Here is a 72089-nt window from a genome sequence, read left to right on the forward strand (position 1 = left end):
TTATACCAAAAAGGACTTGGGACTGGGGCTTTATTCCACCTTAGGCCAGAAAAAGTGCGAATGAGCACATCCTTGGTATGGAGACAACAGAAACAAGTGTGAGTCTCCAAGGGCACTTGGATGAAGGCACTTGGTCCAGCTGCCCCTCCAACTTCCCCTAGAAGCTAATCTCTAAGGGAGAGATATGAATTTTAATGATCACCTATGTTGGGTGTATGTATGAATGGGTGGATGGGTAGATGCACCCACTTGCATGCATTAAGGAAGGAGAAGCCCAGACCGTTGATTGCAACTGTAAGATGAGTAGCAGGCCGAGGGTGACCTGCCACAGCTGTGGGCATCTGGGCCACAGATGATGACTTTGAGATAGGCCTACAGGGTCCTGGAGCTGAGCTTGCGAGGGCTCTTTCCCTCCACTTTGTGTGTGACAGCAGGTGTTGGAATGGAGAAACTTGTTCACAGGTAAAGAGAGACCTGGCCTGGCTGTAAAAAGCAACTAGTCCATGAGATGGAAGAGGAGGAGACCCAGGTAGCCCCTTACCACCAGGAAGCCACCTTATGGGGGAGAAAGAGGGAAACATAGAAAAGGCCATGGCCCCATTAGAGCCTCCGAGAACAATTAAAGCAATGTTCTAGGTGCCCGGCTGAAGCCGAAACCCAGGAAGGCTTGCAGGTGAAGTGAGAGGACATCATAGAACAGGAGGACAAGGAAGAGAGCAAGGGGTCCCAGAGGGAGAATTCAGAGTAGGTGAAGCCCAAGGTAGCCTGGGCCGGGAGAACGAGTGGGAGGCCAGCTGGTCTCAGGAAGGTGGTCCGCTGGGAGAGAGGAAGGAATGAGGGAGAGAGGAAGAAAGCTGGCTGTCTGGGAGCTGGTTCGGGGAGGCTGGGGCCAAGAGCATCCTCTCGGCCATGCTCAGCGGTTTGATTTCTCTGTCAGTGTCCAGCTGACTCGTCTTTGGCAGGAGGACAATGCTCTAGAGGGACCTGCACGTGGAGAGGCTATCAAATGCCTCTTTTATTTTCTTTAGCATTGGCCCAGGGCAGGATATCTCCTCTAGTCCATGCATGCTGTCTTCATAACTGTGCTTTGACTGCCTGTTTCTCCCAAGGGCAGCCTGTTTTATTTAAAGGACTAATGAGGCCTGAGGTCTGGGGAGAATCCACGCAGCAGCGGGACTCACCCTGCTTGCTTGTCCAGCATCCCAGGAGCCAGATCCCCAGGGGACGACAGACATGGTGTGTCTTTTGCTTTTCAAGTATTCCCAGGCCTACTATTTATTTTGCCTGAGACTTCACAAAAGGAAGGAGGTGAAGGAAGATGGAAATTTAGCCAATCCTCCACTCACCAGCAGCACTGCCTTTACCCAGAGGGAGAGGAACCTTTGTTGATTCACTGAAAGGGCCGTGTGGGCCAGCAGCAGCCCAGGCTCCTCCCCCGTGCCAAGCCTGAGAGGGTTACCCCATGCCACTGTGCTGGGTACCACTTCTCTGCCCAGATTGCACGGGCACAGCTGTTTCCTCTCCAAGAATAGCTGTGTTCTGCTCTCTTAGACCAATGTATCTCAAACCTTCGCATGCATTAGACTGATCTGGAATACTCATTAAAACACCGATTCCTGAACCCCACCTCCACAGTGTCTGATTCAGTAAGACTTAAGGCGAGCCCAAGAATTTGCATTTTTAGCTCCTTTTCAGATGCTGCTGCTGCTGCTGGTCCAGGGGCCACATCTGGGAGATCAGCTATCCTAGCTCCTCCTCCTGGTTCAGCAAGGGGATGAAACCCTCAAGATTAGCCGCAGGGCCCCAGGCAGCCTTAGTGTTCAATCAATATGTATAGATTTCACTGGATGGGAGCAGTGAAGGGTAGATTGTTGATTGACTCTGGGATCCCCTGAACAACTGGCTCCTCTATGTCCAGACCTATTAAGTTAATGGGAAACTCAAGGGCGTGGGCAGCGTAAAACGGGGAGGGGAGGCAGGGCTTGGCAGTCTGCAGTGTTGAACTCCAGAGAACCTCCGTCAGAAATAATAAAAATAATAATGGTAGCCACCATTTATTTATTAAGCCTTCGCTCCAAGCCAGGCCCTGAGCCAAACTCCGTATGCAACCATCCCAACAGGACTATGAAGCAGGGACAGTGCAAATCCCCATGTCACATCTGAAGATAAACATATCTGAGCCCAAGATCCCACAGGCAATAGGAAGCCCCAGGCTGCAGGCCCACAAGCATTGGTCTTCAGGCCCCATGAGCTTCACCCCCACCTAGCTGCCTTCCCACAGATGGACAGAGTTGGAGGCTGGACGTAGCTACGCACTGGAAAACAGTAGTCCCAGCCTAGGGAGAGACTCAAATGGCCTGATTCCTAAACCTCAGCCTGCCGTTTACTGAGTGCTTGAACTTGGGCAATCAATCCCTTTACCCTCGGTGCCTCAGTTCCGTGAACTATGAGATGGATTTGATAATCCCAGTCTCTTGGGATTATCTGCCAGACGCAAGGTGTCTGGCAGAGTGTCTAGCCCTTAGTAAGGACTCAGTAATGTTACTCCCTCTCGAAATCGGTACCTTCCTCTTCAAGTATGTATTTTGGAGTGACAACTCTGAGGTGCATTTAGAAGTTTTGTCTTGAGGCAGGGGCAGGGGAGGGAATGGAGAGGCAGACACAGAGACCTAACTATGAACAAGTTGTTGCTACAGTACAGATGGGGCCTAAGCTCGGCAGGGTGGAAAAGAAGATGGGTTTACAGAACTCCCAGATCCCACAGCACTCACAGAATCCACTCAAGATACCATGTTACTGGAAGGGGGAGAGGTGGCTGTCCTGGAAACCCTCATTCAGGGAGTAGCCATGCCTGGTTTGGACATCCAAGGGCAAGAGCTGTACGTAGAGGTGCCACACTTAGCAACTCCAATCTGCTGAGGATGGCACCCTCCAAAAGCCCTCTGCCCACGTCTCCTTCAAATGGGTACTGGAGGGAGATGCTCCTGCTTCCAAAATCACAGATCTAGAGCTGATCAGCAATAGCCTTTGCTTCTGTGGGCCTCAGTTTTCTTGCCTATAAAATGGGAATGATAGAAGTGGTACCTATTTTCAATGTTGCCATAGGGGCAACCTTGCATTTTGAGCCTTTAGCACAAGAGCTTACCACAGAGCAAGCTCTTATAAATATGAGATGCTGTTTTTCCTGTTGTTACGTTTCTACCAATGAGAACTTAGATAAGGTTTTTAAAAACTGAGTGTTTTCTCATTTCTAAATGAGTATGTTAATAGAATTCGTTCCTATAAAATTGTTTCAAAAATTAAATGAGATAAGTTATGTCAATCACCTAGCACGCAACAAGCACTCAATAAATACTCAGTGTGATTTCTAGAAGGAGGCACTGAGGCCCCACAGCTAGGGTGATCGGCTGTCCCTGCTCACTGGGGACTGTTCAATTTTAGTGCTAAAAGTTCCATGTCCTGGGGATCTCTCTGTCCCAGGTAAACCAGGACAATTGTTCACCCTCCAACAGCTTGTCTGGCTGGAGTGGGCTTTCCTTGCTTCCCTGATCAGTGCAGAGGAAATTTCACTCCCGTGTCAATTAGCCTCTGGAAGCTAGGACAAGCCCTGGGCTGCCCTTGGAGGTTTAAGAGGACCTGGGATTCTCAGGTGGGGTTCTCAGGATAAAGGTGCTCAGCAAGGCTAGATTGGCCCAGAGACAGTGTCTGGGCCCCACACATTCAGACTCCTGGGTGACAGATCCCAAGTCAGACTGCAAACAGAGGGGCAAGACCAAGGGGAAATGGAGATGGTATCTGAGGGTCCTGCTGGATGAGAAAAAGGAAAGGAACTGTGTTCCCCCAGATGAGAGATGAATAATGCAGAGGGAGGAAGCACAGGGCGGGAGGAGCTGCCACCAGTCCCCCAGCCTGTCCCCAGCCAGGCTGCTCTGAGCAGGAAGCCTCCCAGCTGAGCCTGGAAAGCAGTTATCACTGGTGGGTGATTAAGTTACTAATCCTTCAGGGAGAAGACATTTAGAGGCCCATATTAAAGCAGTGCGTGGCAAAATTACATTCCGTTTCAATTTAGTTTAGCAATTCCCGTGATTTAGTTAAATGAAAAGCAATTGTTCCAATTAATAGTATTGAATGTTATTCATCAAAAGTGTCAAAACAGCTCGGTGGCTGCATTAGTAACCCATTCTCTTGTCAGAGATAGGGATAATTCCCCGGGATAGGATGGGGAAATGGTAGGGTGTGGGAGCTTTGGGGTGAGGGGAAAAATCAGAGCAGTTACTTCCATGCACATGCGTGCACATGTGTAGACTCATGTGCACATGACCTAAGTGTATGGAATTATGTATATGTGGGCATATATGTCTTGTATGCATACAGATCCAAACTGTACCTGAGTGTGCATATTTATATGTTTATGTACATATGCCAGTGTGCTTGAGTGATTGGCTGGGCACTTACGTGTGTGTGTGTGTGTGTGTGTGTGTGTGTGTGTGTGTGTGTGTGTTCCTGGGCATATATGAATATATCTGCAAATATGTACAAGTACCTTGTATGCTCATGTATATGTGAATTTGTATGCATGTGTTCACAGGTATGTAGATAGTTGTGCATTCAAGTGTGTATGTGAGTGTGCAAAGAGACCTTGCAGATATGTTGGTATCCAAGGAAACACATTGGGGGCACACATGTGCATGCACATCTTGAGGTACATTCATATATACTGTAGGTACAGGGCAGGAGGTGAAGGCTCCTTGCTGCCTTGATAGCTAAGAGAAGATTCATCTGTTTCCATCTGGATGTCATAATGAGTACTTTGGCTTGTCTTTGGGATGCTGCCATTTAAATGCAGTTCTCATGAGGTCAGGAACTTTTCTGATATGTTCACAGTAGTATCCTCAGGCCCTAAAAGAGAGTCTGGCACAGAGTAAGCTTCAATGATATATATTGACTCATAGATGGGTGGGTGAGTGGGTAGATGGATAATGGACAAACGAGGAGATAGACAGCAGGCTGGGTCAATGAGTGGATGGATGGATGGCTGTAGGTTCCTTGCTCTCTCAGGCTTCCCAGTAGTAGGTGGGCTCCCAAGTCTTCTCTCCTTGCTGTAAATCCAAAGCTCCTCTGGCTTTCAGCTTCCACTCTACAGCAAGCACATCCTTGCAAAACTCCATCTTGGGGAGGCAGCAGGCCCAGAGGGCTCGCAAACTGCCAGAATCAGCTATTGCTGGGAGCAGGAAGGGCAGGGAATTCTTTGGAGAAGCTGAAAAAAGCTAAGTTCAGCATTGCAGGGCTAACAGGAAGCTGGTCAGGCAGGCAGGCCCAAGTGGACGCAGACTAAGAAGAGGTCCCACAACTAAATTGTGTCCCTGGGCTGCAGCCAGCAGCTCCTGACTCTATTGCAGGCCTGTCTTTCTCTGTCCCTTATTTTCTTCTTGCCTCAATACTTTCCACAGCACCAGGAGGCCACTTCTCCATCTGTCTCCAGGCGGCGGTGCAACTCGTCATCCCCTTACCATAGAGTAGGAAGATAAAGGGAATCTGCAAGTAGCCCCTATCCCCACTGTCCTCACTTCCCAGGCCTCCCTAAGCCTTGGGTCCCCTGCAGTTTACCAATCCCTAGAAAGGGCCCCAAGACCCAGAGGGTCCACTTTGTGTAGTTCTCAGTCCTCCTACAGTCAATCTGAGCTTTGACAGGGTTTAGCCTAGTCCACCTGCTGTCAGGGCCTGCCCCCTAGTGGCTCACTCTGGCCCATACACTGCCCCCTCCGCATGGCACCAACTCTGAGCCTGGTGCCCCCTCAGCTAGGCTCAGGCAAAAAGGGTCTCTGTGTCCTTGCAGGGGCTCCACATTGCCCCATTTTCCCCTTCACAGACACAAACACAATGGTGCTCGATCGCTCCACATGCACACGATGCGGCTTGGCTGCTCAGGGCTCGCACTGTCCTCAGCAGCCTGTCGGTGCAAGCATCCATCCATCAGGGTGGTGATTAAGCATGAAGAGGAAGTGTTAGGATATGATCCCTGAACTCACAAGGCTCATAAAGACAATAGCTGGGGCCGTAGCAAGAGGTACCAGGCGTCCTGTCTATTTTAAGGAGGCCCGGAACATGGCTGGCCAACACCAAGGGCATCCTGGAGCTCGTTAATCTGTGTGGGAGTGACGGAGACAGGATAGCGGGTCCGGGAGGCCTTCCGCCAGCCGTTTCCTCCCAGCCGGCCAGAGCTGTCCATATTCCACTCACGGAGCCCCTGGCCCTGGCCTCCGGAGACCCAGCCTTGCCAGCTCTCTGTGGTAGACCCAGCCACCTTCCTCTCCTTTCAAAGGCTTTTACTGAGAGATTAGAGGCCCTGGCCTTTCTGGGACCCACTCTTTGTTTTCTCCCTGAGGGAGGCAAAGGAAGAAGTAAAACACCATCAGCCTCATCCAGTCTGAGGCAATGGAGAATCTGCCTCGAAATATCCTTCTAGCGCTCTGTTCCCACGGCCCGGGCTCCTTTGAGTCCAGGAGTAGCTAAAGGTTAATTGCTGGAGCCTTGGGCTCCACAGTGGGCCGGAGCCAGAGAACCCAGTGTTAAATATGCAATTGTTACCTATGCCTCTCACCCCTCAACACACACTCCTTCTCTCCCAGTTGTTAAACAGTGGGTAGCTTGAAATCGACCATGGCGTAAGTATTTACACAATGGAAATTGGCACATTATTAAACGGAGCATTACTAGCAAGGGAGGTGTGGGTCCCTCTCCTATTCCCTGGCTGGAGGTACATATCCAGACCTCTAGGTTGGAAAGTATTGTTCGTGACAGCGTTAGAGCCACAGTCTTGGAGTGTACACCAGGCATGTAGTTCCCAGCTTCCTAATCCCACTTCACCTGCCCTTGCCCTCTTTAACTCTGGATGGCACAGGGACAGGATATCAGTCTTAAGGATTAGGAGACCTGGATCACACCTGCAGACATTGCTCATGTCACTTCACCTCACCCATCCTTCATTTCTCAACAGTAAAGGAGGAGCCGTGATATCCCATTCTAGAACCAGAATTTTACAGGGTTCTTGTGAGAATTGAATAGACTATGATATATGAAGCACTTAGCACATTGAGGCCATCGTGAGATTGGCTGATAGTATCTATTCAATAAACATCAGCCGTTATTATTATTGTTGTTATTATTATTACTTCCCTCATAAGGCATTTAAAGGCTAAAATGAAAGAATTGTTGTAAAAACATTTGTACTACTTTTTTTCTTTAAAAAACTTCCAGTAATGTAAACCAAAAGTGGTCTGGTGTCTTCTTCAGCTTTGCCTGTGCCTGAGTCCAAGCATAGTGCTTGGCCAAGAGTGAGTGGGCAATGACCAGCAGGTAACCAACTATACAACTTGGCAGATTTTAGGGAATGTGACACTCCTAACACACACACACAGAGTCCAGGTGCTTTTCCTTTTGACTTGGGATGCATATCTCCATGTAAATGGTTGCAAACCCAATTTTCTTGATCTTAGGAATCTAGCTCCCGGGGAGAACCTGAGGTAGGGCGTCCACTCAGATCCTCAGAGTGAGGCAGACTTTACCAGCCGCTTCTCTGGGATCACATCGAAAGCAAAGTCAGAAAAGCCAAGTCATGTTTTCCCTAGGAAGGACCATCTCTTGGCCCTTGGGTGAATGGAGCCCCTTAACTTTAGCCCCCAAGGGAATGCCATCACCAGCTCTGTCATCCTCTCATGTCTGCCCCGGGCAGACTCTATGTTTGGGGATACCAGTGGGACAGAGGGCTATTTGCTGAGGAGAAGCAGAGATTAAATCGTGGAAGAGATTCAACTGGGCTCAAGCCCATTTCTGCACAGCCTCATTTCTTTGAGCTTTTGTTTCCATGTCTGCAAAACAAGAATCATAATGCCAGCCTCAAAATCCTGGCAGAAAGAGTGTACATGATAATGCAAATGAAAAGCCCTGGTCATAATTAGCACTCAGCATGTGTTTGGTCTGCATCTTCCTGATCACCATGCACAGTTTTAACCTGGGCACCAGAAAACACGGTATTAACTAGTACTGCTCATTGCTTATGGCTTGAGCAGAACCCTGGGCCCAAGGAGGCAAAAGTCCACCTTTGACCTGTTGCTATGGTACAAGTAGGACCTCTGTTCTCCAGACCTGCACAAGCCCAGCTGGCCAGGAACATAACTGGGAGGCAACATTATCAGCTACAGTGGTAGGTGATCCCGGCAAGGGCAAGATGCTAGGTGCAAGAAAATAAAGCCTCCATAACTCAACAACCAAAGTGTTGAAGGCCCGATAGCATCCATACTTGAGGAGAGAAGGACCACCTGAATTCCTGACCCTTTGTGGCATGTATGTGAGTACCTGCATAGATATGTACAGATGTGTGAAGGGCCGAATTACAGATGCAAATTTGTACCTGTGGGCTTCCTACGAGTACACACATTCTGTGTACTTGTACTTTCTGGGCACATGTGCACAGGGAAAGAGTACATGTGCATATATGCACGTGCACACACTTATGTGTAGGTGCGAGTGTCTGTGTGCCTTGCTGGGCATGCAAGAGTGAGTTACACTTTCAAACAAGTGAACAAGGTGGCTGCACAATCTGCAGATGGCTGCAGGTGAATGAATGTGCAAATCCGTGCATATGCACTTGGTCTATTTTTAGGAACAGAGAGTACAAATAAACAGCATAAACAAGATGGTAGGGAAGAGGGGGGGTTAAATGCTTAGGAAGACAAACAGCCCCCACAAGGCCTTTGGAAGCACTCGTTATATACAAATAATGTAGATGCTAATTACAAATTACTCTTTTCTGCTCATTAAAGCAGAACTGCTGCACTTTATTAGTTCAGTTCTGGTTACTCTACATACTTGAAAGTAATAAAAATGCCTTCGGGGTCAGGAAGATGCCCATATGGGGCTGAGGGAGCCATCGCTGGCTGTATGAATGACCCCTCTGTCAACCCCCACGACCTGCATGTTCAATCAGTCACCAAATTCATTCGAGCCTACCTCCTTTCCTCCATCTGCATGGACACTGTGCTAGTCCAGGTCCACACACCTCTGCTCCGACAGCCCCTGGACACCCACCCATGCTGCCTCCAAGCCGGTCTCCCTGACTTCTGCCTCGCTCCACTCCAGTCCGTACCCTAAGATGCTGCAGGCAAGTCTGCCCACCCCACCCTCACACTTAAAACCTCCCACTGCGTTATCATTGACACTGAGTGAAGCTCAAACTCCATAGCGTGTCCAATCACGATCTGGGCACTGAAGACCTCTGCGACCCTGTTCTCTGAACTTCGCATCTGGCATTGTGGAGTGACTCTCAGCTTCCTGACCCCATCCTCCGTCTGGTTGATGCCTCCAAGCCTGGGCACACATTTTTTCTCAGACCTCCCCCCGCCCCCACCCCCCACCATGACCTCTCCTTGCTATTCCTACCCCACTGGCTGGACCTGCGTGGTGGGCTCCCATTCCAGCTTACAAACCTCTACTCTTGGAATCACTCCCTAGTGCCTCTGGCTTATTACTAATCCTTCCTCTTGTCTTCCTCTGTGCTTTGTACCCAAGCATTTGTTTATTTGTTTACTGCCTGTCTCCACAACTAGACCGCAGGCAGGCCTTTGCTTTTGTGGACTGTTATATGCATGCCCGGTACTTAGGACAGTTCCTTGCACCTAGCAGACATCCAATAAATATGTACTTAATGAAAACTTAATTAATATCCTTATTGTATTGCTCAACCCTCTATAATATCACTGTTAACTGATATGATCGGCTTCACCCCTTGGGATTAGGGTTTTTATTGTAGTTAAACGCTGATTTTCACTCCACCTCATGTATTCTGGGGATGTCCTGGAGGACCACTGCTATTTGATAACCCGCAGTTCTATTAGTCAATTGGGCTCTTTTCACAGACTGGCGCTGCTGGGACTCGGGTGCACCACCTAGAGGCTGAAAGGTGAAACGACTCAGAAACAGAAAGCCCCAGAAGAAGCCTTCTTGTTGGGAAGCAGGATACAGTCACCACAGCCATTATTTCCAAGGCATTTCCATCTGAGGATGGATTGAAAGAGGCTCTGATGATGTGGCCAGAATCAGTCTTTTCACACGTTCTGGATTCCGGTCAAAAGTCCAGGCTGCCCACCCCTTCCTACTATGTTCTCCCTTGCAGCCTTACTGCCCAGACTTCTGCCCTGCCCATTTTATTCAATCAAAAAAGTTCTCATAACTTAGAAAGTCAAACAAATTTTGTTCTTTCTCTCATGCTCCATAGCCCTAGGTGAATATTTGTTCATCTTCTGCCTAGTCGCTTTCTAGTTTCAGGCATTAAGAAGTCATAACAATTTTCTGCCTATAACATCTTTCCAAAGTCACTGGAAATTATTAAATCATCAAAACTAAAAGGCTCACTTACATTTTTCTTCCCAGAGATATTCTTCACGATGACTTCTTATGATAGAGAAGCAGTGGCCCACTTTAAGAGGAGGCTTCTTTCACTAATACCAAAATATCTTACTCATCTAGAAACTAAATATATAATTATTTGTTTATAGGTCAGCATCCATCAAGACGTGTCAAGACTTTTTTAAGGCAAGTTTCATACAATCCATTTCTATGTTCTAAGTTCTAACCCAGGTTTTTTTTTTCTGAAAATCTGGAACATTTAGAAGAAAGAAGACACTAACCTTTTCATCTTCTTCTAAGCTCAGGTGAGCTCTTGGAGTTTCCTAAAGAGCTAAAATCTGAATATAAAGATATCAGAGAGCACACGAGAAGGAAAATCAACTGTAAAAACAGCATAAGGAAAATGGGAATACTGGTAAGCTGACCCAGCACTGCAATCCTAGGAAAGAGGGCTTTGCAAGGTCATGTGTATAACTGAACTCCTCCATAATGCAGTGCAGCCTGTTAGAATATGACACAAAGAACATCTAAAGAGAGAGAAATACCATGTTCATAGATTGGAAGACAATATAGGAAGGTGGCCGTTCTCTCCCAAAGCTATCTCTAAATTCAGTGAAAAATCTGCCCCCAAAATTGTGACACATAGCAAGTTGATCTTAAAATTCATAAAGATGAATAAAGAGCAATGATAATTTTGAAGAAAGAAGAGAAGGAAAAGAAAGAAGAGAATGAGGATGAGAGGAACAATTTCCCTTACTACATATGAATAGTAATTATTCTTACAAGTCAACAATAAAAAGATTCAGCTTAAAAATGTGCAAAGGAAGTGAATAGAGATTTCTCCAAAGATTCACAATAGCCAATAAGCACAAGAAAAAACTGCTCACGATATTAGTCATCAGGAAAATGCAAATCAAAACCACAGTAAGATAGCATGTCACACCTATTAGGATAGTTATAATTTTTTTTTTAAAAAAAGGAAATTATCAAGTATTGGTAAGGATGTAGAAAATTGGAAGTTTCAGACATTACTGATGGTAATGTAAAATGGTGCAGCCAATTTAAAAATAGTATAGTGGTTCCTCAAAAAAGTTAAACAAAGGGTTACCACATGATCCAACAATTCCACTAGTAGATATATAGCCAAGAGAATTAGAAACATAAAGTCATACAAAAAACTTGCACATGAAAATTCATAGCAGCATTATTTACAATAGCCAAAAAGTGAAAAAACAAGTGTTCATCAACTAGTGAATGGATAAACAAATTGTGGTATAGCCATACAATGGAATATCATTTGGCCATAAAAAGCAATATGGTACAATATGGATACACCTTGAAAACATTACACCACATGTATAAAATATCCAGAATAGACAAATCTACGAAGACAGAAAGTAGGTCAGTAGTTGCCTAGGGCTGAAGGGATGAGGAGTTTAAAGGTGATAAAGAGTATGTAAATTTTATTTTAATTTTTTAAAACAGTAACTAACTATAAAGCTGTAGCAACTAAAATATGCAGTGCCAGTGTAGACAAAACACACACACACACACACACACACACACACACACACACACACACACAAAGGAAAAAGAATAAAGTGCTCCAAGCTTAAAGGAACTTGGTATAGGACAGAGTTGACATTACAGATCAGTGGTGAAATGGTTTTCTCAATAAATGGTGTTGTACGACTGTCTATACGAAAATTAAAATAAAATTTAAACCCTTATCCATGCCACTTACACACATTAATTTCAGATAAATTGAAGAAACTACGTGTAAAAAAAATTGAAACTTTAAGACTTACAGAGGAAAATATAGCAGGACAACTTTGTGATGTCATATTGTTCTAAATTAAAAATTCTGAAAGAACATATGATTCCACAAGGAAAGTAAAAGGGAAGTACATAGCTAACAAAGGATTGGTTTCTGGAATGTATAAAAACTTCTAGGATTAATTTGAACAACAGGCAAACTATACAAACAGTATAAAACTGTGCAAAAGATAGGAACCCGCAAGTTACAGAAAACACCAATGACGAATGCGAAAAATTCTCCAAGTCAAAGGAACACACATTAGAACAAGGAGGCACCACTACTCACTCTTCATATGTTAAGTTACAGTGAGAATGTGAAAAAATGGAAATTCTGATAAACTCTTGCTAGAAGTATGAATTAATAGAACTATTGTAGGGGGAAAAATTGGGCAGTATCTGGTAAATGTGCTCACACCATAATGCTCAGCTGTTCTCATTTCAGATCTGCACCTGGGAAAGGAGAAAAACACAAATGCACAAGGATCCACGAATAAGAGTGTTCTTTGCAGGTCTCCTTCTAACACTAAGTTCCTAGATGCCAAAGTTAGGGAAATAAAGAAGGAAAGTGGAGAATGTAGCTGCAGGTCAATATAGCAGTTCAAATAAATGAATCAGATCTCCGTGTATCGACACAGATAAATCTCAAAGATATAACATTCATTAAAATGGTTTGGAATTACATATGCAGTAAATGATGCATGTAAATTTTAAATATTCAAAACACTATGCCATTTCTGGGTACATATTTACATGTGTATTTTAAAATATGGAAAGAAAGGCTATACACCATCTTTGGTTGGTAATTATCTCTGAGGTAGGTGAGAAAGAAAGAATGGGGTGCCCATTTCTTTAATTCTATTTGTAACATTTTATTTTTCACCTAATTAATCCAAATATGGCAAAATATGAATGTTCATTAAATCTAGGTGGTAGACAAACGAGTGTTGTTCTAACATTCTCTATGATTTTCTGTATACTTTAAATAGCTCATCATTATTTTTTAAGAAAAAAATTACAATGGAGCCACAAGACTGGAGTCAGGAGACTAGTAAAAAATCTATAGCAATAATTCAGGAAGAAGATGGGGGCATGGACCAAGAGGGTTTCAGGAGGTGTGTGAAAAGTAGACAGAGTTGAGAGTAGGGGTCATTTAGTAGGTAGAATTCAGAGAACTTGATGACTCGTTATATAGAGTGATGGGGGGAACGAGGGAAGAAGGGAGAGAAAGGGAAAGAGAAAGTAAAAATTACTATACAAATGTCAGCTGGGGCAATTAGATGACTGCTTGATGGCTGCTGATTGAGTTAGAGAAGAGAAAAGAAGATGACTTGGGAAATAATAAATTAAGTTAGGGAAATGTTTGTTTTAAGATATCAGGCTAATAAATAGACCTCTGGCCTAGGGACGCATTCCAAGAGTGAACAGTTCTCAGAATGTAGTCAGTCAATGAAGACCTGGGACTGTATAAAGTAGAAAGGGGACAAAGAATGAAACCTAGGAGCACCCTGAAATGTAAGGTTTGGGGGCTGAGAGAAAAGAAGCGAGGTCAAAGGCAAACGAGGTTAAGTATGAGGCCCCAAGAACAAAAAAAAAGTGAAGGTTCCAAAAATGAATAGAGAGGTCACTCCATCAAGTGAAATCAAGTCCCCAAATTTCCAGTAAATACAATATACAGAAGTCGTTTCTGGCCTGGAAATAGGAGTCGAATTGTGGAAGAGTAAGTGAGGGTAAGAGAACTGTGTCAGCAAGTGTAGACACACACTACAAAATCAGACTGTCTGGAATCAAATCCCAGACTAATGTGCGCCTCTGAGCAAATTACCCAATCTCCCTACGCTTTCATTAGGTATTAATTTGTCTACTATTAATTTATCACAGGGTTATTGTACTAAATAAACTAATACTAGGTGAGTTAGCACATTCATTATATATTGTCACTATGTTGACAATAACCACTATATACCCGCGACTATTATAAAATATGGTTGAGACAGGGAGAGAGAAAAGATTGCAACTAGAAGAAGCATTGGGCCAAATGATGGTGGTTGGGTGAAAGATAATGACTGTGTTTAGAAGCTGATAGAAAATTGGTAGGGAAAGAGTTTGAACGTTCAATAGAAGGAGAAGAGATGATTGGTGGAGAGAGTTAACTGGGGAGACTGTGCGGGGTTGGGATTCAGAGCACAAATAGGGAACTGGCCTAATGCTAAAGGTAGTAAACCTCTCCTGTGGTAGAAAGACAAATGAATGCAGGTGAAGATACACTTGAAGGTGGGCAGAGTGAAGAATAGAAAGTTCAGAGTATCCATCTCTCTGATGGCTTTTATTTTTGCAATGACCTAGTCAGTCTATGAGGTTGTCTCTTCATTGCAGAAAAAGAGGGATATTGGAGATCTGAAGGTATTAGGTACCAATGAGAAAGGCGCTTTGGAGAACAGCAGAGAGACTCACAAAGTGAGGCAGATTTCTGGGTCACACTGGCAGCCTGGGGCGGGCTGAAGACCAGGAATTTGCAAGCCAGCAGGCACAAGCATCCAGGCATTCAAGAAAACACTGGTCTCCTGAGGTCTACCCAGAATTATCTGCCATCTGATAAGTGAGGAGACAGAGGAGCCAGCAAAACTCAGACCACCAGGTAGATGCCAATTGGCACCGAGCAAGTCAGCTGTTCCCAGGCACACAGTTGGCATTCAGTGGCAGGAGGGACATGGTTGCTGGGCAGGTGACCAAGGCCTGGAACTGAGGCACAAGGCCTGTGCACTGCCCTCACAAAGATGACCTGACTGTGAGTTCCAGAAAATTGAGCTGGGGGTGCTCAGTAGTCTATCCTACTACAAGTCAGGCTAACCCAAGAGCACTTATTTAATGACTTCTGTCTTTAGGATCTTCCAGGGGAGCCGGTTAAACATACAAATGCCCTCTCCCCATGCTTTGAGATTCAAAACCAGTAGATTGAAGATGGGAAACCTGCATCCCAACTTGCACCAGGTTTGGAAATCACTACTGCAGACACTGGGGCCAGCCTTTTCCCACTGGCAGGCATCAAGCTGTGCAAAGCCAGGACCCAGAGAAGGTTGGCAGATGGCCCCCCATTCCCAAGCCCTGAAGGACTGAGGGAGCTCGTAGACCCACAACTTCCTCCAAGACATTAAGGGGTTAAGCAAAGCGCTGGGAACCTGCATACTTTTATTACATTATAGGGATGTTATTGCATTATAAATAATGCCACAGGATGCATTATTTATACATTTAATATCAGGCTTGCTTATAAGTCAGATCTGTTCACTTTTAGATAAATACTCCGTCTGCAGCCCACCTCCAGCAGCCAAGCGCAGACGGAGAGTGGAGTATGCGGAGGGAGGGCAGACACATGTCAGAGACAGCAAAAGCCTTGTGATGGGAAGCAGATAATGTCTTTATGAAAACTAACAGATGGCTCTTTTGAAAGCCCTTTCAGTTCTCCTCTCTTCTGATAAGAGCGGGTAAGCAAGATACACTGGAGAGAGCTTCATGGGTTTGTACTTATTGTCCTAAGAGCCCAGAGGTAGGAGACAGAGAGGCCAAGAGCAGCAGGCGAGGTCAGGGGAGAGGGAGGGAAGGACGCCTGGTCCCTCGGCCTACTTGCTGCTGGTGAGGATCGGGGCACTGAACTGAGGCAGCGGGAGAAAGGTAGCTGCTTTTTCTCATTTGTTCAAGCATCTGTTCATTCAGAGTATTCGCTGTGACGGCTTTCTGGGTGTCAGCTCCTGAGTTAGGGGCTAAAAGAGATCCGAAGATGAATAAGATGAGGCGGGTCAAGGGATTCTCTGTCCGTGTTAAGATAAACCTACATAAATGTAACTGTGATCATGACATTGAGTGATCTACATTAGAAGCTAAGACAGAGTTATAGAGTTCAGAGGACAGTAAGCTAACTTAGCCATAAAAACTTTATTATCATGGCTATTATTGTTATTTTAGCTAAAAATAACTACTACATTTATGCGTCAACCGATCTAGCTCAAATACCATTTACTCGGTGCCATACTTTGTTCCAGGTGCCGGGGTGACAGCGGAGGCGAAGACAGACAGAGTCCCAGCCTCTCGGGACTCACACGCTGCAGGAAGACAGGGAACAAGTAAACCAACAGAATCATTGCAGATACTGAAAGTATAACAAGGAAATAAGCAAGAACAGAGCAAAGTAGGTCTGGGGTAGGAAGACTTCTCTTCAGAAGGAACATTTGAGCTACGACCTAAATGATGTCATGTGAAAGTGAGGGACGTGATTTAGGAGGAGGAAGGGTGGCTATGTTGAGACCCTAAAGGTGGGTAAAATTTGTACAGGTAGAATTGGAGAACAGGAGTTTTCCAGATGGTGGGAAACATGAACACAGGCACCAGCGGTAGAATCAGGTAAAGTATTGAAGCTTCACAATTAAGCTGGAAGAAAGATACCAGAATAGTGAGGGTGATCAGGTCGTCTAGGGGTCTTACTAGAGAGTCTGGAGGTCTGACCTGAGATATCTACACTTCACTCTTCTGGGAGAAGGGTATGGGGAGAGGGGCATGGGGAGAACAATCAAGTGTGGACCGTAAACAAATCTGGCGACTATGGCTAGGATGGATTGAAGAGTCAGGGGAAAGAACAGAGGATGGGAATTCATCAGAAATTCTTTATGTATTTGGGACGGAAAGCAGTAGCTTGGCAAGAATCTTTTCTAAACTTTTTTGCCTCACAGCTTTCAAAACTTAAAAGTCAGTGAGAGAGAGAGAGAATATATCAGCTCAGTGTCGATATCCTGGTTTCAATCACTGTACTGCAGCCATAGAAGACATTATCATTGGGGGAAGATGTGTGAGAACAGGGCCTACCTCAGGAGGTTCAGTTTTGCATCTGTCTTCGCTATAGATTTTTTATTTGGGTTTACCATTGAATCCCCAGGACTTAGCGCTGTGCCCAGCCTGGAATGGGTATACAGAGGATAAGAAAGGGGGTGGTGAGGAAAAACAGAAGAAAGAGAAGAAAAAAGAAAGAAGGAAGTAGGAAGGAAAGGAAAGAGGGAAGGAGAGAAGGAAAGAGAGAGGCCTCAGAAGGAACCAAACATGCCAACACCTTGATCTTGGGCATCTAGTTTCCAGAATTATGAGAAAATAAATCTCTGTTACCTAAGCTACCCATTCTGTGGCAATTTGTTTTTGTAGCCCTAGCACACTCAATACAGATCCCAACCATTGGGCCAAGGGTATATACTGAGAATATCCCAGAGGAAAGGACCTGAGAGAGGCAAAGCCTGGACCCAAGATACTGGAGAAGGAGGTGTCCACGTGCCTCAGGATGCCCCTCCTCTGGCCTCTGAAAATGAAACCACCAGAAGATCGGAGATGATGTGGCATCAGGGGCAAGGACACGCTTGGTACCGGATAAAACTTTGAGTCTCGGCCCTGCCACGTACTTGCTGTGTGACTTTAGACGAGTCATTTAATCTCTCCAGGACTCAGTTTCCTCATCTGTAACATGAAGACAGTAATAATATCCTTACAGGAATATTGTGAGAACTCAAACAGGATAAAGACTAGAAATCTGAGGCTAAAAAAATTGTTATGTATTCTTGGAAAAAGAGGGGAGGAGGAGGACAAATAGTCTTACTTTGGATTTTTTATAAAAAAAAAAAAAAATGAGTCCATGACTTTTAGGGTCACTACTAGTGCTCATTTGGCCACTAGCTCTGTGACCTTGGGAACTCCCTCAGCTTCTTTGAGTCTCGCTGTCCTTGTGGAGACATTAAGACCAATGTCTGCTTTACCTACCGCACTGGGGTGCATCTGAAGAGGGCATCAGGCGCACAAGATAGTACCCTACACAGAGAAGAATCGCCGTGGTGTTCAGCTCCAAACTCCTGCCTGCAATCTAAGCCCTAATCTAATTGGCAGAGAGCACGCGCATCCCTGGCTGACCTCCTGGCAAGGTGAGCCAAAACCTTCCCTCTAAGCAACACCACATTCTCTCCCCCAGTTGCCCCAAGCCTTGGGATCAGAGCCTTCCCTCAGCAAATCACGGTAATAAATATGTTCTGAAGCAACTCCAGCTCTTACAGCCTTAATAAATGGGTTGCCATAGTGGCAAATTCAGACGCAGAGAGCATCTTTTCAATAAAGGCTGAAAGGGTTATTAATAACGTTAATGTAGTGCCTCACAGTCGCAGGCCCACAGAGAGGGCCTCTCGCCCGCCTCCCCCAGCCCAGCCCTTCTAGGACTGGCCAGCAAAGACTGTCTAGCTATGGTCACTGAGGGGCTGTGACATGTGAGAGACAGAAACCCCACAACTGGAGCGAAGTGGCTGCAGGCAGGTCCAGCAGGACTCTTCACAGGAGTTCACAAGGGGGCACACTTCCCCATCTGACCATCTGACTACCTTCCCATCACCCACTTCCCATGGGCCCTGAACAGTGCAGCTGCATTGCAAGGAGGTTGAGAGGACACACTTTCAAGGTGGAAGACCTGGGCTCACATCCCAGCTGAGTTCTTCTCCATGTCCTCCCAGGCTGCACTATTTAAAAGTGAAAAGCTCCTGGCACTCTCTATCAACTTACTGTGATTATTTATTTCCCAAAGCATTCGTGGTCATCAGAGCAACTCATCAAATATTTCCAGCTCTCCAACTCCCAGACCTGTGGCAAAGCTGGATCCCTTCTGCTGGGTGGGGCCAACAAATTCCGAGCAGAAATAACACATGTTACTTCTGGGCCAAACATTTAATTGTTTATATGCGACGATTAAAAAATCCTCTTTTCCTTTGCACACATTCAAAATTGTGGCTGCCTCACTGGCCTGGGTCTCCAAATGACCGATATAGCAGAAGGACACAAAACATAGGCAGAGGTCATAAACTTTTTCAGGCTTTGAGAGCCAGACGATTTCTGTTGCAACTTTTCGACTCTGTCACTGTGACGTGAAAGCGGGCCTGGGCAATGCAGACACAGGTGGGCAGGACCGTGGTGCAATCAAACTTGATTTGGCCATAGCTGGCTGAGCCTTGTTTTAACATGAAGATTTGTTGCTTTAAGCCTGTCCTGACTGATAGGCCCTTATCCCCTCCTGTATTGTTCATTCTCTTAGTACATTTGTTATCCATCTTCTCCAAGTATAATGTAAGCACAGTGAGGTCAGGAGTCTACCGCATCCCCAAGTAAGGTCAGGAGTCTACTGTGTCCCCAAGTACACAAAAGTGTCTGCAGTAGAATGGATGCTCAATAAATCTTCTTAAATAAATGTTAGATCATTAGCGGGGTGACCATAAGTAAGTCAGTTAACCTCCTTGAGCCTTGGTTTATTCAATTTGTGATAGAATAATAGGAAGAATAATAGGCTCCATGCCACCACGTTGTTGAGGATGCTACGTGGAATAATTCATGTTAAGTGTGGGACATATGAGTGCTCCCTAGGTGGTAGATGATGTTTTTGTCACATCTGGAACAACAGCCTGCTCAGTCCAACTCCAAAGCCGACTCCGCCTACCTATCCTCAGGCTTCTCCTCTATAAAATGGGGGTGCTGAGAGTCAATGTTAATTAATTTGAGTGTGAAGCTGCACACAGAAAGATATCTTCCTGTGGATATACTCTCTAAATCAGGAATTGACAAACAACCGCCCGGGGGCTAAGTTTACTGGCTGTCTGTTTTTATAAATAAAGTTTTATTGGAACTCAGCCATGCTCATTTTCTTATGTATTGTCTATAGCTCCTTTCACACTACATTAGTAGTGATGAGTAGTTGCAACAGAGGCTGTAATGTCCTCAAAGCCTATAATATTTACCATCTGTCCTTTTACAGAAAATGTCACCAACCTTTGCTCCAAATGATCATGGAATCGAGAAGCACAAGGGAAGCTGTCTTATTGTTCCGAGCTTATGTTTGTATAGCTATGTATCAAGATCCAAGAGTTTGTCATTTCTCTTTCCATTTTATTATATTGTCTCCCACGTGGCCAATTATAACTTCATCTAATAGGAAAATCATATAATTTACATTTCTCCACTCTCTATCAAGGATACTGAGAATTTAGCACAGTATACCATTCATTCATTTACCACTCACTCATTCATTATACAAATATATGTTAAATTATTACTCTGTGGTGGTGACTATAACAGACATGATTCCTGCCTTCACAGGGCTTATAGTGCATAGCACATAATAGTTACTCAACAAATATATGTTGAATGAACTTATTTCCCAAATACCTGTTGGAATTTAGATTCACTTGACCATGCTGTTTGCTGTCAAGGAAGCACTGTGGGCAGAAATCCCTTGAGAAGCAACTAGAGATCAAAAAAATCCCCTCATCCTTATTGCCCACAAGCTCTATGATCTTGGACAAGTCATTTAAACTCTGCGAACTTCAACTTTTCCCCTATGCATTGGCACCGTATCCATAACCCGCGCAAATGCCACAGGGCTAACATGAGATTGTGCAGCCCCCGGTGCTAGGTCTGGCATTTAGAAAGTGCCAAGATAATAACCAGCAATAATAATGGCTAATATTTACTCCATGTCAAGTCAGTGCCACACAGCTTTGGGTACTTCATATATGTCAACTCATGCAATGTTTACAACCAGCCTGTGAGGTAGGAACCATGATCACCCCTGGGTTATAACTGAGGAAACTGGTAAAGAAAGGTTAAGTAACTGACTCAGAGTCCCACAGCTACTAGGCAAATAGTCAGCCAATGAGTGTCCAATAAATCTTACCTGGCTCCCTCTCTTCCTCCTCATACCTGCTAAAGAACTTTTCCTTAGTTTAACATGGCGGCTGGTTCCAGTGGTCCCTCTTCCTCAAGTGTTTTTCTTTAATAACAAAATCCAGAATCTCACCAGACAGCACATCCAGCTCACTCCCAGCTCCAGTGGTTTTAAACTGGGTTCTCCAGATGCTGAGGTCCTGTCCAGATACCCCTGAGGACATTGTGGGACAAAGAGGAGCCACTAGGGTTCTCATTTCCATTTCACTTTGTGTCCCACAAGGACCATGAGCTTCTCTGCCTTTCGGAAAACCTACAGAATATCAACACATTCCCTGAGTCTTCTGGGCTCCGTCTTCTGTAAGGGCCACTAGCCTGGCCTTGGACATATTTCTGCAATTTGCTCAGTAACTGGAATGTGGTTTGTTGAGACCTAGAGCCCTCTGGGGACATTTACAGATGCCACCCTTCTCCTAGTGACCTCAGACATCATGGACTTCAGTCCCACTTAACTGTCATGTCATCAGAGAGTGAGCACCCCATGACAAAAAAAGGCCCAAGAGATGAATATGGAGCTTCCAATACTGTGTGTGATATTAGGCAAGCTGTTTACCTCACTTTGCCTCAGTTTCCTTCTCTGTAACCTGCAGGCAAGAGCACCAACCTGGGAAAAGTACCGTTAGCAGTTGGAGGAGTGCCTAGCATGATGCCTGGTGTGAGCATGACTAAATGGAGGTGGTGGCGAAGGCGGCAGTTAAAGCGCACACTTCTGTTAAAATTTTCCCTTCAGTGCCATATGTGGTACTATTAAAGGTAAAGATAATAATAACAATAACACTCGCTAACACTGAGTGAATGTCCTCTCTATGCCACACACTATGCTAAGCCCTTTGTACAGCACCTTCTGTTTTTCCCTTCATGGCAACCCTTTGAGGTGGCCGCACTTGTGGTTCTGCATGAAATCGCAGCACAGAGAGGCCAAGCAATATGTCCAAGTCGCACAGCCAATAGGTCCCAACGCTGGCGTGCAAACCCAGGCCGCTCCTGCTCCAGAGCTAAAGAGCCAGTCCACAATTCTACACCACCTCATGGACTTGTCCCCTCCCAGGACCCTCCTTGTCCCACCCTCCTGGGATTCCAGCCTCCTCAGGACCCCCAGGACTCCTCATGTCCATCCTGGTACCCTCAGCCTCCTCCCCCTGCTTCCTGAGCTGATGCCCGCAAAGTGACCTAATCCTTTGCAGAGCCCCCGCAAAGCCCTCAGCCTGACCCCCACATAATGAAGGGAATTAATATGGCCGAGCCTCCAGCCCAGCCGAGCCACTTCCCAGCAGCCCCGGCCAGGCCTCTAATTGATTAGGCCATAAAGCCTGGGCACTAAATTGAAAGGAGCTGCACTAATTCTCTTTTATGTTAAATTTCTGTCTTTCCCCTTTATCGAATCCCCCGCCCAATGTCCCTTTCCCTCCCCATCATGGGCTTGCTGTGGGCCTGTTTTTTCCGTGCACAGATTAAGTACCTAATCAAAATCTTGTCTCCCCTAATGGCATAAAATTGAAAGATAGATATTGCACTTTACACAGCTGATTAAACACTCGAATGTGGCTAAATGCTTAAAGGGCTTGTTACATTAACTAACTCTGTCATCTGCCCACTGTCTTATAATTGTGTGTGCTCGAGCTGCTTCAGGGGAAGCACAGCAGAAAGACTCTCCAGACACCTCCTCTTTGGTAGAAACCCCCACCTCCCTCCCTGGGGCCTCCTGCTCCAGAGCTGAGCTGGGGTATAGGGAGTCAGAGCCCGGGAGTGGCCACCGTGCTCCCCTCTGGCCTTGGGTGGCAGGGACAGGGAGAGCAGATGGCCCCTTCGAGCCAACTCAGTGAGTGCCTTCCCCTTCCACTGCGGCAGACCCGTCCCACCCCTCTCTCCCCACACCCCACCAGTGCCTGGCCTCTTGTCTCCAAGAGTATAAACTCCCAGAGGGAGAGGCCCTGAGTGCGTGTGGCCGGAAGTGTCCTCATCATTTATTTTGCTTTGCCTGTCGAACCTTCTGATCCCTCTCCCTATCCCCCTCCATGTCAAATCCACCTGTTCTTTGAACACAAGGAACCTCAAAGGCTATGACCATGGAATATGGGAATATGGCAGGCAGTGGGGGCGGGATGAGGAAACTATGTGACGCCCTGCCTACCTCCTGAATCTGTGTCGCTGTCTTAACTCAGCACGGGCCACTCTGGGGCTTTAGCTGTGTGGTTGACGAAGTGTATTTGTCAGGGTTCTTCAGAGAAATGCAGCAGATAAGATGCATATACACTAAGTCCTTACTTAATGTCATCAATAGGTTCTGTAACTTTAAGCTAAACAACATGTAATGAAACAAATTTTACTATAGGCTAATTGATACAAACGCAAGATCCCATGGCATCTCATCAACATTGTAACAAAAGGTTGTTGAACGAAATGCTGTTGAACAAAACAACGTTATTCAAGGAACTGCTCTGTGTGTGTGTGTGTGTGTGTGTGTGTGTGTGTGTGTGTGTGTGTGTGTAATGAAATTTATTATAAGGCATTGCCTCACATAATTATTGAGGCTGGTAAATTCAAATCTGTAGTGTGGGCCAACAGGCTGGAGACCCAGGAGTGCTAGTTATGAAGTCAAAAGTCCGTCCGCTAGAGAATTCCCTCTTGTTCAGAGAGCCCAGGTTTTTTTGTTCTAGTCAGCCCTTCATCTGATCAAACGAGGCCCATCCACATTAAGGAGAACAATCCGTTTTTACCCAAAGTTTACCTATTTAAATGTTAATCTCATCCAAAATCATCCTCTATTTAACACAAAACTAACCATCACACAGGAGGTGAGACATGCAGAGGAAACTGACCTATCTAAGTTTCCACAGCAAATTAGTGTAGGACTAGACTTGAACCAAGTTGCCCTGACCCCCACCCTTGGTTCTCACCGCTGTGGCTCACTGTCAGGGGAGGAATGACGGGGACAGGCTCACTGCTCAGGTAGTGGAAGGCAGTCTTTTCTGTGACAGCTTCCAACCAAGAAGAAAAGCATGTTTCACAAATGCATAATAAACATGGGGAAATTCGTAGCATAACAGTTAATGGAAAGTGTGGACTCGAGTTGGTTCAGACCCTGGTTTGATCCTCGCTCCAGCTACTTGTCTTCTCAGAGTCCCTGGCAAATTTCTTAATCATTCCATGCTTCCATTTCTTCATAGGTAAAATGAAGATGCCGGCAGGCATCCAACAAGTACGTACTGAACACCATCGATATGCCAAGTTCTGAGCTAGGTGGGGGCACTTTACAGTGAAAACACAAGCCATTTCTGTCTTCATGGAGCTTACAATTGAGAAGAGAAGAAAGGCAAGAATCTTTAATTATTAAACAAGCAAGAAAATTACAAATTGTAATATGTGCAATGTGTGCAAAAACTAACAAATGTCCAGCCACCTGGATATTAAGAGAAAGAGACCTGACAAGGTAACAAAGCAAGGGGTCAGCAAGTCTAAGGAGTCCAAGCCAGGACTAAGCTATCACAGGCCAAGGCGGCTACAGAGTGGAGAGCTGGGAATGTCTTGCCTTTGCATCCGTTTTGTTCTATGACCCTGGGCATTTGTCCTCAATCAGAGCCACGACGATGATATAGGAAACACAACACAGGGCCGTGGTGATGATCCAATGACAGAATGTTTGTCCTGTACCTGCCTCAGCAAAGACTGGGTGCCCAAGACCCAGAAGCTCAGCCTCGAACTCATTCAAACCTGCTCCAGGTAAGGTTCATATTTAAAGTACACAATTTGTAAGTTTTGACATATGTGTACACCGGTGAAATCATCACCACAATGAAGGAAATAAATATCTGCATCACCCCCAAGTTTCCTCCTGCCCCTTTCCATCTCTTTCCCACTCTGTCACTAGGCAACCACAGATTTGCTTTCTGTCATTATGTTAGTTTGAATTTTCTAGAGCTTTATATAAACAGAATTATACAATATGTACTCTTTTTTTGTTTGGTTTTTCACTTATAAAAACTTGTTATACATATCAATAGTTTATTCCTTTTTATTGCTGAATAGTATTCCCTCATATGACTATATCACAATTTGTTTATCCATTTTACCTATTTATAATCATTTGGATTGTTTCCAACTTGGAATTATACAAATAAAGCTGCTATGAACATTTGTGTACAAATCTAAGTCAAAAATCTAGATGTGGAATAGCTAGAATTCATGGTAGGTGTATGCTTAACTTTTGAAGAAACTGCCAGACTGTTTTTTAAAGTGACTGTATCATTTTCATTAGCACCAGCAATATATGAGAGTCTCAGTTCCTTCATATTCTTACCAGCACTTAGTGTAGTCAGCCTTTTTAATTTTAGACACTCGAATTGATATGTAGTAATGTTCTCATATGGTTTTAATTTGCATTTCCCTACTGACTAGTGATTTTGAGCATCTTTTTATGTGCTTATTTGCAATCCATTTATCTTCCCTGGTGAAGTTTCTATTCAAATCTTTTGCTCAATATAGAGTTTTGAGAGTTCTTCGTATATTTTGGATACAACCCTTTTAGCGGATATGTGTTTTGCAAAGCTCTTCTCTGCATTTGTGGCTTGTCTTTTCATTCTCTTGACAATGTCTTCTGAAAATTAGACGTTTTTAATTTTGATGAAGTTTTATCCATTTGTTCTTTTATGAATCATGCTTTTAGTATCTTATCTAAGAAATCTTTGCCTAACCCAAATTCACAAAGATTTTCCCCTGTTTCCTGCTAGAAGTTTTATAGCTTCATGTTTTACATTTAGATCCATGACCCATTTTAAGAAATTTTTTGTATACTATTGAAGGTATGGATGAAGATTTATATTTTTTGCATATTGATATCCAAATACTCCAGCACCATTTGTTAAAAAGATTACCTTTCTTCCATTAAATTACCTACAGTTTTGTCAAAAATCAGTTGTCCAGATATGTATGAGTCTAATTCTGTATTCTCTAATTTTGTTACCTTTATCTATTTATCTATCTTAATGCCAAGACTTATGAGTTGGTTACTGCAGCTTTACAATAAATCTTGAAATCAGGTGGGATATGCCCTCAAATGTTGTTCTTTTTTTCCCCCCAAAGTTATTTGGCTATACTAGACCCCTTAGCATTTCCATGTGAATTATAGAACTACTGTGTCCATTTTGACCAGAATTGTGTTAAATCTATAGATCACTTTGGGAAAAATTGACTTCTTAACAATATTGAATCTTCTGACCCATGAACAAGGTATATCACTTTATTTATTTAGATTTTCTTTTCTTTTTCTTGACAATATTTTGTAGTTCAGTTTATATAGATCTTTTATATCTTTTGTCATATTTCTTCATAGTACTTCATATTTTAATTCTAGTGTAAATGTTATTGCTTTTTAAATTTCAATTTATGATTATTTTTTTACTAATATATACAAATACAACTGATTTCTATGTATCAATCTTATGTCCTGCCACCTTACTAAACTCACTTGTTAGTGCTCATAGCTTTTTTTGTATATTTAATGGATTTTAAAATATAAACAACATATCATCTGTGAATAAAAATTGTTTACTCCTTCTTTTCCAATCCAGATGTCTTTTATTCCTTCTTGCTTAATTGCACTTGCTAGAATCCCAGTACAATGTTGTATATGTTGTGTTTTAATTTTCGTTTTGTTAAAAATATTTTCTTTCTCCTTTGACCCATGGTTTACTTAGGAGTGTGGTATTTTGTTTCCAAATATGGGGGATTTTGCAAAGATCTTTCTGCTATGAATTTCTGACTTAATTCCAATTTAATTCCACTATGAAAAGAGAAGATATCATGAATGGCTTGGATCCTTTTAAATTTACTGAGACTTTAAATTAGTTTGATGGCCCAGAATATGGTCTATCTTGGTAAATGTTCCATGTGCACTTGAAAAGAATGTGATTTCTGCTGTTTTGGGGTGGAGTGTTCTATAAATAAATGCAAATTAGTTCAAGATGAGAATGGTGAGGATGGGAGCATCCCAAAATAGCAAGATCCTGAGTCCCTGAGTCATACTTGGAGAAAAGCTGCCCAGGAAAGACACAGACCAGCAACTTCATCACTGGACTTTGTGTACATGAGACATAAACTTTTATTACTTTACATCATTGAGATCTGGAGTTTCACTCGTCACTGCAGCACAGAGTAGCCTACTCTCATACAGGGCCTCGCTCTTGAAAGATATTATTTTAATACCTCCCTTTCTCCAGTGGAATACACAGTGAAATGTAGGAAGGGAGCAAAGTGTCTTTTTCTCATTGGAATCCTATAAAATTAGCAGTGGCCAGAACTATCTTGTTTAAACATCTCTCTACTCTTCTCACACAATCTAGTCTCTCAATTTTATGCAAAATGGATTTTATCAATAATCTGCTCATGATAATGGCAGGATGTAGATGCAACACTCAGCCCTGGGAGAAATTTATGAAGGGATAAACTGATACCTTGAATCCCTCGGGGGCACCTTATCAATATATGCGAGCTGTTACCTTTCACTCTCTTCTCTGACTTTATCCCAGAATGGGTTTCCACAATGGCCCCTTTTGTTTGAAGAGCGAATAAATGAATGATTGAATAAATGGATGGATGGCTGAATGAATTTGGTATGACTAAGTTGTCTACGAGAATCTTCCTAAACATGAGTTTGAAAGGTCCCAGTCATCTGCTAGGTGATAAGGTAAAACATTACATATCAGCCCTATCTGAAGTCAAAGAAAGAATTGGACACTCCTCTGTTCCCAGAAAGGGAAAGGTGGGCTCCCCAGCAGCCATGTTTAGGGATCGACAGCAGAATATTTTCACCAAATCAGGGCTTTAGCCCTCTGTTATGAGACAATCAAACTTGTTCCAATCCCTGTTGATCCACAGGACAAGGGTAAGTGACTCCCTGATTGGCTGATCTCTCCCTAGTTTCATGTAAATGGGGTCACCAGTGGACTCTTGTCCAAAGCTGTAATGGGTGAGATAGATTTCAGAGATCCCACAACCCTTACATTCAAGAATTCTCTCCAAATTATGGTTCCTGCCCAGTGCCGAGCTATGAGAGTCTGTATGGAAAACCCTTGGGGCAGAAACTCATCTCCTATAATATGGCAGACTAAGTATTAGAATTAGTTTCCCTGCTAACAATAACTGGGTCAAATATATTTTGTAAATTTTCCTAAAAACCATGAAAGAAATTATCAGGACAAAATCTAAAAAAAGTTGGACCCCAGAGAGGTGTAGAATACCCAAGAGACTTTTGCCCTGAAGTTATTTGCCAAACCTGGACACTTTGAGCTTCCATTTTCACAGCCTCATGGAATGTGGGGGGGCCAAAGACAAAGCCCAAAGCTTACTCAAAGTAGGTTATGAGTCTGTTAGAAGACCTTCCTCCATTACATGGAGGCCCAAATGGTCCATGAAATGGTAAAACAAAAGTATGCTGTCCCCTGTGCCAACCCTTTACAACCCCAGAAGACCAAAACAAAAAGACGCCCAATATGAGTAGAGCGTGGGGTGGTTAAGAGTCAGAAAAAAGTTGCACTATGAGCCAGCCAGCGAATTTGCAGCTCCAAGTAAATCTCCCAGTGGTCCAAAAAGAAGAAGAAAAAACCTATAAGCCATAATTTTAATGCATACTGATCTGAAATTGGTTGTGTCCCTGGGGACATGGCAGAATCATACACAAATATTCTCTGAAGGAATACGCCTAGGCCAATCTAGGCTACAAATATTCTCCGAAAATAATTTGCCTACAGAATACCTGGGATTCCCCACATGCTAGACCAGAAGCTGCAACTAACCCCACATAACTGGGTTATGTCTCTTCTACCTCTCAGCCAGCATGGGATTGACAGAGCCAGGCTGAGGTTGGACTCCAGTTTGTCTCTGATTCATGAGGAAGAGGTTTGATAGAAAGTTATAGTGACAGCAAGTTCGGAGGAAGATAATTAAAACCACCCCAGATAGCACCATTCTGAATCTCCCTCGAGTATTTCATAAGCACCAATTACTTAAATGCAATTGATATGCTGATTACAAATCGTTCTTATTTATTGATTAAGATAATACGCAAATCTTGGTTAGCCTAATTCCAGTTACTATATATACTCAAAGGTAAGAAACCTACATCCATGAAAATATCATCAATAATTATGTTTCCACACTAAGTCAAACTTTTTGATGCAAATCTGTCCTATGAATGTGTGTCTTAGAATGTATACTACTTTTTACACCATTGACAATACACACTTGTCCTAATTTCATAGTCCCTTTAAGAAAGCATTTTAGGTTTGCTTTTAAGCAAACCTTAATACTAAGACTTGAGTGCAAGTTATTTATTTAGAAGGAGATTTAAAAAAATATTGTGAGAATGGGGAAAGTGAGACAGAAATGGGGGGAAGCTGATAAAGGTTGTGTTGATAAATAATACAAACAGGGCTCAATTCCATAGGGATTCCTTTGAGAGACTGCTGTGAGCACTGTTCAGAGTTGTCCTACTGAGGGGGAAAACCTGGGGTATTTTTCCACCAACTCCCATTTCTCATTGGCCGAGGTTTGTTCCAGGGACATTAACTCCTTGAGACCTCTGACCAGCCCCTTTTGCAGGCCAAACCATTCTCTAAAGCAAGATACATCCTCCAGCAGAGAGAAACCGGAAGCTGGAGTAGACCAAAGGGGTATGGACAGGACACCAACCATATCTACATAACACTCATTCACTAGAGTAAATGGTCTACCAGGGGACATCCTCCAACATTAGCCCAGCTGGTCTCACATCAACCAAAGGAGGAACTTAATGTGTGCTAGTCACTCTTTCATTCATTCACCCAACCAAAAATTACTGTGCCACCACTATGCTCTAGGAACTCTGCAAGGCACTGGGAGTGGAGTAGGGACTGGACAAGCATGTCCTCCGGACTCAAGTTTCTTACAATCCAGCATATGCTCTTGAAGCTCCTTCACTTCTATTTCATATGATGAACATCGATGCTAAATGGCATCATGGTTAAGATTCTGGGCCCTGGAATCAAGAAGACCATGGTTCCAAGTGACCTTGGGCAATTTACGAACTTCATAGAGATTCATTTTGTTTATCTGTAGAATAGAGATGCGGCAACCGTTGGGAAGGCCAAGGGCAACAATTGACATAGAACATTTGACATAACACCTGGCAATCAGTACTAGATTTGCTGAAGAGGGGGAGAAGGAAGAAGAGGAAGAAGATCTAGTACCTACTTTCAGGGACTCAGAAGCTAGAAGGAGACAGAGACACAGTAACCGTCCATTATAAAATCATACAGCTATGCACTGACCCAGGTACTGTTGCTGTGTACAAAGCAACTCAAAATGTCTTGGCAGAAAGCAGCCATTTGATTATTCTTGTGGATGATATGGGTCAGGAATTCATGCAGGAGCTCAACTGGAATGGCTAGAAGAATGAGGATGGCTGCAGGAAGAAACTTCTAGAGCACGGTTTGGCCGACTTCAGTCCATGAACTAAATCCGGCCATGCCCGTTCATTTATGTGTTTTCTACAGCCATTTTTGAATGATGACAGCAGAGTTGAATAGTTACAGCGGAAACTGTATGGCCTGCAAAGCCAAAATGTTTATTGTCTGGCCTTTTACAGAAAAGCTTTGCTACCCCATCACTTGGAAGCATTTTCTTCACATGATTGGCAGCTGATGCTGACTGTCCATTTGGACCCCAGCTGCACTGTCAGTTGGAACAGTACATGTGACTTCTCCGTGTGGCCTCTCACCGTGAGCTAATTGGGGCTCTTTTCCAGCATGGTGGCTGGGTTCTGAGACCAAGCACCCCAAGAAAGGAAGGTAGAAGCTGCATGGAACTCTCTGATCCAGCCCCAGAAGACACATTGAATCACCTCTACACTATTCTAGTGACATGCCCATCAAAACATCCATCCAGGTTCAAGAAGAGAGGACATAAACCTCACCACTGGCTGGAAAGAATAGCAAAGTCACATTGTAAAGGAGCATGTGGGATGGGAAATATAGTTGCTGCCTTCTTTGTCAAATATAATATTCCGTATATAGGGGTTTTAAAAAAAAAATGGACAAGAACAAAGGAAGATGCTTTTCCAGAAAGCTTCCTCTTAAACTGGTTGACTCTTGAGCTGAGGCTAAAAGCATAAAGGAGACTAAGCCAGGCCAAGGTTTCCTTTAATGATGTTCAAACCTGCTCCATAACCACATAGATTCAGGATACCTTCCTGGGGGAGCATGCCCCCAAAAACAGGCAGGGGAGAGGGCACCCAAATACGGGTGGGGTCCTCCAGTCCCAAAGGATTCCTGGGAGACTATGTGAGATGACGAAGTAAAACAGACCAGGACAGATGCCAGCTATGTGGATTTAGACTTACAGGGACGAGGGAGATCAGTGTGGCACTGTACCCAAAATGTACATATATATGTTATAGTTATTTATATAACTATGTATAGTTATATATACATATATATAGTTAACTATATAACTATGAAGTCATATAGTTAATGACTTTGCTATATGTAGCAAAGAACAACAACTAATATTTGTTGAGCCTTTACTGTGGACTGAGCACTGTGCTAAATTCTTCCCATGTGGTATTTGATTTAATGCTCCCAAAATTCAGTAAGGATTTTTGTTTTCATTTTTTTTACATTTGTTTTGTTTTGCTTTGCTTTGTGTAATATTGAATGATTTTTTTTTAAAGACATTTGTTTCAAAGCAAACATATCACACAGGCCAAGACTGTCTCCAGCCTTCATCCCACATTAGGACGGGTTGCCTCCAGCTAACAGGAATAGGATGCCACTCTGACAGTGCCATGGTATATTTCCTCCTGTGGCCGTTAGACACAGCTCACAAAGCCAGACATGGCCAGAGATAAAGAGTGTTGTTTTTCACGCCTGGAGAACTAAAGTGCTTGACTTATAAGCTAAGTTTCCCTTGTAGCAACTCTTCTGAAATACAGCCCAGCCTGTTAGCTGGTAGCACATCAGGGGAATTACAAGGACCAACAAAGCCTGCCTCTTCTCAGCTAGAGAATGGAAATGGATGGAGTAAAATGAGGAGTCAGGCCCAGGCTGCTTGAGATGGAACCTCTGGCCAGGCTCCCACTGCCCTCAGCCCTCGGAACCCTGAGTGTTTGCTCTGCACCTGGTCTATACAACATTGCTATGAGTCCTGGCTTGAGCCAGCTAGCTCTGGTTCACCAGGACAACTTGTTTCCACCCTCTTCTGTGCACCCAAATATGTGAAATGCTACTTAACTCTTCAAGAAGGGGGACCCTGTGGGCTGTGAGCAAGGCCATCGTCGTGGACTTCTCTATGATTCTCTATGTCTGGCACTGAGTCAGTGGTGGACCATCCTCCCTCAATGCTGAGTAAATGAGCAGATTAAAAGCTCCTTTGCGTGTTCTGCTCTTATCATGCTGGTGAGTTTATACTCAGAGCTTTGACTTCAAACCTTGGGAAACTTGGATAGCTATTATCACATTCAGTGCCTATTACTGCCATTGGCCCTGCGATACCTTTGTCACTCATCTTATTTCATTGGAAAGGGGCCGTTGTAAAAACAGAGACTCTGTGTCCCTTTCAGTACAGCCACCCATTAGCAGAGACCCATCTGCAGCTGGACATGTTCCCACATCTGGCACCAGGACCCAGAATTCTCTGCCCAGGTGAGTCAGGTTGGACATGGCAGTGGTCAGAATCGTGCTCAGCATCTAGGATGCAGACCGCTGAGCCTGTTCAGTTTTGTAAGCTGTGCAGTTTTTCTGAGAACAAAGCCTAATGTGAGTGAGAGCATCAAAGATAACTTGGACGCCAACCTGAAAGTCTTTCTGTAAGTGAGATGTCAGGTATTTCTCCAAGACCATTTCCCATGCTTAGATAACATGCTCCAACCACAGGCCTGGGGGTGTGCGAACGCATCTCTCTTAAGCCATCGCTGATTGGACCAGGTTTTCCAGGTTGGACCAATCATATTCTCCATCTAGGATTATGGGTCCCACATCGCAGAGGGCGACGCGGCAGGCTGTAAAACATCATACATCATTCTTTCTTTCTCGGTGCTATCTCCATCTGTAATTATTACATACTTCTGTGTGGTTCTTTGATAAGTTAGTGAATCCTTGAACTGATAAGTGAATGAGAAGTTGAACTGCAAGGTCAGGTAAAGTTGAGGTTAAAATCAGAACTGAGAACTGAGAAAAAAAAATCCGTGGGGTAACAGAAATTGGGAGCCTTGCAAGGGAAACAAGTTCCATGCAAGCAAAGCAGGTCTCTGGAAGAGGAATGGGAGCAGATGCAGGGGAAGCCCATCTCTAGTTCCTGCAAGTGGATTCTGCCCAGAGTCCTTGGATGTCTCTAGAAAATCCTCTATCTGGACTGGTTTGAATCAGCTTCTGTTCCCTGCAGCTGAATATTTACTAAATCTCTACACTCTAGATACTCTCTTCAAAACAAGAGATACAGTCTTCCCTCTGGCCTCCCATGAGTATACCAAGGCTGAATCTACACTGATCCAACATCCAAGAGAATAATACAAAGGCAGCCACCCAGCCACATGATTGGCTTTTAAATACACAGATGTTGGGAAATATCCTGACAACTGAATGAACAGTTTGCTTCACAACTAGACACAGGCTTGGGGAAAAGATAGTCTTGCCTCCGCAATGTGTCGTGGATGTCCCAGTTCTCAAAGATGAGAGGGTGCTACATCTCTCTCCCAGGCAAGCCTGAGCATTAGGTAGAATGGTGGCACTGGAGGCTGCCCTTTGGATCTCGTTAGCTAAGTATACCTGATGACAGATGTCGGCTGGCGTTCCTCAGGAGAAATTCAGGTTGCATCCTTCCCTGCTGGAACAAGTCATTCACACCAGATCTGTCTGCTTGCACCACCCTGCCATTCTGTGATGGGGCCGCCAACAAGTGAGGTAGGAAGACGTTCACACTTGTGTTTGCAAACTGTCACCTTTATAAAACAGGCAGCATTTTTCTATTACAATTAAAAACACTTATGTCAAGTTTTGTTTTTAATTAAATCCTGAGCCTTTGACTTGTTAAAGAGCAGCAGGGGACAAGTGGCCTGTGATGGCATAAGAGGAAAATGAAAAAATCTGAAAGATGCTTCCAAGAAGACTGAAAACCCTCTAAGCTGCTAACCCTCGTTGGGGTCAAAATTAAAATTCCACAGCCTTCACCCAGAGAGGTAGGTGGGACTATGGGGAATGTGGCAATCGCTGTGGTTACCTACCCCACACTCCTCCCTGCCAATAAAACCCTAACTTTGTTCAAGTATCAGGTAGAGATCATTTGACCCCAGGATACCACTCTGATGTGTGTGATAATCAGTGTGACAGCGGGGAATCTGCTCGGGAAAGTTTTCTCTGACCTTATGAAGGGGAGGCACTTGATAAGAAATTGTCTGTTCCGATACTGCTTCCTGCTTCCTGCCTCCATATATGGTGTGAGAAGGTAATGCTTAGAGCTGTGGCAGCTATTTTGTGACCATGAGGAGAATGCCAGGAGAGTCATAGGGAGGCCAGCCCAGAGACATTACATTGCTGAGATGCTGAAGAGATTGTTGAGATACCTCTGAAGAGATTATGTGAGAAAATCATACCCCTTGCTTATTTAAGACAGGTTAGTTATATTCCCTGCTACTTGCAACTGAAAACATTCCTAATACAAGATATGAATTTAGCAGCTGAGTTCACAGACGGCAAAAGAAAAAGCAGCCATAAATCTGTGCCTACTTTAAATTGCACTAAAAATAGAATGTAAACCCATAACCTGATCTACTTGCTTCATTTTGTCATTCTTCTTCTCCCTTTTTCTATTTCAGCCATACCAGCATTCTTCAATTTCTTCCCCATCATACTTGTCTTTGCCCTGGGGCCTTTGCACATGCTGTTCATGCCATCTGAATGCTCATTTTCTGCTTTGTACCTGTCTGTCTTCTTCAAATATTCTCATCATTTGGGTCTCAGATCAAATGCTACTTCATCTCAGAAGCCGTCCTGATAATTCGATCTACAGTAGCCCAACTTCCCACTTGGCACATATTACTTCCTGAGACTATATTAGTTGACTTCTCATTCTCCCCCATTGACCTCTAAGATCAGTGAGAATAACAGCCCTCTGGGCCCTGCTCACCATTATATTCCCCATTTTTAATGTGGGTTTGACCCATTGTAGGCCCTCAAATTTGCTTAATAAATGAAGATATGCTAGTCATTATACTAGTTACTCCGTATATGTTAGTACATTGCATTTCATCCATCAGCCCATGAGATGAAAGTGCTTAACCCCATTTAACGGATGACAAAACCAAGGCTCAGAGAGTTCAAGTAACTCATCCAAGCTCACACAACCAGTAAGTGATAAGCCATGACTCCGGCAGAGTTCTTCTGGCCCTGTAGACTCTCTGCCACACTGTATTTGCTTCTGGTTGAGTTTTGTCAACTTCGTTGAGAGATAATTTAGCAGCACTTGCAACCTTGCCATTAAGGATTCTCAAACTTATTAGCAGTTTCAGAGACAGATAGTAGGACACGAATCCTCCATGGGCTGCTCAGTCTAAGCTCCGAGTCCAGCAGTGACTCAGGGCCTGGATGCCAGAGAGCTGAAAACACAGAGAGTTGCACAAAGAAAATCAGAAGTATCTGAAGTTACAAAACACCCCAAAGCTCCCCGTGGCCTGGAGGCCAGCAGTCACTGCTGGGAGAATTCCAACTTTAAGGATAACTTGGAATTTTTTTTTCCCAGAGCTCTATGGGTGTCTAATGCTATAGTAAAATAAACTTCAGATTTTGCACCATCAAAATAAGCGAATCGAAACTCAGTTTTTCCTTTTTTTTATTTTAATCACTTTATTATTTTTTAATTACAGTTGCCATATGATATATTAGTTTCAGGTGGGTGAAAAGGGGGTAGTTACAAAACTCATTTATTTTCTAGAAACTAAATTCTTGGAGGATTATGGTCCAGAGTCCAGCTGTGACTGTAGAGTATGACATTGGAGGCGAGCCTGTGATTCAGGGTATGTACAATAAAATCCAATCAACAGAATTGCTAGGCAAAGGGAAAAGAGGATGGAACTAACATTTATTAAATATCTAATACATGCCTGGCCCTGGGCAACAGTATTTGATGAGCATTAACACATTTCATTTACACGATAATAGATCAAAGTTATAGGTAGTAATCAAGACTCTTACCAAAATGCCTAAATCTACATGACCATTTGTTGACAGATGACTCTAATCAGGTCTTTCTTTGGAGAAAGAGGCTTGTGCAAGGCCTGACTGGCAGCTCTACTCTGGGCCTCAGGGATCTCTCACCTGCCCTGTAGATAGAGAGGCAGAACGAGTTAGCTTGGACTTGATACATGCCAGTCCCAACCACAGTAACTGCAATGTATAGCTGGCATGACTTGCTGTGCAGGTTTTACACTCCACAAATCTGGGGAGCACAGGCACCCCATATACTATGATGTGAATGGCACCCTCAGTGTTATACAGCCCAAACTCCCCCAACCATGCATGACAGTTCTGCACGTTAGAATCTCTGAGTAGTTTTGTTGTTGAATTTTTTAATATAGATTTCTAGGCTCCACCCCCAGAGATTTGAATGTCATTGTTCATAGGCGGGACCTGGGAATCTATTTCTATAAATACCCCAGGTGGTTATAATGCAGGTTGTGTACAGACCACCAAGTAGAGATACTTCCCTGGAAATGGCCATGATTTTTCAACCGTTATAGTAAATTCCAGACAGGAGCAGGTATCCCTGACCTTCAGTCTTTTCTCCAAAAAAGGGAGGATGGAAAACATTCTCCGGAATTGGGAGTCTCAGTGAGCTGGCTTTCAGAGCAACGTTTTTCCATTATATCCTGGCTAACGGTGAAGCCAACCTTTGGACCCTGCATATAAGTTTAAAAAGTCCCTGAATATGAAAGAAACTCTACCTTCCATGGCAGTGATATGGAAGCCTCTGCTTCAGGGGAAATCCTAGAGTTGCCAAATCCCTATAAAATGATTCTGTGGGAAGGTAACTATGAGTAGGGACCCACCCGCCCCACTGAGCAGAGATGTCTACTGTCTGCAGTTGCCAGGATTAACTACTGGCTGCCTCAACTCCCTTCTTATAAATAGTTTCAATTCAATCTGCAGGAGGATTTTTTTCTCCCTCCCACAGATATATATCTTTGACTTTCTAATGGAAGTCAAGTGGAACTAGGATCGTTTTTGCAACTGTTTTTGCTTAATGCATCCTAATCCACACGTTTCCCCATATGAGAAGGAAGGATTGAACTCAGAAGGTTTCTCTCTAATTTTCCAGTCATTCAAGCTGTTTCCTCTGACATACACAATAGGTTTCCATCCCATTCCCCTAAAAAGAGTGTCCTCAGACCCGTCTCTGCTTTTTGAAATCTTCTTTTATCTTTCCGGGTCTAGCACAATTGATATGTCATCAGAAAAAAGTTCTCAGAAAAAAATCCCCTCAATGAGCGTTAGCTGTCCTCTCCTTAGCTCTCTAATCACAAGCTGTCTTTGTGCATGGCCAGCTATGTACATACCTGTCTTTTTTACTAGAACAAACGCCTTCTCAATAGGGCCTGCGCACAAGTGGGCACTGAGGAAATATGTCTTGGAGTCGAGCATGCCATGTACAATTTAATGCAATTTTTAGTGATGTGGCAATATGATGGGGTTTATTAATTCGCATTAATTTGGGGAGATCTGAATTAATGGGAAACAGGAGTAATTTAAAAGAACGATAGCTTATTTACTCTGAAAGTCATGAGCAAAATCAAATTACCCAAGAGTATTGTTGAAGAGAGGCCTTCTCTTCTGCATTAATAAATAAGCAAGAATGTGTTGGATATAGCACATCAATTAGATAGCAGTAAGTTCCCTGGCTGCTGCATTTAGAAAAGCCATCCAGCCTAGTGGCTAAGGGCAGGGTCTGAAGTCAGGTGGTCCTGGGTTTTATTTTTACTTCTCCACTTACCAGCCGTATGAACTCGAGCCAGCTGCTTAACCTCTCTAAGATGCCTCAGTTTCCCTATCTAGAAAAGGGGAGTAATAAAAACAGTAATAATAACAATAATAGTAATAATAATACCCTCCTCCCAGGGGTGTTCTGAGAAGAGACCTTGTCTGTAATGCATATCCCATTATACTTGGCACTTTGTAAGTGTTCAATAACTGTCGTCTGTCATTATAACATTATAATTAGTATTATTTAATCTATGGTCATTATAACATTATAATTAGTATTATTTAATCTATGGAGGAAGGAGTTTCCTAACTTTAAAGACAATTTTGATTCAGCACTTCACCTGTCCTAAACAATAGAGAAAAAGACTCACAAGGTCTTTAAGCATCAGGACCCTAGGGGTCAACATCACGACCTCGGATAATCTATTATGACCTCTCCAGCCAGAGGAGCAGGCTTACGAAGTGATGGCTGGCAGAATAGCCCTCAGGCCTCGCTGCCCCATTCTCCAATCACTAATATTTTTGGGAATCGAGGTCAGCCCTCTCCCTCCAACTCCCTCATGAGTGAAAACTGAAAGAATTCCAGGCAGCTTCACCCAAACACAGGCTACCGATATGCAGAAACTTCAGCAAGCTAGGCTCAATTTGACAGCAATGCAAGCCCCCCACCTCACCCCCTCCTCCCTGCCCAGCACATTTTAAAGACACAAAACCAATCAATAGAGGGCATTCAGAGAGTTGCTGCCAGTGGCTAGAAGAGAATAGATACCGAGAAAGTCATAACGATGATAAATCCGGGCCTCGCTCCTCTCTGACTAATGTAGGCACTAAAACACGCCATGAATATCCTGCTTTGAAACGTGTCACGCTTCTGAGGGGCCAATCAATCTCCAGCTCTCAGTGGACCACATTAAAATAAATTTGTCACTGCGAGTTTATGAAATATTGATGGTGTTTTTAAGTCAGGATGTTAGGAGGTGGAAAGGTGTATCAAAAGAAGGAGGCGGGGAGTGGGAGAGTTACTTTAATGAATTATCTCGAGGCGAGGAACAGAACCGCATGCAGAGGCTGGAGGAAGAGGAAGCAATGGAGAAAATACACTGACAGAGAGAGCACAGAGCTTCCAGAATGAGGAAGCCCACAGCCATGGTGTCTCAAGCGTATTACAGAGAACATTAATAAGTAGGTACTCTTGGGAAGGGATTAGAAGATGAGGATTTCCTGGTAAAATAAGGTTGGGAAACTGCATTTGCAAATCTCAGCCTTGGAGGGAGACATGCATATTAATAAACTAAAGGTTCTGAGAAGTCCTGCAGCAAAGAAGCTCATTTAACTTTGTTTGACCTAACATTTCCCGAACTTATTTGACACGGTGAAACGAGCATCTTGCTGAACACTAGGGTTCTGCAGAAACCAGTATGAAAATGTTAGCCTAAATCTTTGCTATGCAAAAATGTGGTGCACGAACCCCAGCATTAGTATCGCCAGAGAGCTTGTTAGCAGGGCCCATCCCAGACCAACTGAATCAGAATCTGCATTGTAACAAGATCCTAGTGATTTATGCACAGTTCAAGTGATTCACCAGAGAAAGAAGACCATGGAGTCAAAACTGAGCTATGCCTGGTCACGAAGGGCTTCTGCTTGTACTCCTGCCCATGGAGGACCAGAGGATGTTTGAATCCATCCAACACTGAGGTCGTTTGTGGGCTGAGCATTCACTTGCAATGGCATAAACTCAGAAGTCATGTTTAAGTTCCAGTGTGTACAAGGACATCTTTCGAAACAACTGTAAATGATGAAAACTCTATGGTCTTTTTGCATTTGTAAAACCAAGAGTCAGAAACACCTCCATTGGGACCAGAAAAGCTGAATAGAGATTATTATCCTGCCAAAAGCACCTCCTCAGTCTCAGGTTTGTCATTTAGCCCCAAAGACTCTGCTAGTGTCTACATGTGGAAACAGCAATGGGAAAAAAACAAACAAACAAAAAAAAAACAGGGAGCCCAGCTAGACCACTTCGGCAGCGTGGTGGGTGAGAGCTCAAATTCTGCAGGGGCACATTTCAGTTCCACTATTCACTTAGCTGTGTGACCTTGGCAAGTGACTTCACCTTCCTGAGCCCCAAAGCTCTAGCTGTCTTATTTACCATTGTACCTTCAGCATCTTCGGTATTTCACATACACTTGACACACAGAATTACTGCAAACATGTTTCATGCACAAATAAATATACTGTGCAATTAGGATGATAACAGTTCCTGCCTCATAGGGTTATTGAGAGAACTCATGAAATGGGGTCAAGAAGATGCAAGGTACATAGCAAACACTCAGTATGGGTCTTTATGTATCAAGTGGTCCCATGTAGACAACTGAGATTTTTTTACTTTTCCGCTCATTCTTTGGCAGTGCGGAGAGTCAGTTTCTCTGGGCTTCGTTAATTACTGATCAGTTCACTGGTTGATTGAGGAGGCAGAACAGAACTCCCTCTGGTGGCTTCTAAACTTCTTTGTCCCTCAGAATTGCCCACCCCCTTCCCAGAAGGGAATTGGGAGTCAGAAGCCATGTCACACTCTGCAGAGACTAAAATCGTCTCCCAAGACTTCTTGACCTTGGTCCACTGACCCTCAAGAATTCTCCACTTCCCTGGGGAATCAGCTTGGAAAAGCGTCTTGTTCTTTCCCTTAAACAACTGAAAATGTGTCAAGAAAATACCAGCTCCTGGCATCCACAGAGGTAGCTCTCTTCCTTTCTCTTCTTACACACCACATAGCCAAGACAGGTTCCTAGACTTCTCTACTTCCTCTTAAGGTGTCTAAGCTTAACCTGCTTCAATCCACCCTTCCCCAAACCCCTCAGTTAATTATTCCCTCTGAGTCTCAGTTTTCTCATCTATAAAATGGGGGAAATGAGGGTTCCCTAATAAAGTTGTGATAAGGATTGAATGAGATAATGTATGCAATTGATTAATGCTGTATTGATATGACCAATAGATGATGCCTCGAATGAGCCAGGCACTAAGAAGTGACATTAATCATGCATTTACTTTAAGGATTCTTTTCGACATCAGCACGTGGTACAGAAGACACTCAATACAGTTTGTTGAATGAAGGAAGGGAGGACCTGACACACCAAGAGAAAATAGAATATACTGCTTGAGAAGTAGAAATAACAATTACTTAATGTTTAATAGATGCAGGACAATGGGCTACAATGTTTTACATATCATATTTCCTATAATACTTAAAATTAACCTAATCAGATGGAATACTATGATTTCTATTTCACAGATGAAGGAGCTGAGGCACGAAGAGGCTGAGTAACTCACCTAATGCCACATAGCTAATAAATGGAAGAGCTGGGATTCAAACTTAGGTCTTTCTGACACCAGAAACAGAGCTTTCAGTCACAAAGTTACATGACACAGTGCTTTACAACAGCTAAACCACATCTAATCATGGTCTCTTGTACAAAACTAAAATCAACACCTAAAAGACTCAAAGCGAACTAAAAAACAAAAGGAAAACCAAGTGCCCTGAGATTATACCACATTCCACCAGGCACCTGGCAAACTGATGGTCAGTCCCCCGAATGTCAATGCAGAAGGAAAAAGTGGTCATGAAGAGAAGTGTGTTTGTGTCCTTAGCATCTGTTGGCAGCTGTAAGACTTGGGGCATATGAAAAAATCTCTCTAAATCTCCCTTTTCTTGTATGGCTTACAGAGTTGTGGTAAGAATTAAAATAAGCTGTCCAATAAGCCAGCAAAACTTTCATGGGCATACCCAATGCCAGGCCAAATGGTGAGTTCGTGGCATACAGAGACCAGCAGGGCAAACTTCTTTGCCTTGAGAATTCTCAGATGAGTAGAGGAGGGTGTTATTGTGAGAACACAGAGGATGGAACAACCAACTCTATGTTGGGGAAGGGAAGAGCCACAGAGCTCACATCTGACTGGGTTCTTGAAGGATGAATAGGAGTTCTCCAGGTAGATAGAGATGAAGAAGCAGCTCCAGGGAAGACTGTAGATGCAAAAGTGTCTTGTGAATCATAAAATATGACTCTGTTTGCCCCAATATCTGACCAAAACCACAACATAAAGAGAGCCAATTCGGCTGGTGCATCCAGGTTTAGAAACCCTCTGTCTCTTGTCATCCAAGTGTGACCCTCAGCTCCACTGTGGGGTTCGTTTCCATAGTTCTACTACTAAGGTGATGGGATTTCTAACACATTCCATCTGTGCCACCAGAGAGGTAGGTTATGCTGGATGGTTAAGGAGTAGACAGTCTCCATTATTTAGTGACAAAATCAGCCCAACCGAGTGACTGTCATTATAGTAACACACCAAGTAAATGACTAACTGACTGCTTTCAACCAAGCATGCTGTGACAGCCACACAGACTGCAGATTGATTTAGCTACATGGGGGCTTGAAACCCTTAGAAGACTTCCTCAGTGAAGTCTCCACGTGAGCTATAAATGTGAGCAAAAGCAACGAAGTATCAAGGTGACCCCTGATTTCAGCTGCACATGTGCCTAACACCCCAACACTGAGCTTTCGTAAAACCAGAAGAGAGGTCCAAGAGGCCCAACAGAATATAAATCATAGGAACGTAGCCCCTTCAGCCTGGTACTCAGAGGAAAAGAGTCAAGGAAGAAATAGGAGGAAAATGACAATATCTACGAACACAAAGGACCTGTATGACCAACTGGTAGAGTGTATGATCTTTCAAAATATTCACTGCCCTTCCAAAGGGAGAACTAAATATCCCCATCCTGCTGAGTTTGGATTTGGCCATGTGACCTGTGCTTCCCCTCCCTTGGAGGAGTCAAATCACACTGCCTTGTTGAAATCAAGAGTAGCCATTTGACTTACTTTGGCTGGTGAAATGTGGGCAAGAGTAACCAGTGTCATTCCTGAACAGAAACTGGAAGAGCCAGTTCATGATTTACCACGTCTTTTCTTTCCCCCAGCACAGACTGACAATGTCCCATTGTCCCATGGAGGCTTCTTCATCTGCCCAGGTTGCAAAGTATAGACAATTTAAAAGACAGTCTTATCCAACATGAAACATACATACCGGGTGAGCAAGAAATAAATATTCACTATTTTAAGACACTGAGATTTGGGGAGTGTTTGACTTAGACTCACCTGACCAATACATCTACCCAGCAGCATGGAATCGAAGAAAGAATTGCAAAAAATGACTGCATGCATTTTTAACATATAGGGATGCCACCAACTAGTAAAGAAGGAAGGTACAAGGAATTTCCAGGAACTATTCAGCGATTTTTTACTCTTAAAGCAGTGGTCCTCAACCAAGGTCTATTGTGTCCCTTTGGGACATATAGCAAAGTCTAGAGAAATTTTTGGTTGTCATAACTGAAATGATGCTACTGAAAACTAGTGGGTAGAAACCATGGATGGTGGTTAACATCCTGCAATGCATAGGACACCTCCCACGAGGGAGAGTTATCCATCACCAAATGTCAATAGTGCTGAGGTTGACAAACCCTGCCTTAGAGAGAAACCAGGAAGAGGGGAGGGAGAAGTGGCCTATGTATCATATTTAACAACGAAAGCATGTAACATCTACATACCATTATTGAATTTACAAAGTGTTTGCTCATACATTCTCTCATTTCACCTTTACAGTTCTCCTGAATGATGGGTATTATTTCCCTGTTTTATTAATGCAGTAACAGAAATCCGAGCACACAAGCTTACCTACGCTCACATTTATAAAGACAGGATCAGGATTTTAACACAATTTTGCTGCCCCACTTCCTTACCACGTTTCATTAAACCATGGCTGTTTATTATGTCATTTCCTCCAGGACATAGATCAATATTTAATCACTGATTTGGGGGCAGTGTCTAGAGACAGATTTGGTTAATTTCTAAATCTTTCTAATCCCTTTGAACATAGAGTTCAGCGAAAGAGGCACACTGCTTGGTGCATTTGTTTTGATAAGTGTAGCTTTCTTTTAATTATTTATGATAATACCTAGCACAGACTAGTCAATTATCCTGGTATATCTTGTCAAAGTAACAATGCCTTAGAGAAGTCGCTAAACCACTGACCTCTTAAATCTTTGCTGAGAAGTGGAGCAAAACCATGGCACGGATTCTGGGTGGAAAATCAACTATCACCTGACCAATTAGCCAAGCCACAGTGCTGAATATTCTCTGCTGGAACATTCCAATGACACAAGAGGCTTCTTGCTGCATGGGGCTATATAACAAAGTCAAAGAGAAAGGCAAAGGCATATCAACTGTGAGAAAACAATCATCCCAAAATACCAGTGCAAGTCAAATGGTTCTTCACTGACAGAAACATGCTATGCAGTTCTTATCAAGGTCCCTTAGCTCATATGTATAGAGCATAAAACTAAACACTATTCGCACTAGTTAGAGCCTAGGCAAACCTTCCAAGTCTATCCAAAGACTTCTAATTACTGATTCTTAGAATTAGCTACAACCTGAATGTTAGTAAGATACAAGGGAAAAAGATAATAGTAACGATAGACAGAAATCAATAAGTATTCTTATATTGGTATATAGCTAAAAATTTTCCATCAATATAATTATTTACTACATCATTATGCACTAATTATTATGATTGCTATTGCATTTGGAAACTGCTTTATAGCAATGTATCGATCTTATAGAAATTAAGATAAAGAATTGAGTGAGTATGGACATTGGTATGGAGACTCCTCAAGAAATTAAAAATATAGCTACCATGTGATCCAGCAATCTCACCTCTGGGTATATACCCATAGGAAACAAAATCATTATCTTTAAGAGATTGCTACACTCCCATGTTTATTGCAGCATTATTCACAGTAGCCAAGATATGAAAACAACCTAAGAATCTGTCAATGGATGATTGGATAAAGAAAACGTGACGTGTGTGTGCGCGTGCACGTGTGTGTGTATGTGTTGTGTGTGTGTGTGTACACACACATCTATATATACATACACAGCAGAATATTATTCGGTCTTTAAAAAATGTAAATCCTGTCATTTGAGACGGTGTGGATGAAACTAGGGGGCATTATTCTAAGTGTAATAAGTCAAAAAGAGAAAGACAGATACTGTATGGTATTACTTACATGGGGAATCCAAATTTAAAAAAAAAAAAAAATCAAACTCAGGAAAACAGAATAGATTGGTGGTTTCCAGGGACTGGGGCATGGGTTAAGTGAAAAGAGGTTGGTAAAAGGATACAAACTTCCAGTTACATGATGAACAAAGTCCGAGGATCTAATGTAAAACATGGTGATTATAGTTGAAGATACTGGGAGAAAAAAAGAATCAAGTGGGAAGTGCATGGAATATGTGTGACTCTAGGAATATGTGTGAATGTAAACGAAACCACCCATTTCTGGCCTTGCTTTCTGAAAGTGTTTTTGACACAAAGTAATAAAAAGGGACAAGGTGGAGAATGCAGAGCCCGTTGGAACTGAAAGACTGATAAGATAATGAAGTCTTCCATCAATTTTCTGTAACAGTGTTTAGGCAGCTACCCACAGAGGTGAACCTACTAATTTGCATAATAGATGAAGAGCGTCCTCTTCAGCAGATGTTATCGATGCCCCGCCCCACTTCCCTCGGCCCACTTTGGTTACCTACAATGGCATATGGAGACATTTCCAGGGCACTGGCACTCCCCACCACAGTGCCTGTTCCTGCTTCTCTTTTTTTCTCTGCCTAAGGACTTTATCTAGCACTCTTTGGATGCGCTCACCTCCTACAAGCACAAATGCCCCCAAGGACAGCCTCCAACCAATGGGGCGTGGAAGTCAGTGGATAAATGTCCTAGCCTCTCACTCTCCAGCGGGAAGATCTTAAAATGCATACTATACAGTATCTCAGTGGATCCCCAGAAAAATCAAGCCCCAGTTACCCACAGCTATAACCTTACACTTGGTAGATGCCCTTTATTTGGCTTTTCTTCCTTCCCTATCCTACTTTGTCTTCTTCCTTACTTATACTTTCTGGGATCACCTTCCAGATAAATAAAAGAGCCCACATTCAAGTTCTTATCTTAGGAAGATGTGAACTAAGACCCTATCCTCCAATAACATAGGAACCAAGACTCCAACCTTCCTTGGCAAGGAGAAACTGAGTTAGAGAGCAAACACTGAGAAGGAAGAGAGACACCGGAGTAAGAAGACCATGCAATCTTGAAGGTCTAAGGGTTGGAAAGAGTTTGGTTCCCTGTAGATAGATGAGGTTGTCTCCAGCTTTCCTCTTGTTCACTATCTTCTTGCTAGTTTCTTCTGGGGGAATTACCTCTCCTCGTTGTGTACATTCTTGGTGGTAGGGTGATTAGAGGGGACTACCTCCCATTTGGAAAGCCAAAAATAAAAGATCTTCCTTCTTCCAGCCACTGGTATAATCAAGAGTTGGAGCAAGCTGGTGGTTGAAGTTTAGCAGTCTGACACCCTCCCTGAGGACTTTAAGTCTTAAAAGAAGAAGAAAAAGATAAAAAGAAATGACTAGAATCCACTCACTGCTGCAGAGTATGAGGATTCCTGGAAAGACCTCAACTACAGAAAATTTAAAAATCAACAACAAATTAAGGAAAAGTATTTCCAACTTATGTGACAGTTATTATTCTTAAGGTTTCTTTAAGGGTTGGATTACCCTTAAAAGAAATGAGAAGATAAATGCTGAGATGGGAGAAACACAGTCCAAAAACAGAGAAAGTTCACATAAGAAAAACTATAAATGGCAAATAAAGAAGTTTTAAAAGGTTCAGCCTACTCAAAGAAATGAAAATTAAAACAGCGATGTGATTTCATTTGTAATTTATTATATTTGCAAAGATTAAAGAAAACTCAGTATTGGTGACAGGTTAGGCACTCATACACTGCAGGGGGGAGGACAAATTATTCTTTCTAAAGAGTAATTCGGCAAAATGTATCAAGGATGCTGAAATTATTCATACTTAAGAATTTAATCCTAAGGAAATAATTGGAAATGTGAACAAATATTTATTTACAAAAATGTTCATTATAAAATTACTCGTGGCAAACAAATGAATCAACCTGACTATAAAACAACAGGGAATTGAATAAATAGCATATGGTTCATCCATATTGTAAAATGTTAGGAAATCATTGAAGAACATACTGAAATAACAGGTTTACAAAATAATTTATAATACGATCCCATCTGTGTAGAAATAAAATTATATTTACGCATATTATATATGCATAGAAAAAGGATTGACATTTTGTACTTTAAAAAATTCATTGTGGTTACCCCTGGGAGGTGGAATCTGAAAATTAATAAGACTTCAGATTCTACCCTGTTGGTCTTAGTGGCAAGAAATAAGAAGGACCGATGCATGGACCCAATCAGGTAGAAACTCAGAGCCTTCGATATGTAGGATTTTTCTTAATGATACCCTGATACTCATTCATGTGACTGCAACACTTGGGTTACATAAATTTAAGAATGAAAAAGGGGATTTGAGAGCAGATACAAGGGAGATTTGAAAATTAACAAAGTCCCACACAGCTATATACTGTTAATCTTGAAAAAACACTGTAGGTAATTTTCTTTAAAAAATTGCAATGTTATAATGACCAAAATCAATTCAATAGATACTAGAAGATCTGAATAGATCCTGATTGAAGGTCTAGCCAATGCAATAAGCTAGGAAACAGAAATAAGTATTTAACTATTGACAACAAGGAATTAAAATAGGTATTATTCGCAAGTGTTATTGTTGTAAATTTTGAAAATATAAGATAATAGAAGAATTTTAAAAACTAAGAGAATTTTGTTAGATAATGAGATATAAAATAAATATATATAAATCTGTAAATGTATAAGAGATCAGCAATAAACATTTATAAAATTAAATTAAAATATCCAATCCATAAAAAAGTGAACATTAATAATCACGTTCATTGCCCAAAGGTCTTCTGAATGAATCTGGCCACCAGCAGTTATACATAGCATCAGAGTGACATGCTGCTTCTTCTAATTTAATGTCCCTAACCCTGGCTGTTTTAGGGACTTTATGAGTGACATTACCATCTGAAGCGTATTGAAGAATACCAGGGTTTTGTCAATACTTCTTATTTGGTTAAACTCAAACTTTTGTTTTTCCCTTAATAGAATTCCATATTAGGAACTTGAACAGCTACACTTGGAAATCGGTCATTGCTTTAGTTAGATATCATGTATTTGAGTGGTGGTTCTCCAAGACATAGGAATCAGTTACCCAAGACTCTCCCCTCTTTGAAAATCCAATGATCTGTTCTAAGAAAACGTTAAGGCAATGACAAGACAGTCACAACTCATTCTTCTACCTATGGCTGGAAATTGTCTTTTGACATTTTTATAGGATACATTATAAATTCAGAGGCATTAAAATATATGAGGTAAGGTAGTATACGTCTTGGAACCAAGGAGAGGGGATTATTTTAGAAATTTAAAGAGCACAACGAATTCATTTATGAGCCCATGAATAAAAGAAAGGCCAACCAAATCTGGTTGCATCTACCAAACCAATGATGGCTGTGATAAAGAGAATAGTGATCATCTTAATGACATTGGTGGTAGTGGATGGAATGGATGGCAAGGAGGAATGGAGATGGGGATAGGAATGGGAATAGGCAATAGTGGGTGTTGGGATGAAGATGGGGATGATGAAGAAGGGAAAGCTGGGGCCAGGCACATCACCACTCAGGGCAAAATGTCCTCATGAAAGCCTGAAAGAAGAAAAATGACTTCAGATTCCTCTCTTCTCCTGTGTAAGGTATCTTGAGTGTGGCCAAAGAAAGTTGCAAGCTTCCCATGATCCTGCCTAATCTTTAGAGTCTTTATCAGAGACTCCCCTTAGCCCAGATGACCTAAGAATTTTTTCTATTTGATCTTTCTGATAAAATTTCTGAACCAATTCCAGTTCTGGTGAATAGATCAGTCTTGTGACTCGCTTTACCCTCAACTTCAGTTACATCTCCTAACGGCGAACACATAAGCAAGTAAATATCAAGCCAGATCATCTGCAAAGAACCAAATGGGAAAAAAATTAAAAGCCTTGGTAGACTTCATGTGTAGGCTATTGGGGAGGAAAGGAGGAAAGAAACCTTCATTTGACACAATATTTTTGTATATATTTTCTCATTGAATTTATCCAATAACCCCACATGATGAGATATTAATACATCCATTTTACAGATGGGAAAATTGGGGTTTATAGACTCTCTTACTCCACTACACACCCCACAGAGGCAAAAACCACCACAATTTTACATACCAACCTATCTCCAGCATCTAGCATCAAACTGGCACATAGTAGCAATGACTACTAAATCAGTTGTTTCCAACTCAGGACACCAGCTGACAAATGACCACTTCATCCAGGTCTGCCTTTTTTCTATGCTATTGTTCCAGCACACTGTTGAGGATTGTATTATTCCTTGGGTTGTTAAAGGAAAATTTTAAGTCAACCCAAAACTTTTCCAATTCCCTGTTTCCTCTGGAAGCACCCTGGGATGTTTTGAGGGGAGAGGCACATGGGGGAGATGAAATGGAAGACCACAAGTAGCTCTAGACATGACTGTGGCCCCTACGAATATCCCCTGTGGGCCTCATTACGCATTTGAGCAAACATTACCTTCACTCACGGCTAAATTTCCTGTTTGCTTGGCTGATCAATTCCTCATCAGATTTTAATATGGGGTTCAAACCGTCTGTTGTGTTTTAATTAGGCCTAAGATTGTAAAGTGTCTGAGGCAGGGCTGAGCCTCATCCAAATCCCCACTGCATGCTGGGATGTTGCCAGGAGAGGTGGGGGTAGGGGCTGAAAAGAGTCAGCTGGACCAGTGCCAGGGCTGAGCAGACCCTCTTCCTAAGTGTGCTGTGCTCTCTAGTGGTGACAATCTGGTTAGAAATGTCTGTACAGCCCCAGGGCCCTCAAGCCCCTGAGAATCTACTGGCCTCCTTGCCTCTCGAGCTTTCTTCCTTCCTTGACTACCTCTCTCTTATCTTCCTACAAAACAGTTATCCCAGTGGCTTAATGAAGCAGGTAAACAAACACTAACCAGTACAACTTGTGTGTCTGGCACTGTGTTAAGATGTGAGAAGAAAGAGAAAAAGAAGGCATAGGGTCTGCTCTGCTCCCAAGTGGCTCATAATGTTGAAGACATGTACATACAATTAGACATGGTGGGCGATGTGATTGATACGTCTTTGTGACACTGGAGGTGGCTGACATGGTGGCAGCCCCAGTACCCAGCTCATTAGACAGTCTGGCAGGCCTTCGTCAAAAGCCAAAGTGGTTCTTTTCACAGTCAGATAATAAGAACATAAGGATGTTGATGGATATTGATCCAAAGAGGTCAATAAATAGATCTTGATGCTCAAAGTCCAATACCTTCTACTACCCTCACAACTCAATGAGATTACCTCCCATTTTCTGGACAAGGAAACCAGGCATAGAGAGATTAATAACTTGCCCATAGTCACACAGTTAGTAATGGCACCGTACCCTGAGACGCCAAAGGTGATAGTCAGTTGATAGCTGATGGGATGGTGCGAGATGGGAAATAGAAAATGGAGCTATTATGGGGCCGAGGGGAAAGAACTGGTGTGTTCAATTTCAGACGCACTTCATTTGAAGTGCTATCAGCTAACCAGGTAGAAATGTCCACCAGGCATCAAATATCTGTGTGTAAAGACCATGGAGTTAAAGAGGTGTGAGGTGGCAACAGATAGGCTATAGTCGAGGTCATTCTGGGCCTCTGTTTCCTCTTCTCTAAAATGAGAGTTAACAACTACCTTCAATATGCCTCATACATGTTCCTTGATCGGTTAGACATAGAATTACTATATGACCCAGCAGTTCCACTCCTAGGCATACACCCAAAAGCATTGAAAATAGATGTCTAAGCCCAAATTTGCACACAAATGTTCGTAGTGGCTCTATTCACAACAGTCAAGGGTAAAAACAATTCAAATGTCAAAAAACTGATGAATGAATAAACTGAATGTGGTATATGCGTGTGATGGCATATTATTCAGCCATAAAAAGAAATAAAGTACTGATACATGTTACAAAATGGTATGTGTTGATGAATCTTGAAAACATTGTTCTAAGTGAAAAAGCTAGACACTAAAAGCCACATAGAGTACGAAATGTATGTATGAAATGTTTAGAATAGATAAATCTATAGAAACAGAAAGAAGATTAGTAGTTGCTAGAGCTGAGAGTTAAGGGGAATGGGGAATGATCATTTAATGGGTAAAGGCTTTCTTTTTGAGAAGATCAAAAGTTCTGGAGCTAGATAGTGGGAATGGTTGGGCAACATTACAAATATTCTTAATGCCACAGAATTGTACATTTTAAATGGGTTCAAGTAATATTTTTGCTATAAATATTATACGATAAAACATATTCTCCTTATAGAAGTTACAAGGTCAAATGCAAATTGCCAAAGGCACACATGAGGCTGCTCGGGACTAGCTTATAGGGCTTTGAGTGAAGAGGACTGGGAAAATTTGGTGTTACTCTTAACAAAATATAGTCTGGTTCCGACACCTAAAAAAGCAGCTACATAATTTCTGGTTCATATAAAACTCATCTGTGCATGAGGTGTGGGAAAAGGAGTAGATTCATACCAACGTCATTCTATATATTTGCACTAGACAAAGAGCAGTCCACTTAAAGCAAGTGATCATCTGCCACCCAGCTGATGCCTCTTTGGTCTTCGTCCCGGGAGAAAGCTCCTGCAAAGACTGGGCTGCTCCAGCCAGAGACCAGGGCGCCAACCTATCAGCTCCCTCCTTCTCACTGCTGCTCCCAATCCATCAGCAAGTTCTGTCAATTTCACTTCCAAAACCTATTTCAAATCTGCTCACCTCTTTCCTACTCCATGGCCACCACTCTTGGTCAAGCCACTAGCCTCTCTTGCCTGGTGTGCAGAGCCTCCTCGGTCTCCCCACCCCACGCTTGCACCCCACCATTGATCATCCATTCTTCATGCACAGTAACCAGAGTGATCTTGTCCTTCAAAAGGCAAAATGAATCATGCCAGAGGAGGGTCATACTCAAGCATGTGGACACCTCCTTCTCCAGTAACTGCTCCTTTGGGTCCAGGCTTTGCCTTTCTCAAATCTTTTCCTCTGGAATATACTCAACACGTACCCTTGGCCAAATGCTTGGGATTTGTATTAGCTTGCTAGGGTTGCCATGACCAATTACCTCAGAAGGGGTGGCTTAGGCAACCAAAAATTATTTTCTCACAATTCTAGAGGCTGTAAGTCCAAGAAGAAGGTGTCGGCAGAACTGACTTCTTCTGTACGGTCCCTCTCCTTGGTTCGTAGGTAGGTGGCTGTCTTCTTCCTGTGTCTTCACATGGTCTTCTCTCTGTGTCTGTGTCCTAACTTCTTCTTCTAAGGACATTGTCATATGGGATTAGGACCTCCCCCCCCCCCCCGCCCCGCGCCATGACCTTATTTGAAGATTACCTTTTTAAAAATCCCACCTCAAAATAAGGTCACACTCTAAGGTACCGGAGGTTAGGATTTCAACATATGAATTTGGTCAGGGAGGGGGAGTCCCAATTTAGCCCATAACAGTATGCAGTGTACAAGCTGTGATTACAAGCGGTTCGCTCGACCCCTCTGAGCCGAGACCGCTCCTTCCATTACAGATGGCTGCTACCCGCCTGCACAAGTGGTACACTTAAAAGGAAATCCATGCAAAGCCCCCAGCTTCATGTCTGACACAGAGTCAGCACTTCTTGAGGACTTTCCTTCATGCTCACTGTGGCCGGAGGTTCCCCCTGTGATCAGGCATTCGGATGAGCCAGCCCCACAGACCACATGGCCAGCTGCAAAGGGTTAAGACAGAAAGCAGACTTATCGACTGGCACTTCTTGGCGGGCCCAGGGAAGCGTGACTGATTGGAAGACTGTCCGGAGGAGGAGCCCGCTTTGAGGGCCCGAAATAAATAAGGGCCTGTCAATAGCTCAGATCCCACCATCGACAAAGTCTGCAGTCTCAATAAGCAATTAACACTTTACAGGGGCCATTACCCAGTGGCCTCCCCGCGTTTTACTGCACATTTTCTGCCATCGGCTCTAGTATTGAAGCTTCTAAATAAAAACATAAAAGTGAGCTAGAACGGGCCAGCGCTTTGCCTGGCTGCAGTCACACTGCCCACACACGCAGCAAAAATCATATTTCCTCTCTCCCACTTCTGCTCTAACTACCCTGCCTTCCCAGTCACTCAGACATATGTGTGCCCACACACACATGTGCACACATGTGCATGCTGGCCATCTCCTGAGTGTGTATGGAGAAGCACAAGAGCGTGCTTACTGGAGGAGTAGGTGGTCAGGAGTTAGACTGCCTGGGTGTAAACCTGAGTGTGTGGTCTTGCACAAACTAGTAAGCCTCAGTTAATTCATCTGTAAAATGGGAATAAGAACTGAACCTACTTTCCAGGGCTGTCGTGAAGATTAGATGCTTTTAGCACAATGCCTGGCACATAATAAGGCCTTAATCGATGTTAAAAGGATCAATATTGTCATTATTATCATCAGGAGAAGAATGGGGATCATCTCAGTGCCCGAACTAGCTCGGCCTCTGCAAATTTCTGTCAGTTTCTGCCACAACCAGTGTCTTCCTTGAGCAAGACATGGGCTCACTTGAGCCAGCTGAACAGACAGACACCCCATATACCTCCTTGGGCTGCCTCAGCTGATTCACACCTGAGAACCCGTATCCTGAAGTCTCACCCCAAGGACAGGTGTTTCTGGATCACCAAGAATTAAATCTATGGACATAAAGCCATGGGCACAGATTCAAAGCAATAATCAGGAATTCTGTGGGACCCCAGTTTGTGGGAATCTCATTGCAAACCTGGGTTCTCAGAGCAGACTGTGGAGCTGTAGGATTGGCCAGAAGTACTGCCTTCCAGAAGGACACGGTCAGTGGAAGAAAGGCCCCAGAGAGGACACTGGCAAACCCATTGGGAGTACCCTGGGCTCTGGAGCATAGGGCCACTTCCAACCCGTAGCCTGTGGCAATAAATGCCAGAATTTGATGCCATGGAAATCACAGAGCTGGAGGGCATTGTCATTCAGGCCAGAGCTCTCACCCTTCATGGAATCCCAGGGGGTGGGGGGTGGGGTGCAGCATCCACAGGGCAGTTCAGGCGTTGCTCCCAAATCAAGAAGGCAGGCAGCAGTAGCGGAAGGAGACGAAGGGCCTCTATGTCTCACTGACTTCCACATTTCCATCTCCTGTTGGGCCTCCTGGACTCATCACAGAACCTCACACATAGAAAGAGACCTGCGGTTAAAGCAGTGGTCTATTCTAAGACACAGATGGGAAACTGTCTTAGGTTGGATTCTCCCAGAAGCAGAGCTTGAGCTAAAGATTTAAGTGTAGAGGACACTGTTTTAAAGATGCTCTGAGAAAAACTGGTAAGGGTTTGGGGAGAGCAGGAGAGAAGAGAAATGAATAAAGGTACAATTTCGGGAGAAGTCTCAGCCTCAGCCTAACCCTGCAGGGAGCTCTGGGGGTATGACCCCTCAGATTACATCCAGCTTCAGGCAGAGAAACGGGGCATTGGCCGTCCCACACCATTCAGTCACTGGCAGTGGGCCATAGTGGGGGAGGGGGAGGGACATACACACCTCCTGGCACTTGTGGCTGTGGGAGGGAACCCCACCCACCCCCATCAGTTTCTGTGCCCGAGGACAATTCTCTGAGGAAGGTCACACATGAGCAGTCAGTAACAAAGCCGTCAGAAGCACACAGAGTTGTTGAAAAGAACCCATCAGGATCTTGTGACAATGCTAACTTTACCTGAGCCCTGTGATCTTGGAAAACAGTAGAAATTAAGAAATCTGCCCTCCCTTTTTTGTTCCAGGAAACAGTTTACTGCAAAGAATCGCCCAACTAGTATGACTTAGAAAACACGCAGATGCCCCCTGATTTGACCTTTAACTGGCCAGACAGAGACCTTCCACGTTCCCATTTTTTGGCTCCTAAATGATGAGCTAAACAAAGTCTCTCCTTACTTACAAACCTAGATTTGTTTTATATTGGACTCTGGACAGTACACAACATTACTACCCCTGAGGCCACGCAGACGGGAGCAGGACCAGAGCCCAGGCTTCCGTTCCCAAGATTTGTCACCTCCCTAGAACTGGAACCCTCTCTGATCTCATCCCTATACCTTTATTTATGGGATCGCCCCCTTCCCAAGCTCTTATTCCCGCCTCGAAATCCTGCCCATCTTCCTAAGCTTATTCCTTCCCGATGTTGTCTCCAGCAGAAACTTGTATTTATTAAATAAATCTCACTTCACTTATTCACCTGGATATGAAGTGGGCTCTAGGCTGCGTCTGAGATCCCAGGGGCAGTTTCATGGGCATCCAACAGGTGAGCAGTGACAGGTCATCTCATAAAGACACACATACTCAGTTTGGGTACAGTAGTTTCCAACCTTATCCATGCTTTTACTTTCCACAATTTCCATCCAAAAATATTAAATGGAAAACTCCAGAAATAAACAATTCATACATTTTAAATTTTGCTCTATTCTGAGTAGTGTGATGAAATATTGTGCCGTACTGTTATGTCCCATCCTGGGACATGAGTCATCCCTTTTGCCATAGCATCCATACTATATATGCTACCTGCCTGTTAGTCACTTAGTAGTCATCTTGGTTATGAGGTCAACTGTCATGGTATCACACTGCTTGTGTTCAAGTAACTTAATAATGGCCCCAAAGAGTAGTGGTGCTGGCCATTTGGATATGCCAAAGGGAAGCTATCAAGTGCTTCCTTTAAGTGAAAAGCTGTGTATGTATAGGAAAAACATAGTATATACAGGGTTCAGTACTAAGTGCAGTTTCAGGCATCCACAGGGGTCTTGAAAAAATAGTCTGCAGACAAGGGAGGACTTTTGCACACAGGGTTGCTTAGTAAGGCATACCTTTAATTCTTTCTCAAGAGCAGCTAGCAATTCATCTCCACCCAAGTGGACAACAAGGCTTTCTGCCGTCTTAGCTCTGGGAAGGGCGACTTGAGGAAATCTCTGGGTTATGCCAATTAGGTGGAAGGACACATTTACCCAAGGAAAAATGTAACAAGGAAGGACTCTCCCCATCTGACACAGGAGATTTCTCGCAGAGCTCCGAGGAATGCAGAAACATCCTAGTTAAGAGAAATGAGTCCTTCTTCCAAGGAGCCAAGTATCCTGGGAAGGAAGGGGTCAAAATCCCGAGCCTGAACCCAGGAATGAGGTTCCAGGTTATTAGAATACCTTTGAGGTGACTGGATAGTCTTACCATTTGTAGAACAAAAGGGCAATAACGGTGACATGAAATAAGCTTTAACTTTGTAAAATCCCCGAGATTTGGGACTTTGTACCATGGCATAACTTACCCTATGCTGATTAATAGATTACCTATGTGGCTTTCAGTAAACCAGTGAGCCTCTCTCGACCCGTTTCCTTGGCCTCATTCTCCACTGAGCACCTGCCTCACGGGGTTATTATGAAGGTTAAATAAGATAATCTACATAAAATGCTGAGTATAAAGCCAGTAACATACTCAAAGCTCAAGAAAGTTTAGCTGTTTTTTTATTAGCAAACAAATTAACCGTGGTTCCACTATCCTAATACAACCACCATTAATGTTTTGATGTCGGTATTTCCCATATTTTTCCTAAGGATATTTTTACATAAACATAAAAAAATCATTTACACGATTTCATATGTTGCTATGTTTTCCATGTGGTATTTGATAATTAGCATTTTTTATGCTACTATACAGTCTTCCTGACCATCATTATCATTTATTGCAAGCGTTCTATCGGAACACTACGGAATTTAAGAGCACTGCATGATTCTGAGTTTAAGACTTCCAGCAACCCTTCTTTAATCCATTGATTTGCCTATTAATATGAAAATAAAAAATTTGGGCCTTTCCAAAAGTTACCAAGGACTCTCTGGCAGTAAGCAAATCAGGTGCCATTTCATCAGTCAATTTAAATCTAATGTCAGGTTCTTTTAACAGCTAAATGCTTCTCCAGAAACTGCCCTGTCCCTCGTGAAGCCTACATGGCACATTTCCAAAAGGTGAAATATGTTCTAACTGCTTTGCTTGCAATATAAGTTGGCTTCTGTCAAACTCCAGTTATTCTTCCATGTTAATAAGCACCATGTTTGGGAAGGTGGAAACTAAAGGTCATATTTACTTATGTGTGTGTGTATGCGTGTGTTTATTCATACTTATATATATTTCTATATTAATGTATACCTAAATATACATATACATGTGTATGAATGTGTACATGTATAAATATATGTATATGCATATTTTAAAAATGCATGAAACATATCCATTCATTCACTTATTCATTTAATAACTGTGGTGGAAATTTTACTATACTAAGAGCTAGAAATATAGAAATGTTTCATTCTCCCTGAAGGGGAGAGAGAGATGGAAACAAATGACCTTCCATGGATTTCAGAATAAATGCCAAAATTCTTACTATGTTTTCTAAGGCTTTGCATGATCTGCCCTCTTCAGACTTTTCCCAGTTTTAGCTCTTACTAAGTGTGACAGGTAATTTTATGTGCAAACTTAACTGGGCTGAGAGACGCCCGGAGAGCTGGTAAAACATTATTCATGGGTGTGTCTGTGCGGGTATCTCTGGAAGAGATTAGCATTTGTATTAGTACATAGAGTAGAGATGATCACGCTCTCCACTGCAGGTGGGTATCATCTAGTCCACCGTGGGCTCGAGAGGAACAAAAAGGTGGAGAGGTGAATTCACTCTTTCTGCTTAAACTGAGACATCTGTCTTCTCCTGCCCTCAAACATCAGCTCGAGGTTCTCAGGCTTTCAGACTCAGCCTCCAGATTGTCACACCTTTGGATTCGGACTGAATTACACCACCAGCTTTCCTGGTTCTCCAGCTTGCCAGTGGCAGATCATGGGACTTCTTGGCCTCCACAATCATGTGAATCAACTTCTATAACAAATCATATACCCATCTCTATATATCCTATTGGTTTTGTTTCTCTAGAGAATGCTGACTAATCCACCAAGCTTCTCTTATTCTTAGTGGTCAAGGCACACTGGGTCAGAGTAAGGGCGAGTGCATGAGGGTATTAGCCACCAATCTGATAAAAGGCTGGGAACTACAGGGACGGAGAATGTATCCAAAGAAAGCTCACATTGTTGCAGCGGGCAAAGAATTAGAATAGAGTAGCATAGGAATAATTAGAAATTGTTTATATTACTCACTATATATTCCTGTTATGTCCCTGACCCGTAGGGCTTTCTAAACAGATAAAGAATCATCTGCATTTGCATACTTGATAAGAGCAAAAGAGTTATATGTTATGTTAGATAGAATAAGGCCCTCCAAAAAATGTCCATGTCCTAATTCTCAGAATCTGTGAATATGTTAGGTTATATGGCAAGGGAAGATTAAAATTGCAAATGGAATTAATTTATAAATGAATGAATGAATGAATGAATGAATGAAATTGCAAATGGATTTAAAATTGCTACCTGTCTACCTTAAGATAAAGAGATTATCCTGGATTGTCGAGTTGGCCTCAGTGTAATTAAAGGGGTCTTTAAATGCAGAAGATAGAGGCAGAAAGTTAGAGCCAGAGAGGTAACGTTGTAAGAAATACTTGACTGGCCATCCAGGTTGGCGCCGAAGATGGAAGGGAGCCTTGAGTCAAGGATTGTGGGTAGCTTCTTAGAAGCTGAAAAAGACACAGAAATAGATGCTCCCCTAGAGCCTCCAGAAGGAATGCTGCCCTGTCAACGCCTTGCTTTTAGTCCCATTAGACCCATTTCAGACTTTCTGACTTCCAGAACTGTAAGATAATGAATCTGTGCTGTTTTCAGCAACCCAGTGTGTGATGGTTTGTTGCAGCAGCAATAGGAAACTGGTAACGATTTTGATGCCTGGAAGTGAGATGCTGCTGTAACAAATACCTAAAAATGTGGAACTATCTTTTGCAAGACAAGAATCCAGAGTTTGGGGACACCAGGGTGCAAAGGGTAAGAGAAAATAAAGAAGTACAGATCCAAGCCTGAGGGATTGGAAGGCCACGGTTAGAGCTGGTTTGGGGCAAGTCACAGTCTTTCCTGGTAGTTGTTCTGGACGAAGCTGCTCAAGAGCTGGGATCCTCAAAATAGCTTCCATACTGAGCACACGAAGGTCACATTCTCTGACTTCAGGGTTTGCTGCTTCTATACATAGCAAGACAATTCTGACCCTGTTTACCCATTAAACATAACCTGGGAGGCATGATGTAGCCTCAGAGGCAGGAAGGAAAGGGTTAACCTCCTTTCTGGCTAATGCAAGTGTCCTCCCAGCTCTCTATGGGGCAGAAATCAATGAAGCCTGTTTTCATCCAAGTAAAAATAAATCTTAATCACCTTTGTAAAGAAAGAGAAGATAAACAGGCAGCGTTCTAAAAATGAACTCCCCTATTTAACAACTGTTAAGTGCTATTTCTTGAACGATACCAAAGATGACATCACATTCAGGTTATAGGGTGGGCATCATCAGCTGCTGATTAGGGAGCAATCGAAAGGGGGAAGGAAAGTAAATGAAGATATATAAATAGATTCAAAAAAGTTTGCAGAGAGAGCTCTTGGAATGTGTAAGGCATATAGGAATGAGAAATCCAGCAACAGATTTCTAACTTGGGGACCGGGGAGGTTGATATCAGAGGGGATACCCAGGTACCCCCACATATTACTTGGTGCCTCCATCATCATGCCCTCAGCTGGATGGACTCTGTTACTAACCCATGGGACCATATGAAACCCTGTAAATCATCAGCTCACATATCTTACATTGTCTCCCACTTTCACACCTCCCATGTTTTCCCTAAAATCTTTATAGTACAGTTTCCAGCTTCTCTCTCCTTAGCTACTGAAAAATGCCTGCTCGAGGGCTCTCAATGGCTTCATTGTCTGTGGTAGATTTTATTATTGTTGGAATTATTTACTCCTTCATTACCCGTAGAGAGAGTATACATTTCCATCTCTTTGACTTTGGACTTGGCCATCTAACATGCTTTGCTCAGTGGTAAGTGAGCAGATGTGCCATATGCAATGTGCATGCAGAAGTAAAGACATATTGCAAGTTTCTACCTGATCTCTTGAACTTCCGTCATGAGAATAGCATATCGTAGATTGGAATGACTCCTTCTACATGAATCCCAAAATGAAAGTTATACCGAGCAGAGGAGCAGCCAAACTGTAGCTGCTCAAACGTAAAACATAAAAGAAAAAAGAAATTTTGGTTATTTGCTAAAGTACAAATATTTGAGGGGTTGTTTATTACCACAGCCTTACCTATCAAGAGCTGACTATTACTTAGCCCACGTCAATGGCTTCCCCTTGATTTTTGTTCTGTTCAGTTCCTGCGAGAACATTCCCCAAAGTATGTCTTTTGAGACATAGTCATTAAAGAAGCTTATTAGGAATATGATAAAAATGCATTTGGGAAATTCTGCACAACCGCTCTTGGAGATTTATAATTCCTATCAGCATCTAAAAGGCTCTGAGTAGTCCTGTAGTATATGGCGCTGGTTAAAGGCATGAGCTCTGGGGTCATATTGCCTGGATTTGAATCCTGGATCTACCACCGTTTACTAGGTGAATGACTTTAGACAGGTCACTTTGTCTATTGACCCTCAGTTTTCTCATTTAAAAAGTGAAGATAATAAAAATATTTTCACATGGTTATGGTAAAAAATTAAATAAAATAATGCAAATGAAGTACTAACAGACTGCTGGCCAGGTCACAGAATGACCTACGCTTCATATATATGTATATATGCTTGATATATATACACACATACATATATATACACACATACATATATACGTGTGTGTGTATGTATGTGTGTGTGTATATATATACATATATATGTATGTATGTATGTATGTGTATGTATATATAGATATAAAACAATGCTCGGAAATAATATTCAAATCTCTGGAGTAGGAATAATGGAATGAAATGCCACAGTTCTGAGTGGAGGCTGAGGCTAAAGTTTCACCAGGCACTGGAACTAGAATCAAGTAGTAAGGATGAGATCTCAATTGCCACAGGAAAGGTGGGAAGTTAACGTTCTTCACACATGACAGGGGAAAGAGACAGTCTCCTAAGTGAGATCGGGGGCTGTGCTTCAATCTGTCCTGCAAACAGAGGTTGGAATTTTCCATCATTTACCCAAGAATTTTAGTCCTGCCTGAGCTGTGGACCCATGGCTGAAGGAGAAAGAACGGATGAGTATCCAGGAAACTGGTGTATGTTCCTCTAACTTAGGGGCTGAAGATGTTCTATCTGCAGGGAGTGAGAGCTCGGAGCTGCTAACATAAAACCAGTTTCTGAGTTGTGAACAGTTGAGGCGAGGTGGAGACAACTATGGCCCATGGTGAGTAAACGTAAAGCAGGAGAGGAGCTCACAATCAAGATGCAGATGCAAATAAAAATTACACATCAAATTAGAAAAATCGACATCTTGATAGAGATAAAATAAATAATGTGAGAATTCATATCTGAGGAAATAGAAATAATAAAAGCATTAAAAATGTGTAAAAGTTTAAAAGAAATATAACCTGAAATAACATCCAAAACAAGAGCAGGAAATTAAAAAAAAAAAAACAAAACAAACAAACAAAAAAAAAAACAGGTAGCTACAAATCAATGAGTCAAAAAAGAAATAAAAGAAATTAGGAATTGGGGAAGGAAAAATATAATCAATGAGGTAAAGTGCCTGATGCATAGCTACCATTCAATAAATATTATTAAAGGAACATGTTTAACTTTGCTGAAGCTAATATTCTCAAAATTTACTTGAAGAAGGAACTGAATGAAGCCAGTACTCTGGGAACACTCTCAGAGAATCACTGAGAAAAGGTCTATATGGTATTATACACCATTAACCCTACTTTTTTCTTGACATTTGCATCAGTCAGGCTTCAATCAGAAAGAGATATATTAAGAGAACTATTGCAAGAAATTGGTTACACAGTTGTGGGAGGTGGCTAGGCAGGTCTAAAACTCATAGGGCAGGTGATCAGAAAAGAAAGGCTAGAACTTTGGGGCACAGACTGAAGCTGTTGCCCACTAGCAAATTTATTTTTCTTCAGGAAAGTCTTAAAGACTTTCACCCAATTGAATTAGTCCAATCCAGATTATCTAGGATGATCTCCCTTGCTTTGAGTCAACTAGTTATGGAGTTTAATCACATCCACAAAAACCTTTCCACCAACACCTAGGTTACTGCTTGGTTAAATAACTGAGGACTATAACCTAGCCAACTTCTCGCATCTAAAAGACTATCACAACATCACTTGTCCACCATGATACTCCACAACTCTGATTCCCCTTTTATCTCTGTCATTTCCCTAGAATCCATTCCCTCTCCAGTTCCTTGAATGTGGCATTTCCCACAGAATAGGCCCAGATCATCTCCCTCTCTCTATACTATATCCACTCGTTATCATTTTCATCGCACTTTATAACTTTTATTACTTTTGTGCATAACATCCCTAATCAGTAGCTCTAGCTATCACTTCCCTTTTGAACTCTGTATGGTCAACTTCTTACTAGATATCTGGGGAAAGTCGTTAATAACTTCTTTGGTCCTCAAGTTTCCTATCTTGTAAAATTGGGTTATTGCTATTATCAAAAGACAATTAATGTAAAAGTTCCTTCGTAAAGCCTGGTATATAGTCAGTGTTCAATACATATGAATTGCCATAATTATTACTAGTCTTCTGAAAACAGTAAAAAATATTGAACAAGATAAGAAGACCCGCAGCCTGATGAGCCTCCATGAAGAATTTTCTTCTGGGCTAGCACTAAAATATATGTCCATATGTGAACAAGTCACATCCTTCCCACCATCCCCACCGGGACCCTGGGCATTTCTACTCAGAATACAGTGGGTAAGCTAAGCCCCTTGAGTCAGACACAGGGATTCAAATCCCAGCTCTACGTTTTATGAGCTGTGAGGCTTTGGACAAGTTACTTCACTTCTCTGAACTTTACTCTCTTCTAAGATAATAGGAGTTCTGCCAAATATGGGTAAAGGCAGTTAGCATACAAGCACAGAGCTTAGCACAGTGCTTTACGCACAGCAAAGACTCAATAAACTGCAGCTCTAGTTGCTCTTTTGTCTGCCTGGTCCCAAAGTCTCTGGTTTGATTTAAACCATCAAGCCCACTCTCAGTGCTGTCTCACAGGGCTCTCTGACCCCCAAGCCCTCACACAAGCAGATATCAGAAGACCCAGCCCAGGACTAGTTATTTTATCTGCATTAAGCTCAACACCTGGCATGTATGCATGTTTTCCCCAGAAACATCTCCTCTCCCAGATATTTTTACTGCCCCCTATGACCCCTCAGCTGCAGTGAGGCTCAAAAGGTCTGTGGAGCTTATGGACCTGGGGCCCTTCAGCACCCCCTCCATCTGTCAAGCCAGCTGAGGACTCCTAAAACAGCTTGCAGATGCTTCACCCCTAAGCAGCTGCGGGGGATGTTGGCCTCTTTCTGCCCCAGCACTCAGCAGCTGGGCCATCTGCTCACACCAGGGGACACAGCGGTTCATTCTGAGGGCAGCCTTCTCTGTCCTCCAGTTAATTCACTCATTCCACATGCAATTATGAAGCACCTACTAAGTGCCAGATCCTGAACTAAGAGTATAAGTTTAACCCTAAAGAAATTTATAATTTGATAGAGGAGACATTTAGAAATAAAAAGAAAGAAAGAAATGATAAGTTAGTATAATTAGTGCTGGAAGGAAGGTAAGCATACACATCTTTGGGAGTAAGAGAAAGAAATGCCTAGCCCAGTCTTGGTAGGTCAAGGAAGAGAAGACTTCCTGGAAGAGGTAGTTCCTGAGATGAGAGATGAAGGACAAAGAAGAGTGATCAGAATAGAAAGGAGTAGGAAAAGGAGCTCCAGGTAGAAGTCACAGCATGAGCAAATGTGTAGAGGTATTATATCCTGACCTTGAGGCCATGTACAAATCATTCATTGGGGTGTTCGTCTGGTACTACTCCCACTCTGAGAACCGCCACACACATCCATATGAGGGAGCCACCATGTTTCTAGGACATGCCATTTCCGTAGTCAAAGTCCACTGGATTTGAGTTACCTGACACAAGATGGTCCCAGGGATTCCTGCCTGAGGATTTTAAATTGAGATAAAAAGGTGGCTGAAATTGTCAGATGATGAAACTAAGAATTGTCACAGACCAGGTTTCCAGCAGAAAAACATGATGATTTTCAAGCATGATGCTCCTGCCATCAGAAGGTAGATTTGTGTCCCCCCTCCCTCGGCCTTGAACTTGAGTGAGTCTTTTTGTCTAACTTAATACATAGACTGTAACAGAAGTGGCTTCGAGGTTCCATGTGAAAAGACCATAAACCTTTCATCAATCTCTTTTGGGACACTGGGCTTTGGAGACCGGAGCTATCATGTAAAAATTCTGGATACCTTGAGGTTGCTATACTAGAGAAATCACATGGAGAGACCACAGAGTGGTAGAAATGTTATAGAAGCCTCAGCTATCCCAGCCCAGGCGTTAGACATGTGAGCAAGGAGGACGACTTCAACTTCAACCAACCTCGGACTGTACCACACTAAAGAACCTGAACATGAATCAACTAACTGTGTCAAATTAACCCTCAGAACCATGAAAGATGGTAATAATAAATGATGACTGTTATTTTTACTTCACTAAGATGAAGATGACTTGTTATGCATCAATAGTTAGAGCATAGAGCAAGCCCCTTTACGGTGAGAAAGGATGAGACTGGTGTGCTGTAATAGATGGGAAAATGGGAGTAGTGCTTGAGTGTTTGGTCTAGTGATTTTGGAACTCTTGTCCCTGCCTTCTCTAAAACAGTTCCTTAGGTTCCCTGAGCCAATGAACTCTTGCTATAACTTAAGTTAACTCAAGTTAGATTTCTGTCCACTTGCAACTAAATTAAGACAAACGATTTGGGATAAACCAAAGACTTTGACATGTTTAGAGTATACATCATGGGGGGTGGCAAAAGTGAGAAATAAAGGAGATGGGGTGAGCCCAGGATGGAACACTGAGGAACGGCAAGACACAGCAAAGAGCTTTGTTATGTTCAGTGGTCTCTCTACAAATGATTTCGGGAGACCACTGAGGACTTTGGAGCCAGCGAACAATTTTCATCCAAAGACTGGCATGCTGAGAGACATGCATTGTGAAAAGGTCAACCTTCCCATTCAGATGATGTGTTGGAGAGAAGTGAACTGGTCAGGATTCTATTGATATGATGCAGGGAAGAAAGGTTGAGGGACTGAACCAAGGTGAGGCAATGAGGGCGGGATGAGAAAGCATGAAGAGGTAGAAGGAAAGGACTGGACTTCTTTCTGAGACAGCAAATTGGAAAAGACTAAGATGATTTTCGAGTTTGTGGTTTACATACCTGAAGAGGCAATGGTGCCTTTGCCACGATGCAAGAAGCAGATCACGTCAGGAGATAAGGGTGGTGACTTAAGCTTGTATATGCAGAACTTGCGGGGTTTGTGGGGAATTAAGGGGGGAAAGATGACTTATCAATTTATCCCTTGAACATATTTATTGAATACATGTTTTATGCCAGACTCTGGCAAAGTGTTGATGAGCAAAATAGGTACAGTGCTTGCCCTCAATAAGTTTCAGTCTAGAAGAGCAGATCGAAATTAATTGGATGTGTGAACATGGAATTACAAACTCTCGAAGAATGCTATGAAGGAAAAAATATCAGAAGCTATGATGACACTTTACAAGGAAACCTGATGGAGTCTGAGGTAATATCAGTTACTCTGGCTGCATAACAAATAACCCCAAATTTAATGGCATTTATTATCTCTCGTCACTTCTGTAAGTCAGGATTTCAAAGGAGCAGAGTGGGAGCAAATTATATTTGCTTCATGATGTCTGGTGCCTCTGCTGAAAGGCTCAAAAATTGGGAGCTGGAATCATCTGAAGCCTCATTCACTCACAGGCTTGATTGGCATTGTTGGCTTTCTAAGTGGTCTGTCTGCATGGGCTAGTCAGGTTTCCTTACAAAATAGTGGCTGAGTACCATGGACAAGTGGAGAGTGGGTGAGGGAGGAAGAGAGAGAGAGAGAGAGAGAGAGAGAGAGAGAGAGAGAGAGAGAGAGGCTGCCTTTTATGACTTGAGCATCCCTACCACCACATTCTATTGATCAAGGTGGTGACAAAGATCTACCCAAGTTCCAGATGAGAAAACACAAAGCCACCACTCGAGAGAGTGATATCAATATCACATTGTAGGAAGAGCTTATGGGTTAAAAGATATCTATTACTGTGGCCATATTTGGACAATACAACCTGCCACCGGAGGCGTCAGCAAAGACAGCTCAAGAAAATGAAATCTCAAGGATGAATGTGAGTCAACTTGTGACGGGATGAAGACGACAGGTTAGAGACAGTGTTCCTAGCAGAGGGAACAGCATGTAAGAGACCCTGAAGTATGAAAGAGCATGATGTATTTGAGAAGCTGGTGGAAGGCCAGAGCAGGTAGAGTGAGCTGGAAATATAAATCTGAAGCTCAAGGAACGGTCAATGGTTGAAGCAAAATGTGGAAGCCTGGAGTAGATGGCAGTGGAGGGGACCACGTGGAAGACTGAGCAGAGAGGAAAATGAGTCTCATAAAAATCTTAGTTTGCTTGGACTTAGCGCTCTCTGTCAGCTTCCTGCTGCTAAAATAAGATCAAACTCAGAACTTGTCTTCACTACCTTTGCCAACAGAGGCTGGCTGCCTTGCTTTGCTATCTGATTACCCAGCTGTAATAGCCAGCCTCTGAGATAGCCCTGAGGATCCTTGCCCCTTGGTATTCCCACCCTTGTGTAGTCCCCTCTCATATGGATCAAGCTGTCCTCTGCAACCAAAAACACTACAGAAGTGACAGGGTGTAACTTCCAAGGGTGAATCATAAAGGACATGGCATCTCTGCCTCAGAATGCTCACTCTGGGAAGACCAACCATCGTGCCATGAAGTCTCAAACCACTCTCTGGAGAGACCCGTGTAGTGAGGAACTGAGGCCTCTTGCCAACATCCAGAACCAACCTACCAGCCTCATGAATGAACCCTCTCAGAAGTGGGTCCTCATCTCTAGCCAAACCTTCAGACGATTCCAGCTCCCTAGTCTTCAAGGCCTCAAGCTGAGGCCTCGAACATCATGCAGCATAGACAAGGTATCGCCGCTATACCCTGTCTGAACTAATGACCAAAAAAAAAAAAAGCCTCATGAGAAAATAAATGATTATTATTGTTATCTCAAGCCATTGAAATGCTGAAGTTATTTGTTACACAGCGATAAAACACCATTAGGTTAGCCCTGGCTCTTTGGCTGTCCCACTCTACTTCACATTTCTTCTGAAATTAACCAGCTCCAGGAGACTCTGAGCTAGAAGAAATCACTCATTCAAAGCTGAGCTCCGTTTAGGGCTCTCCAAGCAGGTTATTAAAAATTGTCTCTGTTTGCTCACCTCTAGTGACAGAGAATTCACTACCTCCCAAGGCAGCTCATTTCACTTCCTGCCTGGCTCCCTGCAACTTCGACTCCCAGGAGGGTGCTCCATCCTCGTCACCACTACTTCTGGGTCCTTCTTTCCCAGAGCTGTCCCTGACTCAGTGCTGAAACCAGACCCCCCTCCCCTCCCCCGAACCCCTCCCCAACCAAAAGATCACATTACAATTCCAAAAGCCATGCTTGACTTGGAAACATCAGCAAGAAAGTTCCATTTCCCTGTATCTCTAAATGAAAAAAAGGCTCCTTGTCAGTTTGGAGCAATTAGCTGTGGGAGATGATGACGGAGCAGCGAGAGTTGCTGCGAGGGGCAGAGTGGCAGCGGAAGCCCCAACTCAGACAGACATGCCGCAGATGGCACAACGAGATAACGCCTTTCACGTTTCAGAAATCACATTGTCAACAATGTTTCCAGACTCGGAAATTAGCTGAAGTCATCAGGAGTGCCTAGCAGCAAGCAGCAGGAGACTTCGTGCGGGGCCCCTCCTTTGACTTTATGCATTGGTGCAAAGAGAAACCGACAAGGTTCACAGAAAAGGTTGGTGGGCCTACCATCTCTTGAGGCTGCAGGAAGGGCAAGCCTGGGGCATGCTGAAGCTTTTACTGAGTTCAACATTCAAAAGCTCTGATCTTGTGTCTCCTGACCAAATTGTAGGGGATTAACTCCAAGTCTCAGAATGTGACCTTCTTCTACTCCATGCCTCGTGGATTGATTTTTCTTTTTTAGGGGGTTACAGAATGGAAAAGTGATTAATTCAATCACCCATGCCTTAAATAAGAATTACATTATTTTTAACAAAATCATCCTTGTTAAAATAAAAAATACTCTCTGTGCTGAAGAAAAGACTCCACCTGAAGCAGTCTATACCAGCTGTCTGACCTTTCCATTACAGCTTCCCTGCCTCTGGCAACCCCCACCCTTAGAGAAACCAGGATACAAAATCAGAGGATGGTCCCTGCTGCCCAAGACATGACTCCAGCTAATTGCAATGATTTGGGGACAGGGCGAGAGTTAACTATTATTTCAGCCCTGGCTTATGCCCTAAGCAAGCATGAAATGCAACATAGAGTTAGGGTTACATATCTCATGCAAGGAATAGATAGTTTAAAAGAAAATACATTCTTGTCCCTTCTACTGAAGCACCTTCTTATGTTTGCTCAGGAAGGAATCAGGATTATTTCCCTAATTGCAGAGTCTCACTTACTGGAACAAAGGAAAGAAGTAAATAATTCCCCCTGGAAGTTAAAAAGGACAAAAGGAAAACTCGAATATGTGCATGCATGTAGTATTGGAAATAAGGCTTACAGAGGGCGACAGGTGGTAAGTAAGGGGCGGCACATTCCCTGACAGTTATGATATTCCAGATCATTGAGACTCAGCCTGAGACTTCCAACTAAATCTACCCATTCTGGAATGAGCTAGAGCCCCAGGAGGTATCTGAGACTTTTGCCTGCCTGTCAGGACCCTGGAAAGTTCATGGACCTCTTTGCCATTGCAGGACACCCAGCAGCTGGTAGACAGCTTTGGACAGAGGAATGAAACTCCCCAGGAGACAGAATAAGAGGGATAGGTAAAGCTGAGGATTTTGCCTTAAAAAAAGGGGGGGATGAGCAGTTTATGGTCTTTACAAAGGTCAACGAGCTGGGACCCACCACAAGGCCAGCTCCTGGCATCAGCAAAAGGCGAAAGGAACAAAATCCAAGAGAAGACAACCTTACCTATGGAGGCAAGTGGGGTTAAGCACCTGTTGGAGAAAGTCTCTTTGATCCTCAGCCAGTGACGAGCTGCAAGAGGAAGAGAATGCTGCTGAGTTATTCTCAAGACTCTCTGCTCTGCACATCTTCTCCTGGGGATCAACTGCAGACAAATCTGAGATGGGCAGAGGAAAACTAGCCTTGACTATGCACCCTCCATAATCCACATCTTTTGTATATATCATCTCAGGTTATCCTCTCAAACAACTTATGGCTAAAGGACAGTTAAAGCAACAAGCATCTGAATGAAATGATAGTTGTATTGCTCTGGTAGGAATCCTGCTCTAATTGCTCCCAAGCATCAGCAAAGTCAGCCAGCCACATCTTAAAGAGCTCCTGTCAGTCACCAGAAGGGACTGAGCTTTGCCTCTGATTTCAGGTCTAAGACAGCACAGGCAGACTGGGGAGGCAATCAGAAAATTTAGTGGGAGCTAAGAAACCAGGAAAGCGTGGATTCCTGCAAATTCTTTGAGGATTTAAGGAAGGTGTTATTTGGCCTTTCTCTAAACCAGTGCTTCTCAGGTGCACCCTGGATCAGTAGCACTAACATCACCTGGGCATGTGCTAGAAATGCAAATATCGCGATCTCTAAAAGATATCTGCACCCCATGATTTACAATAGCCAAGATTGGGATGCAACCTAAATGCCCATCAACAGATGAATGAATAAAGAAAATACGATGTATAGAATGGAATATTATTCAGTCATTGAACAAGAGAAGGAAATCCTGTCATTTGCGACATGGAAGGACTTTGAGGGGATTATGTTAAGTGAAATAAGTCACACAGAGAAAGACAAATACTGTATGATCTTACTTATATGTAGAATCAAAAGAAAAGTGAATATATAGATACGGTAGTTGCCAGAGGTGGGAGTTGGGGGTTGAACGAAATGTGTAAAGGCGGTCAAAAGGCATAAACTTCCAATTATAAGTCTTGGGGACATAATGTACGGCAGGATGTATTTTTTAAGTGCAAATTCTTGAACCCCACCTTAGACCTAATGAATCAGAAATTCTGAGAGTGGGGCCCAGCAGTCTGCATTTTAACACGCCTTGTAAGTGATTCTGACATTATGGGCACATCTGATAACCACTGCTCTAAACCAGGCAGTTCCAGTCGATGGCATCTAGATCTTGGAGAGGGGTGATAGGCCCCTGGAGCAGGAACAGCCAGAGCCCTCCCCTTCCCAATAAATCCACACACTGGTCCACTGGGCCACACCTCGGCCCTGCCTGGTCCTCCAGCCTCATCTCAGCTGAGATACATGGGGACACTCTGCAACTATTAGGGGATGCTGAGAAAGGTTGTGTCTTGGAGATTCTTGCTCCTCCTTGAAGCCGACAGTGGGGAAACAGGAGCTCTGTTCAAGAGATGCCTAAAACCCAGCCTGGGGTTTTCCCCAAGACCCCTGCCCCCAAGAGTGAAAGGTTCAGTCAAGCGTGGCTCCCACTGGCTCCTGAAAGCCTTTCAGGAGGCAGACACACAAGCCCAGCCCAGAGGCTCTGAGCTGAGAGGCCCGTCACACCTGAGGAGGCCCTGAGGTGCCAGCTCGGCAGTCGGGCCTGGATGGCAGCGCCACTACCTGCTGATGGATCGTTTTCCGATGAGGATGCTGTGCAGGCTGCCAGCTGTGCCAGCACAGGCTCCCGATCAGCATGGCTGCGTGGCTCCTCATCCCTCCCGTAAGAGCTGGAACAGGGAAACATCACGTCCCGGGGGAGCAGCAATTAATCTGCACAAGAGACAGGCTGAAGACAGGACAGGGGGGCCGCCAGGGAGCTGAAGTGCTCTGTCTGCCTTCACTGAGGGGTCGGCCAGGCCCTCAGACAGGCAGTCTGCCAGCAGGTGCATGGACCATCTCTGCCCGCAGCCATTTCCCATAGGAAAGCAGACTCGGAGCCTGGTGTACAGTGAAAAGTACTGACTGAGAGTCGGTAGGTGCAGGTTTGAATCCCAGCCCTGCCGCTGACCAGCCGTGAAACCTTAAGCAAGTTCTGTCACTTCTCTGGGTTACCCTTTCCACTTAGGAAGCTGCAACCCCTCAGAGCTATGGTCAGGAGTCAAGAAAACGACTGTGTCAAGTGCCCGACATGCAACAAATACTGATTTCTCTCACCTGCCCTCAGCTATTGACCTAGACCCTGATGGTCTCTCAGGGGAACCCCACCTATGATCACCAAGCAGGCACAGAGCACCTCTCCCAGGCCAATGAGGCCCGGGGGATAAAAAAGAAACAGTGACAAGGAAATCTCTTTCTAAGAATCATCAATCTGGCAACAACCTAACGATGACAAAGGAAGAAGAAGCCCCATGCGAGTGCCTTGGGTTTAACTGGCCTTTTGCCCTCTATTTTTCCCCATCCAGTCCTCAAATCCCAGAACCCCAAGAGGTAACTTTCAGAAGATCATGCCCTTGTCCTATTTTTAAGGTCCCAGGTGGCTCCTTCACGCCTACAGAGCAAAGTAAAAATGCTTCATCGTGGCATTCAGAGTCAGTTCCACATCTGCTGAGTCCCATCTTTCACCATGAACCTCCCTCTTCCTCCCAGAAAAGCATACCATTCTCAAAATGCAGCAGGACACTGCAAGATTGGGCTCTTGCGCATGCTGTCCCCTACCTGGAAGGCCTCCCCTGTGCTCTTAGCTGTCTAAAGCACTGCTTCTGTATGACCCAACTTTAAGAACACATCCCCTAATGCTCCCTGCCCCAGGGA

This window comes from Rousettus aegyptiacus, unplaced genomic scaffold (assembly GCF_014176215.1).
Source record: "Rousettus aegyptiacus isolate mRouAeg1 unplaced genomic scaffold, mRouAeg1.p scaffold_m13_p_12, whole genome shotgun sequence".
Classification (NCBI taxonomy): Eukaryota; Metazoa; Chordata; class Mammalia; order Chiroptera; family Pteropodidae; genus Rousettus; species Rousettus aegyptiacus.